Here is a 72089-nt window from a genome sequence, read left to right on the forward strand (position 1 = left end):
TGGACACCTCTTATCACTCTCGCGTCTAAACGAGCTGAGATATTTATGATGGCCAATAAAAACAGCTGTAATTGACAACAGATTGCCACAAAAAAAATACTGCTTTGAGGAAATTGCAACATGGAAATACTAAACAGAGGTTTGGATTCGGCCTCAAGCATTGCCGCATTGCTATACATCCTTTGTAGGCCTATTTACAGTGACCTCATGACTGAATATTATCAGAAGTATGAATGACACAAGTCCCTAAAGAGGGTTGACACACTGTTTTGAAGTGTACCATATTCTTTTACTGGGTCTGTTTCCTCTCATCATGCTCTACTCTCCCTACTGCCTGAGTCCAGGAACACATGGGATTCATATACGGAGTTAATCTCATACATATAATTGAAATCGTTGGCTTTGTTTCTTGACTTTGTGACTCCAACCCACTGAGTTTGGTTGCAGTAGAGAAGCTTGTATGACTTGCTGGTATACTCACAGGTTGAGCCAAAATGAAAGAGATCCTCAGGTGTGCTCTGACTGGCATCGAAGCGCTCTTCATCACTGGAGACGAGGACATCGTCGAGCTCATCGGTCATGCTACCCAGAAGGCCTCGCGTGTGGTTGGTGAACTCCAGGGGCAGGAGCACGGTGGTCGCCATGGCGCCCTCTCGGGCCCGCACTTCCACCCCCGCCCCTGAGGGGAACATCACGGTTACGTTCTCCACCGTGGAGGAGAACACAAATACACCTAGAACCGAACAAATCAGATGTGAGGTTTCCTTCAGGTATATGTCATCATGTAAGTGTTTACAGTATTGCCATGTTACACTATACCAAATCCTACCCTTAATTGGACGTACATGTTGACACGTGTTAGCATTAGCATTAGCTACTTAGTGCAATCCCATGTGTAAGCATAGTTAGCATGTAAAGTCTGGGTCTATAAATCAGGGTTCCGTGTTCTCACCTTGGAGGTCCATCCAGCTCTGCTCTGAGAAAGAGAGAACCTGCTGGTTCCTCAGTACCTCCAAGGTGTTAGCACGCGCGGCGAGTCGCACCTCAATGATATCAGAGCTGTTCTCCCTCATGGCCACAGAGGAGAGTCTGGTGGCCTGGACTAGGGAACCTGAGAGGCAAAATACAATACATCTGTATACACTACACACACTATAGGCCTTAACAAGGCAGGGTTCCCAATAAAACTGATGTAGACTGCTTTCTATGTCATCTCATGCAAGTTTCAGTTGAAGTGACAAAAAAAAACTACTAAACTAGGCCTACTACTAAAACTACTCTGCAAAGTTAACACCACTCCGAAATAATCTGCACTTATTTCTGATGATATTAAATTTAATATCTATCTATATTTATATACAATTAATTTAATATTCGGAAGGCTTATTCGGTCAGGATAAATAAATTATGTCATGGTTGTTCATTAAGCTTCAACCCTTGAAAAACAACAGGAACACATCTTGTGTCTACAGGACTAACTCATCTCTCCCATGACTATCACAGAGCATTTGCTATTGTGTAACACAACTATGAGCTTAATTCCCCCCACCCACCACCAACCCCAACTCAAATCTCTCTGGTCTTTCACTGGGGACTCTTATGGCTTACACAGCGGCCACACAAAGGACCCAGGGCCCCCAGAGAGATGTGGGGCTTACGGGAAAACTCCCACCTCTTTGACTGGAGCGAGAGGGACCCACCGTTCTCCAGTTTCACCGGCTCCGTCCTGCCCTGAACAAACAGGCCTTTGTCTGGGGAAGACAGCAGGTAGTACTCCCCTCTGCCGTTGAAGGTGTAGGCGCCGCCGCCAAATGTTATGAAATGAGGGTCACCGAGCACAGTGCCTGTTCGGAGATGAAGGTCAAAAGACCTCAATTTTACAAACCAGGACTACAGGTCATCTGGAATACTTAACTGATTCAGAGGCAAATATGATTAATAAAGATCCGAACTGATTTTTTTTTTTACTGTTTTATTCAAATGGGATAGAGTGAATCTACTGTTACTCGGGGAAGGGGGCAGTTCTCACCCTGCCTGTCATGTGTGCTGAAATGTGCTTGCAGTTCTAGAGTAATATTCTTGTGGTTTCTGTCGATATTTATCATTAATAGTGACAGGCTCAGCTTTTGAGCTCATTATATGTATGTGTTTCTCACCAGCTTTGGGAGGTTTGTAGGTCCTGCAGTCACTGGACGGCCTGTGTTTGAAGTAGTACTGGCAGTTATCTGACCACAGGCAGCAATAGTAGAAGCTGAGCACATCGTACTTCCAGTGCGAGAGGCCCGGTATCCGCGGGGGTTTTCCGTACGGCGGGGAACCCCAGTCGTGCCCCCTGTCAGGCGTACTGCCCCCGATGGAGTCACCTGTCAACACCTGGGCACCTGTGTTGTCATAGCAACACTGCTGACCTGCCCCATACTTAGGGCTAGGACATAAAAGACATGACAATAAAGAAAAGGTATTTAATAAGACACCTAAATAATACTTACTATCAATGTGTGAATAGGGACATTTTTTGAGACAGTAATGCTTTAATGTGCTATGTTCTTGGGTCATGGCAAAGCATACCTGGCCTGTATGGCTCTGACACAGTGAACACTTCCTGGGTGATAGGTGCACTTACTCCCCTTCTCAATGTCACAGCCGTAGTCAGTCTGTTCAAACCAGAACAAATCTGTTTAACGTTCCAAAGCCACTTACCGGTAATAGGAGGATTCATCAGGTGACTTAAATTAAAATGAAATCAGACATAATGAGGCATTATTACTGACTAGATTTGACACTTCTTTTGTGCTTGGATTAGAATGGCCGCCTACACCATTAACACACCATGTGAATAGAATACACATCTTATCTGTTTATCTGAATGGTACGTTGAGATAGTACCACGTACATGGAATCTGCCCGTGTCTGCCCTGGCCTGGGCGAGTGTGCAGGGGCAGTCTGGGATCTCGGACAGGAAGTCGGGCAGACGCTCCTCCATGGCGTCCCAGGCCAGGCACTTAGCTGTGGCCCACTTGGCTGAGTCCGCCCTGAAGGCCTGCTCCAAGTGCCAGGCTAGAGCGTGAGCTCCACTCCATAAGGCGTTCACATCCCTGTCAGAATATACTACTCATCACAATCACAATAGCAAAGAGCACGCACTTTAGTAAAAAATGGTAATTCCACTGCACTTGTTCTGATAACAAACTAACGCTTCACGGGAGAGGACCGGTCATGCAGTGAAAGGGGATCACCGGAGCACACAGATATTAAAGTTGATTATTTTTTATTTCTGAACAGTGCAGCAAAACACTAACGTTTCAATGTAGGTACGCACTTTAGATTCAATTACCACTGTACTACATTATAGATATTAGATTTATCAAAGTCCTGGGGGCGCTGTGGCACAACAGGCTACAGCGCTCATACCATATACGGGCCCAAGTGCCCACAGGAACCCAGGTTCGAATCCGACCTGCGGTCATTTCCCGATCCCACCCCATCTCTCTCTCCCACTTACTTCCTGTCTCACTCTTCACTGTCCTATACAAATAAAGGCAAAAAAAGCCCCAAAAAAAGATCCTTTCAGGCAAGTCCCTCCACTCGGCGGCCATATAGCAAAGTTTTTTGGGCACTCATCGGGCATCCTATTCAGCAGAAATGCGTGTGCGCAACTCTTCACACCAATCTTGCTCCAGCGGCGAGTTCACAACACATGATTGGGAAGATGTCTTCACAACACACCATATGATTGGCTCAATGTATTCACATCACACCACATGATTGGCTCAATGTATTCACATGTCGACGTTTTGCCGAGGAAGGGGTGGGATATGTGTAGACAACGCCATATTGGCGTTACAAACTAGCCCCATGCATTTCTATGGAGGATTTTTTGAGTGCTGTGTCTACTCATTAGAAAGTCTCTGGATTTATATATCTTTGTATGAGGTGTCGGAGCACAGAGTAAGCAGAACAGCCATTATTAAGTAAGCATGCAGAAGTAATAAATACTCACAAACCAACCAACATAATGCACAGTATGAATAATGTTTTGTATGAACAATTACTCTTCATACAACTGATCTGTGATAACCTTGAGGCTATGTCACACACTGACAGTAAACTGTTAGACTTAAAGTCATTTCCATGCGGAGGAGGCGAGCTAATGACCTACCTCTGTCCGCCAGTGGGTGAGCTGGGGCTGACCCTCATGCTCCCCATCTCCCATCTCCAGTGGGGGTCTGTGGCTGGTTTGGGCTCGAAGCTGAAGGCCCCAGTATTGGGGACAGCCTTCCCCACTGAGTACAGATACTGCCACTCAGCTGCCCAGGACTCATTGTACTGCTCACCTGAATGCGGTAGAAGGCGTTACTCTCCACCTCTCTAATACATTCAGTCAGAACAAAGCTTATAAGACTACATCTACTGGCATAGATGCAGGTATTTATGCATTACTAAAGGTCAATGCACAACTCCATCAGACCTACATCTGCAGTATATTATTTCTGTCAGGATAGTCTATATCTGCTATACTACACATTACTATAATTTACTGTATTATAATGCACTGAATTATACTATACTATACTATACTATACTTAAGGCCTAATACTCTAAGCCAGGGGTGGGTTAGCTTTACTGCAAACTGCTTTTCACTCTCCTTAGAGAACGTTTACAATGTCAATGTCAAAACGTCATGTTAAATAGAGATGATAGGCCTACTCTTAGTTATCTCCTTTGCAGCAGACCTAACGTGAGCGTTATGCGATCCATTTAATTGGGAACGTGTCTGCGGTCACGAGAAGGAGAGAGAGTGACAGGTTCCAGCTGGCTTGTCATTGTTGATAATTGATATCTCCTTATAAGAAACTTTTAAAAGGAAATCATGAAGGCAACAGTAGTTCCCACTACTGACCATTTAAAAACTGTGAAACGTTGTTCTTGTTGGCTGTAAAATACTGTATTCACTATTTTTTGGTTTCAATTGCTTGCATTTTTACTGTGTATTTCAACTTCTCTCTGTAGATACCGTAACTTTCACTCTTGTATGGAAATACATAAAGTCTATGAAAGACGAAAGAGCGTTAGTTTTTGAGCAACAGTGTGTACATGATGTATCCAAAATGTCATTATGACAAAAGTGTTTGTAATGTGAGGTGAATGTTTGATTTAAAGATGTGTTTATGACATTTTAAATGTTGTGTGTCATTTTGCTGGAGATTTGAGGCATTTTGCATTTTGTGTGAGCGATTGTTGGTTTTGTGTGTGGAGTTAAAATAGACACAGAGTTTTGAAAACGTGTGTAAACAGTTGTAAAAAACTAACAACAAGGGGTGTCATTAGATAGATCAAAGTGAGGTTAATATAAAACATTTAGTTTTTTGACATTTAGGCAAAATTTGGTAGTTTTATAGGCTATACTGCGCTTTGCCTTTGCATTACTGCTTATACTTACATGGCCATACAATAACATTTTGCAGTAAGTGTAGCAAGTGATCATAATCACTGTTTTTATATTAATTGAGGAGGTACTTACTACATTTTAGTGAAGATATGCTGCTTGATGCCTTAACAATGGCAACTCTCATCAAGAGCTTGACTTTCATGTCAAGCAATATTGCATTGCTGCACACCAAAACCTAACCTTTGACACCTTTGCACACTGCTGCTTATATTTGTCAAAGTATATGTTAATTACTTTTTGTAAAATCTAACTGACTATTTTGAATATGATACTTTCACTGGCATTTAATATTGTGAGACTGTATCATGATAGACACCTAATGTGTGTGTGAGTGTGAATGGTAGTGTGCCTTTTTAGAAGAAAGTCCGGGCCTTTTTTAGTCTGTCCCTGTGCAAAGGCAGAATGTAGTAATGGCAAGTGAAATCAAGGCAGTAAGGGCAGATACTGCACTGCCTTACAGTAGGTTTCACTACTTTTCTATACAAACTGCAAACTAAAAATGTAAATTTAGCTAATAAATTTATTATGTGGCCACATTCAATTTTAACAGATTGAAGAGCAGATCATGTACTTTTTTTAAATGCATTACTGCTGGACGGACTATCCAAGTGAAGTGTGACCCTGCACTATACTATGTTATACTATGCTTGTAGATGTAAAATGTAAAACTATGTAAAGTGTAAAGCTATGTAATTGAATTGCCTCTATGTATGAAATGTATTATATAAATAAACATGTCTTGCCTTGCCTTGCCTGTACTAAAGTGCACCATTGAAGGTTGGATATATTTTACAACAGAGTGCATGCTGAACCCTGAACTGCTCTTCCTTTAATAGTGTTGTAAAGCTATAAGCTATAACCTGGACCACCCTTGGCTCATTGTAAAGGACACTATTATAGTGATGCTATTAAACCCCCCTCACCCCCACCTCTCAAACAAGCAGTGGAGTGGTGGTGGGAACTTCAACATAAACTTGGCATGTAAAACAAGATTATTTCTAACATCTAAACATATGGTTATGTTCATATGTATCTCATGCGTAGCATAGGAAGGTCATTTAGAATACTGAATTAGCTTTGCTTTTTTTTCTGTCTGTATGACTATCACATAAGAATGATGCAGTGCTACTCTGGGGGCATGAACATGGGGGCTCATGAACATGCCCCCAGAGTGCAGCACTGTAGCTGCCTGGCAGCTCTAGGTGTTGGCTGCAGCAACTCAAGCTAGGTAGAACCGACTGTTTTTGTTTTTCGCACCGGCGGTGACCTCGAGAACCAGAGATCTATGTGACAAATCGCCTGAATTCTCCTTTAAGCTCAAAATCAGTCCTTGTCCAGTCATGATACTGTACATTAGCGAGACTCGTGCATATTCCTGCTGTGGCCTCTCTACTGTACACAGTTGAAAACACTCTTTACAACGGACAGCATGTCCAATGTATTCGGCCTCTCCTGAATCTTTGTGATTGTGAGAATCATCATGTGAAAAGATCTCTGTGGCTATAAAGGGGCAGCGTGTCTGTGACTCACCTGTCTCGTTATAGCCCCATAGTTCCACGCTGACCTTCTCAGCGTTGATAAGAGAGGAGTTCCACGTCATCCGCAGGGTTCCTCCCATGTTTGGCGTGCCATAGTACTGCCATTGCGTGGCATTGACTAGTGTAATTTTAAACTTTGCATTTAGTTTGCTGTGGTGGACTGCATGGGAAGAACAAGACAGGAAAAGTTATCGGCTGCTAATTATGTCTAATTAAGCATCTCTTCAGGAGTGTAAGTCTGATGAATGTAGAAAAAGAAAAATGTTAAATATAACTTCATATAACTCTCATATAACTACATGATTACTGTCAAGAACTACTGATTTGTGTCAATATGAGGTTAGAAGAAGTTTGACATTACAACTTCATCATGAAACTGTCAGTTGTAAAAAGGCAATATTATGTTTGTGTCAACCTGATAGCCAAGTCCCCCATGCCTTGGTAACTCCATTGATTAAAACCTCAAATGGGATCCACCCAGTTACATAGAGTAGGGGAGAAATGCAGTGGCCAACACCAACTTCGTCCACATACCCCTCTGTCTCAGTTGAAGGTTTAAACCTAGTAGTGAAAGGGACAAACATGGCGCTGCAATTTAGACCATGTTATATGATAGAAAATTCCATCAGAATATTCAACAATTCAATGCAGTCTTATTCAAATATGTAGATGGGTTATAGAAATTAGGCTTATCCTCCTGAGAACCAATCCATAGACCTATGTCCTCTGTAGTGGACATAAGTTCTAGATGCATACCCCTTTACCCCTTTGAGCTAATCTATCAATTCATGTGGTCTTTTAAAGAGGGGCTTTCTAATGATATATCATGTGATTGGCTGGGTTGCTGGGAACCTCCTCTTCCTGGGTCTCAAAAATGGTTGACATCAAAACAAGCACATTTTATGGAAGGAGGAGAGATAAGTCAAATAGTGTCTTCTTATTAAGCATTCATTATGATGGCAATATATGGTCTTGTAAATGAAAATGTTAGGAATCATATGATTAATTTTGAAAGAAGTTAAGTTATTTACATTTTGAAATAATAGTGACTTTATGAATGTCTATTATAATGGACACCAGGACCAAAATATTTTGATTTTTTGGGAAATTTAGGAGATCATTTGTATAGGATGAATGAGGGGGTGGTCAGATTTGGAGCTCTCAGGTGATGAGTGAGTGAAACAGAGCTGAGGACTATGAACCTGTGCCTCAAGAAGATAGCGAGGAAAAGTAAGACTAAAAAATGAATTATCGCAGATGAAAGAAAAACATGAAAATGAAATGAACAATCCAGAAAAAAGAAATACAACTGTCCAAAAAGGCAAATAAAGTAGTCTAGAAGGATATATAACATTTTCCCTTATATTTGGTTAAGTTTATCCTTAATTTAATACCACTACAAGCATAATTTGTCCATTTTTGTCTATTTTCATGGCTACCTTTTCATACTAAAACGGTCCTTTTGTCCACCACAGGGGACATGCTATAACATTTAAAATAAAAATAAATGTAAAAAAAGAAAAATTGTAAGATGTTTTTTTAATCCTAAATAGAAAGGAAATCACAAAAAAAAAGAAATTGTTAGACACTTTCTTTTCTTGGTTCTCAGGAGGATATGGTAATGCTAACAAAACTTGGGTACACTTTGAATCGATTATCAATGTAAAATGGGTGTTTACCGAATTTCAATAGGGGACATTTTCATGCATCATTCAAATAGTTTGTGGAAATTATGCTTACAGTTATGCAAACACATTTGGAAATAATCATTAACCATTTTTTGTAAAACTGTAACAGGTATGCACTGTCAAAGTACCCATTTATATGCTTGAATCATATACAGCATTTGGTACAGATTTGATTTTTGGTACAGTAGGAACTCACTGATATGTTTTACAGATGGGCAACAACAGCAGGCAGACAAGCTGTCAATTTCCATTGAATATGACTGCATTCTCACCTGCAGAGTACTGTATCACCTTGATGGAATTTTGTATTGAGCAGAGTGAAGTCTGTCCCTCCCAGCATGGACCCTGAGTGGGGAGAGATGTCCAGGCAGAAGTGCTTCAGGTCTGCACAGCAGGTGGCCAGAGACCCGCACGTCGAGTGGCACGAACATGTGTCCAGCTTCTCGCCACACTTCCCCTCACAAGACTGGGCTGAGGGAGGAAAGGGAGTCGTCACATTATCCAGCGGCTTTCTGCTTGTCGGAATTTAGATTTATATGGTTACAGTTGTACTTTATATTTCTGTTTTTCCTGTTTCTGATAAACTGCCCGCTATTTGCTCTCTGTCCTTTTCTGCAAGGGCTGGGGAAATAAATCAGCTATATTTCTCTGATATATTCTCGTTGAGTTAGCAACTGCAAAGCTTCATAATCATAATTTAATGTGTCTTTAAGATGCATTTCCAGCTTGAAATAGAGTGTCATGGTTGTGCAGTAACTTACCAGTAGCAGTGGAAACCAGCAGAAGTGCATTCAAAGTCAGGGAAAAGAAAATAAGAGCCTTCCTGGGATTGTTTGCCATGACTTAGAACACATTCAGTAGTTTTGACTCAGCTGTGATCTTCACATGCTCTCTTGATCCACAGTTTATTTGTGACATTGTAGCAAAGGTCCTTTTGGTTACACATTGTTGGAGGAAGTGGCCCTGGCCGAGACGGAAGCACACTCTCCCAACTGTCCCCCTTTGCCCGCCCCCCTTTGCCCCCCACCCCCACCCTGCCTCCAACCGCTTAATGTTGCTCCCACAAATTGCAGAGGGGGCAGCATGTGAAGCAATCATGAAATAAGGGCCTTGCATGCATACTTATCACGCATTAATTCATTTATTTTCATTCATTAATTAAGTGTAATAATTAAGTAGTTATATAACTTATGTGTATGTAAGTTCATACAAATTAGTTCACAAACAAGAGAAGGTGGAGTTTCTGGGAATGACCTCGAGCCGATTTAAAGCCTGCTGTTTGCAACACTGGCCTTCCTGTTTCTATTTTAGTTCAGGTCATGGCACCTGATTCTCCAGGGCTTGTGATTCTGAACTATTGGGGTAACCCACTTGTTCTGTATCAACCATGACAGTATATTTTGATTGGATGAATTGAATGTGTTTGACAATCTACCTTCCTGGTCTTTGCTTCAGATAGGCTACTCCTGCTAGATGTTCTGTTTTTGGGCTTAGGGTCCACTCGACGTCTGACAAAAACTTGGGGACAGTAGAGTGTGCTGCACATCCCCACGTCAGCAGATGGCGCTCATGTACCAAATTAGTTTGTGACAACTGCAAGCAAAAACAGCCGAAGAAGTACGCGTAAAACAAGCAAAACAAACGCAAATGCTGTCAACTGAAAAAGCGAAGGGATCGTGGTTGTTATTAACGTCGAGATATTTAGAAAATAAAGTTGCGGTCAGCTTCAGTTTATTTTTGTGTAGCGGAGGAGGTGGACGAGGCTAGCTCTAAGTGGGCTATGTGGTGACGTCTTTCTTTCCTGAGGTTAGTATTTTAAATGACCGGTCGGTGGCGGCTACTACTACTACGAAACAAAAATACAGTGCAAAAAAAGGTTCCGACAGAGGGAAATCGACACAGAGGAGGTGGGTGGGATGCCGGTTTGCTGAAATGTTACATAGATTGTTTAAAGCTGTTCTTTCTGGTCAGCGCAAATGACAATGATCAAACCTAAATGAGTGCGGTAAAATTAGATTCAGATTGGATATTCAGCAGACATTCGGCTGAGTTGATTTTACTGTTACAAATGTAGCGGGTACGATGGGGGAAATGGGGAATGCAGCTTGATGCCCTGCTTTCGAGGTATAACGCAGTCCTGGTTACTGGGCCACAACCACACTCAGAACACGGAAGCAACGTGGATTTTACGTGCCTACGTCTACGTGAAATACATTGTGATTGGCCCATAATTGAGCAGAAACATAAACACGCCGCACGCTGCATGTGGAGAAAGGTAGGGAAAGTCAACTTACTTTGTCGTCCGCCAAATAAAATAATAGTTCGAGTTTTTTTTTTTTTTCGATTAAAATATGCTCATATTGATTAATACCCTTTATTCATGAGTTCAAAGCCTAGATAGGCCGATTTTTGTGCAATTTCAACCCAATTGAAAGCGAAATTAGCCTGCAAGTAAGTTTAAGTAGGCTACCAACAACAATATGTGGTAGCCTATCCTAATTATCTTAATACATTATTGTTCACGTTATGGTTTAATTGTCAAAAGTAGTGCCCTGTGTGCTACGATTCCAGCTAAACCTTTTACAATTATGTGTTATGTTTGGCTTTTACAGTTATGTGTCATGTTTGCCATTACATCAGTCATATTGCTAGCCTATTTGTTTAAATATTTTGGGTCTTCCTGTACAAACAAATATCTGCATTCAAAGGACAAAAACGACTAGGCCTACTGCCATTTTTCTGAAGTAGAATGCAGTACACTAACATTTCAGTAAATATTGCATTACTACGTAGTGCAATGAAGTTTTTTCCTTGTCCAAAGTAGGCTACTGTATTTTCCTGCATTTGAACTGCACATATTCTTCCAAAACTGCAGTGTTGACAGTTGGTTTTATATTTTTTGTATTGTAATATTTGAATATTTACACACTGTTACACCTTAATTGTGCTTCATCCAGCCAAAACACAATCTGTGGAGCCTGGCCCTGAAGAAGAGAAGCACAAACTGAAACGGACACTGCCACATGCCAAAAGGTTGTAAGACAATGTGATGGAATAAAAAAAACAAGCGTTTCTATCTTTTAACATTTGATTGTGATTTCATCCTGGCATATGGTTTTATTATGCACACAGAAGGGTGGAATATAGCTTATTATTATACACACTGCAAGCATTCCAAAAATATATAATTTAGGCCACCTTCATCGATCTATCCTTCTACAATACCCTAAAAAGTACCCGCGCTCAAAATAATGCGTCACTCTGAACCGTGATTTCATCCTGGCACATGGTTTTATTAAGCACACAGAAGGGTGGAATATAGCTTATTATAGCTTAAATCACACCTACACACTGCAAGCATTCCAAAAATATATAATTTAGGCCACCTTCATCGATCCATCCTTCTACAATACCCTAAAAAGTACCCGCGCTCAAAATAATGCGTCACTCTGAACTGTGATTTCATCCTGGCACATGGTTTTATTAAGCACACAGAAGGGTGGAATATAGCTTATTATAGCTTAAATCACACCTACACACTGCAAGCATTCCAAAAATATATAATTTAGGCCACCTTCATCGATCTATCCTTCTACAATACCCTAAAAAGTACCCGCGCTCAAAATAATGCGTCACTCTGAACTGTGATTTCATCCTGGCACATGGTTTTATTATGCACACAGAAGGGTGGAATATAGCTTATTATAGCTTAAATCACACCTACACACTGCAAGCATTCCAAAAATATATAATTTAGGCCACCTTCATCGATCCATCCTTCTACAATACCCTAAAAAGTACCCGCGCTCAAAATAATGCGTCACTCTGAACCGTGATTTCATCCTGGCACATGGTTTTATTAAGCACACAGAAGGGTGGAATATAGCTTATTATAGCTTAAATCACACCTACACACTGCAAGCATTCCAAAAATATATAATTTAGGCCACCTTCTTCGATCTATCCTTCTACAATACCCTAAAAAGTACCCGAGCTCAAAATAATGCGTCACTCTGAACCGTGATTTCATCCTGGCACATGGTTTTATTAAGCACACAGAAGGGTGGAATATAGCTTATTATAGCTTAAATCACACCTACACACTGCAAGCATTCCAAAAATATATAATTTAGGCCACCTTCTTCGATCTATCCTTCTACAATACCCTAAAAAGTACCCGCGCTCAAAATAATGCGTCACTCTGAACTGTGATTTCATCCTGGCACATGGTTTAATTAAGCACACAGAAGGGTGGAATATAGCTTATTATAGCTTAAATCACACCTACACACTGCAAGCATTCCAAAAATATATAATTTAGGCCACCTTCATCAATCCATCCTTCTACAATACCCTAAAAAGTACCCGCGCTCAAAATAATGCGTCACTCTGAACCGTGATTTCATCCTGGCACATGGTTTTATTAAGCACACAGAAGGGTGGAATATAGCTCATTATAGCTTAAATCACACCTACACACTGCAAGCATTCCAAAAATATATAATTTAGGCCACCTTCTTCGATCTATCCTTCTACAATACCCTAAAAAGTACCCGCGCTCAAAATAATGCGTCACTCTGAACTGTGATTTCATCCTGGCACATGGTTTAATTAAGCACACAGAAGGGTGGAATATAGCTTATTATAGCTTAAATCACACCTACACACTGCAAGCATTCCAAAAATATATAATTTAGGCCACCTTCATCAATCCATCCTTCTACAATACCCTAAAAAGTACCCGCGCTCAAAATAATGCGTCACTCTGAACCGTGATTTCATCCTGGCACATGGTTTTATTAAGCACACAGAAGGGTGGAATATAGCTCATTATAGCTTAAATCACACCTACACACTGCAAGCATTCCAAAAATATATAATTTAGGCCACCTTCATCGATCCATCCTTCTACAATACCCTAAAAAGTACCCGCGCTCAAAATAATGCGTCACTCTGAACCGTGATTTCATCCTGGCACATGGTTTTATTAAGCACACAGAAGGGTGGAATATAGCTTATTATAGCTTAAATCACACCTACACACTGCAAGCATTCCAAAAATATATAATTTAGGCCACCTTCTTCGATCTATCCTTCTACAATACCCTAAAAAGTACCCGCGCTCAAAATAATGCGTCACTCTGAACCGTGATTTCATCCTGGCACATGGTTTTATTAAGCACACAGAAGGGTGGAATATAGCTAATTATAGCTTAAATCACACCTACACACTGCAAGCATTCCAAAAATATATAATTTAGGCCACCTTCTTCGATCTATCCTTCTACAATACCCTAAAAAGTACCCGCGCTCAAAATAATGCGTCACTCTGAACCGTGATTTCATCCTGGCACATGGTTTTATTAAGCACACAGAAGGGTGGAATATAGCTTATTATAGCTTAAATCACACCTACACACTGCAAGCATTCCAAAAATATATAATTTAGGCCACCTTCTTCGATCTATCCTTCTACAATACCCTAAAAAGTACCCGCGCTCAAAATAATGCGTCACTCTGAACCGTGATTTCATCCTGGCACATGGTTTTATTAAGCACACAGAAGGGTGGAATATAGCTTATTATAGCTTAAATCACACCTACACACTGCAAGCATTCCAAAAATATATAATTTAGGCCACCTTCATCAATCCATCCTTCTACAATACCCTAAAAAGTACCCGCGCTCAAAATAATGCGTCACTCTGAACCGTGATTTCATCCTGGCACATGGTTTTATTAAGCACACAGAAGGGTGGAATATAGCTCATTATAGCTTAAATCACACCTACACACTGCAAGCATTCCAAAAATATATATTTTAGGCCACCTTCATCGATCCATCCTTCTACAATACCCTAAAAAGTACCCGCGCTCAAAATAATGCGTCACTCTGAACCGTGATTTCATCCTGGCACATGGTTTTATTAAGCACACAGAAGGGTGGAATATAGCTCATTATAGCTTAAATCACACCTACACACTGCAAGCATTCCAAAAATATATAATTTAGGCCACCTTCTTCGATCTATCCTTCTACAATACCCTAAAAAGTACCCGCGCTCAAAATAATGCGTCACTCTGAACTGTGATTTCATCCTGGCACATGGTTTAATTAAGCACACAGAAGGGTGGAATATAGCTTATTATAGCTTAAATCACACCTACACACTGCAAGCATTCCAAAAATATATAATTTAGGCCACCTTCATCAATCCATCCTTCTACAATACCCTAAAAAGTACCCGCGCTCAAAATAATGCGTCACTCTGAACCGTGATTTCATCCTGGCACATGGTTTTATTAAGCACACAGAAGGGTGGAATATAGCTCATTATAGCTTAAATCACACCTACACACTGCAAGCATTCCAAAAATATATAATTTAGGCCACCTTCATCGATCCATCCTTCTACAATACCCTAAAAAGTACCCGCGCTCAAAATAATGCGTCACTCTGAACCGTGATTTCATCCTGGCACATGGTTTTATTAAGCACACAGAAGGGTGGAATATAGCTTATTATAGCTTAAATCACACCTACACACTGCAAGCATTCCAAAAATATATAATTTAGGCCACCTTCTTCGATCTATCCTTCTACAATACCCTAAAAAGTACCCGCGCTCAAAATAATGCGTCACTCTGAACTGTGATTTCATCCTGGCACATGGTTTAATTAAGCACACAGAAGGGTGGAATATAGCTTATTATAGCTTAAATCACACCTACACACTGCAAGCATTCCAAAAATATATAATTTAGGCCACCTTCATCAATCCATCCTTCTACAATACCCTAAAAAGTACCCGCGCTCAAAATAATGCGTCACTCTGAACCGTGATTTCATCCTGGCACATGGTTTTATTAAGCACACAGAAGGGTGGAATATAGCTCATTATAGCTTAAATCACACCTACACACTGCAAGCATTCCAAAAATATATAATTTAGGCCACCTTCATCGATCCATCCTTCTACAATACCCTAAAAAGTACCCGCGCTCAAAATAATGCGTCACTCTGAACCGTGATTTCATCCTGGCACATGGTTTTATTAAGCACACAGAAGGGTGGAATATAGCTCATTATAGCTTAAATCACACCTACACACTGCAAGCATTCCAAAAATATATAATTTAGGCCACCTTCATCGATCCATCCTTCTACAATACCCTAAAAAGTACCCGCGCTCAAAATAATGCGTCACTCTGAACCGTGATTTCATCCTGGCACATGGTTTTATTAAGCACACAGAAGGGTGGAATATAGCTTATTATAGCTTAAATCACACCTACACACTGCAAGCATTCCAAAAATATATAATTTAGGCCACCTTCTTCGATCTATCCTTCTACAATACCCTAAAAAGTACCCGCGCTCAAAATAATGCGTCACTCTGAACTGTGATTTCATCCTGGCACATGGTTTAATTAAGCACACAGAAGGGTGGAATATAGCTTATTATAGCTTAAATCACACCTACACACTGCAAGCATTCCAAAAATATATAATTTAGGCCACCTTCATCAATCCATCCTTCTACAATACCCTAAAAAGTACCCGCGCTCAAAATAATGCGTCACTCTGAACTGTGATTTCATCCTGGCACATGGTTTTATTAAGCACACAGAAGGGTGGAATATAGCTCATTATAGCTTAAATCACACCTACACACTGCAAGCATTCCAAAAATATATAATTTAGGCCACCTTCATCGATCCATCCTTCTACAATACCCTAAAAAGTACCCGCGCTCAAAATAATGCGTCACTCTGAACCGTGATTTCATCCTGGCACATGGTTTTATTAAGCACACAGAAGGGTGGAATATAGCTTATTATAGCTTAAATCACACCTACACACTGCAAGCATTCCAAAAATATATAATTTAGGCCACCTTCTTCGATCTATCCTTCTACAATACCCTAAAAAGTACCCGCGCTCAAAATAATGCGTCACTCTGAACCGTGATTTCATCCTGGCACATGGTTTTATTAAGCACACAGAAGGGTATATATTTGAAGGAATTACCAGTGCATTAAAATGCAATAAATAAAATATCATATAGTTAAAACAGATAATGCAGTGCTATACAGTAGGTTGATAGCGTAGTTGTATTGGTTGCTATGGAGGTTGCTAGGTAGTAATTGAATTGGACATGGATGCTGATGGATGTTGATATATAGGTAGTTTAATTGATGTTGGCAGACAAATAGTTTTCATGGATAAGCTATGTAAAGTCACTGCATTGTTGGTTGCTAGGGTAATCATGTTGGTAAAATTGGCAATCATGATGGTTGCTAAGGTGGTTGCTAGGTTGACATTATGGCTTTTATACTGTCTCAAACAGATTTCTCAATGGATTAGGGAGAGTGAGGAGAGGTTTGGGCATTCACCCCTGGTGAATGCCACCTGGGTGAATTTCCCCCCTAAAAATAATGTGCCTGTGTGGAGGATTGCAGGTATTTAACAGGACATGTACATGTGCAAAAGTCTTAGGCCACCTCTACATAAGATGCTTCTGCCAGGCTATAGGGCATGCCTTTAATTGACCAGGATGGGTGTTGTTTTCTCATTACAAAATCTGTAGTAATAGTAGCACTATTCGGCACTGTTGATACATTTTAATGTAGAGCATGACAAATAAATAAACAAAATGTACATCATAGCATTGCCAAAACACATAAGGCAGCCCAAAACCTTTGCACAGTATTTTTTGTCTTGTACTATAACATGGTATACTGTCAACATAGAATTGTCAAAAGCTGTTTGTTTACAATTCTGTGAACAATGTAGTACAATACTGGAAATGTTGGGGTATTGTGCAAAATGTAAATAAAAGCAAAATGATACATTTTCAAAACACAGAAACCATTGATTATAATTACATTAACCACCAACATGATTGTGTATTGACAACGGTGTTTTTCTATGCCCCTAATTTGAAGTAGGCCTATCAGACATTGTGACTCCTCTCAATGAAGTTCTTAGTTATTAGCTGAGTATAATAAAAAAGTGTTAGATTTTTACAAAATGGTCAGAATAGCTTATAAAACCTTTAAATGTATAACTTTCATAACACAATACATGGATTTCTATGGAACGTCACGAAAACATGCGTGCGCAACCAAGAGGCAAAAAGCACCATAGAACAGCATAGAGCAATGCAAAAGAGCAAAAGAATAAAATGAGTTTTTGTGCTGAAAACTGCACCAATTCGAAATCACGATGGTTAGAGAATGTTAAATATGTTCAATATCCCTAACGGAATGCATGTCTTCGCCAAAAATGACAAAATACGATGTTATATTAATAATCCAAATGAACGTCAAACTTTTAAATATAGTCTGAAATGAGATGTTATTATCATTGAGACAACAGGGGTATACAATAAAATCCGATTGTAGCTTACAGCAGCCGACTATTTAGGTTAAGTTTATAACGTTGTGGACGGCCACCAAGCGTCTTCTGCCTCACGGCTGCGTGCGCATCTAGTTTTGTTGGTAAACGGGAAACCTGTGTATTGAATGCTATTATATGTTTATTAAACTGGTCAGTAAGATGTTTTACTTTGCTGTTTACTAAAACACTCTAATGTTGATTAATCAGGACCTGATTACTTAGAAAAATTCTGGAGTGTGGAGAGGAAGACAGAGATGATTCTGACTTTCAGAAAAGAAAAGGAGCTCCACAGAAATGGTTAGTCCACTGAACTTGACTCGACTGGCAAGATTCCTAAGATTTGTACAAATATCATACAAACGTTGTTATTCTCCCTCTGCATATCCACTCGACTGGCAAGATTCCTAACATTTGTACCAATATCATACAAAATTGTTATTCCCTCTGCATATCCACATTCGTTTGTAAGGGAATGACAAACGTTTTTCGACAGGATCCCCAGCAAGTTCATCCAGGACTTTTATTAGTCCAGATGTTGAGATGAACTACCTCAGGCTGATTGTTGGGCAGCTTGTAAAGGAACATGGTAATACAGTACACAAAAAAAAAAAAAAACACTGTGATTCCGATATTTCCAGATCGGTTTCAGGCCTGAAAAACAATTAAGAGACATAGGCCAACAGTTGACACAGTGGACATTATATTTCTCAAAATTCCTTTCACAGTGAATAGTTTGAAATCATTAATAACTGTCTGTTTGCAGTTCGGTCAAAAGGTGTTCAAGGTTGTCAGTACCAGCCTGAGCTGCAGCCTCCTTGGTGGCCCGAAGGTGTGCCATTTACATCACCAAACTGTGGTAAGCATAGGCCCCCCCAACCCCCATCCCCCTCCCCCCCTTCCCTTCTAATAGATCAGTTTTCTCAGAAATCTAACAGCTTACACAGACTTCATACAGACATGTTAAAACACTACTGTGCATCCACTATTTTGTGGGTGTTTCTATAGTTATACTACTGCTTGGTCAAATTTCCCATTGTGATTCCCATGTGTTCTTTAGAATGTGCATTACATTCAGTATGATCATAGTTATGACATGTATATTGTGTTTTACCTTTTCCAATCTGATCTGTAGGGCCAGACAGAAAACAACTGACAGCAACAGTAATGAGAGGGATTGTTATGGCATACAATGCCTTTTACAACTTGTCTCTAGTAAGTGTTTTCTTCTATGCTGAGTAGAGAAGGCAAACAGAACTTATTATTTTCCTGTTTTCTTGTCTGCTGTGTTACAGTACAGTGGTGTATTGTTGTCATACCATCAGATGGAGGTCTGTGGGGTTAATTTAATATTTTCTCTTCACAATGTAACCCCAATATGCACACCTGCACATCTGCAGAGAAACACCACTGAAGAAGAGGACGACTCTGAGGAGACTTTCATTGTGTAATCATTAAAAAGACATTCCCTTGAAGCATTTTGTTCAGTTATTTTTTTTATTATTGCAACCAACTTTATTGGGAAGAATATGCCTACTGGTCCAGAGCCATTGGTATCAGTTGAGGTAAGAAATTGTAGCAAATCCGTTTTTGTTTAGCAGGGGAAGCATTAGTGCCTACAGCATGGGCATCTTTCACATTTGGCTGAATTTTTGGACCAATTGGTTAAGCACCTCAACACATCCATATAGTGCTTTTATATAATATATGCAAGTGTTTTCACATGATATAAACATGATTTGCTTGACATCACCCTGCTGGTCAGTTTTGACCTATGCGACAACCCTGCAAAGTACCATCCAGACATCTATTTGGCTGCATTTTCAGACAGTTTTGGATGCACACAAGTTCATGAGCCAAACCGAGCACCTCAAAACATCTATATTGTAGTTTTATCTGATATATGCAAGTGTTTTTGATATGAAATAAACATGATTTGCATGACATCACCCTGCTGGTCAGTTTTGACCTATGTGACAACCCTGCAAAGTCAGACAGCAGAACAATGCATCATTCTCATCCATGACCTCATCCCTTCCAGACTGGACTATTGCAACAGCATTTTCTGGTCTTGAAAAGCGCTATGAAAATTAAATTCACCACACAAACCATTGAAACATACATATTTGGATGTGTGTTGTGCTGAAATATACCCAATTTCACTGATCTTAACTTCTGTGGGAATTTTGACCCACAAGACATCTTCAGAAACTGACGTTTAGAGAGCATATTTTTGACATGCATTGATAAACAAAAGTTCTTAAATGATACCCAAACCATGAAAACATCCATATTTTGATTGATTATGATACAAAGAGGTGTGCTATGCTGAAATATACCCAATTTCACTGATCTTAACTTCTGTGGGAATTTTGACCCACAAGACATCTTCAGAAACTGACGTTTAGAGAGCATATTTTTGACATGCATTGATAAACAAAAGTTCTTAAATGATACCCAAACCATGAAAACATCCATATTTTGATTGATTATGATACAAAGAGGTGTGCTATGCTGAAATATACCCAATTTCACTGATCTTAACTTCTGTGGGAATTTTGACCCACAAGACATCTTCAGAAACTGACGTTTAGAGAGCATATTTTTGACATGCATTGATAAACAAAAGTTCTTAAATGATACCCAAACCATGAAAACATCCATATGTTGATTGATTATGATACAAAGAGGTGTGCTGTACTGAAATATACCCAATTTCACTGATCTTAACTTCTGTGGGAATTTTGATCCACAAGACATCTTCAGAAACTGACGTTTAGAGAGCATATTTTTGACATGCATTGATAAACAAAAGTTCTTAAATGATACCCAAACCATGAAAACATCCATATGTTGATTGATTATGATACAAAGAGGTGTGCTGTACTGAAATATACCCAATTTCACTGATCTTAACTTCTGTGGGAATTTTGATCCACAAGACATCTTCAGAAACTGACGTTTAGAGAGCATATTTTTTACATGAATTGATAAACAAAAGTTCTTAAATGATACCCAAACCATGAAAACATCCATATTTTGATTGATTATGATACAAAGAGGTGTGCTATGCTGAAATATACCCAATTTCACTGATCTTACCTGCCTTGGCAAGTTTGATGTACTGGACATACTCAAAAACTACAATTCAGACACCCATATGGCCAGATAGGCCTAAGTAAGTGTCACACTCATTATTTCATGAAATGTTGGCATGTGGCACATATTTTGATACAGGGTATGATAACAAACTTGTTTGTCAAATTTGAGACCTCCAGCTGCTTGTGAGTTGACAGGAGGCGGAGCCAAAGATCGGAAAATCTAGATTTCTAGGGGGCGCTATGGAGTCTGTGAATATGTGAGGTGTGATTTTACTTCGCTCATATATTTTATGTCATACATAGATGTCACATGCCAAATTTTGTCTGTCTATGAGGTATGCAAGTTAGAAATGCTAACCCTAGGTTTAGGTGGTTATAATTTGCATAGGTCAGACAGGCCTTGATAGGATTACACCAGTTAATTCAAGACAGTGCCAGCATGTGGCACATATTTTTATATAGGGGTTGATAACAAACTTGTTTGTCAAATTTGACACCTCCAGCTGCTTGTATGTTGACAGGAGGCGGAGCCAAAGATTGAAAAATCTAGATTTCTAGGGGGCGCTATAGAGTCTGTGAATATGTGATGTGTGATTTTACTACACACTCATATTTTGTGTCATGTACAGATGTTACTTGGCAAATTTAATCAGTCTAGGGGGTATATAAGTTACAAATGCTAACCCTAGGTTTAGATGTCCTTGATTTGCAAAGTTAGACAGGCCTTCATAAGGTTACATCAGCTATTATCAAGTAATACCAACATGTGGCACATATATTGATAAGGGTGTAAAAACAAAATAGTTTGTGAGATTTGAGACCCCTAGCTGCTTCTGTGTTGCCAGGAGTCTGTGAATATGTGAGGGTTGATTCCATTTCACACACATATTTTGTGTCATCCAATGATGTTACAAGACAACTTTAATCAGTCCACAATATTATAGTTAGAAATGTGTAATCTTATGCCACCTACAAATCCCATAAACATAACCAACACCCAACATGATCAAAGTGCATTGAGTCACTGTCTGAAATAAAGACATTGAAATTGTATTCATTGAGAAATGTTTTTTACTTTATTATGATGTTTAATAATACTTTATTGCGCTGTTCAATCTCTGCACTGTTTACTTTTGCACTACCACCATGATGCTGCTGCTGCTGATGGTGGTGGTGCTGCTGCTGCTGGTGCTGCTGCTGCTGGTGGTGCTGGTGCTGCTGGTGGTGGTGGTGGTGCTGCTGCTGCTGATGGTGGTGGTGCTTGTGCTGCTGCTGCTGCTGGTGCTGCTGCTGCTGGTGGTGCTGCTGCTGCTGGAGGTGCTGCTGCTGGTGGAGGTGCTGCTGCTGCTGGTGCTGCTGATGGTGGTGCTGCTGCTGCTGGTGGAGGTGCTGCTGCTGCTGATGGTGGTGCTGCTGCTGCTGGTGGAGGTGCTGCTGCTGCTGGTGGAGGTGATGCTGCTGCTGCTGCTGGTGGTGCTGCTGCTGCTGGTGGAGGTGCTGCTGGTGGTGGTGGTGCTGCTGCTGATGGTGCTGCTGCTGCTGCTGATGGTGGTGCTGCTGGTGGTGGTGGTGGTGGTGCTGCTGCTGGTGGAGGTGCTGCTGCTGGTGGTGGTGCTGCTGCTGGTGGAGGTGCTGCTGCTGGTGGTGGAGGTGCTGCTGCTGGTGGAAGTGCTGCTGCTGGTGGAGGTGCTGCTGCTGCTGGTGGAGGTGCTGCTGCTGCTGCTGCTGCTGGAGGTGCTGCTGCTGGTGGAGGTGCTGCTGCTGGTGGTGGAGGTTCTGCTGCTGCTGGTGGTGATAGTGCAGCTGGTGCTGCTGATGGTGCTGGTGGAGGTGCTGCTGCTGCTGGTGGTGCTGGTGTACCCCAGCGTCCTTACCTCACAGGGTGTGTGTGTGTGGTGTGAGAGGCACTGTACCCCAGCGTCCTTACCTCACAGGGTGTGTGTGTGTGGTGTGTGGTGTGAGAGGCACTGTACCCCAGCGTCCTTACCTCACAGGGTGTGTGTGTGTGTGTGTGTGTGGTGTGAGAGGCACTGTACCCCAGCGTCCTTACCTCACAGAGTGTGTGTGTGTGGTGTGAGAGGCACTGTACCCCAGCGTCCTTACCTCACAGGGTGTGTGTGTGTGTGTGTGTGTGGTGTGAGAGGCACTGTACCCCAGCGTCCTTACCTCACAGGGTGTGTGTGTGTGTGTGTGTGTGGTGTGAGAGGCACTGTACCCCAGCGTCCTTACCTCACAGAGTGTGTGTGTGTGGTGTGAGAGGCACTGTACCCCAGCGTCCTTACCTCACAGGGTGTGTGTGTGTGTGTGTGTGTGGTGTGAGAGGCACTGTACCCCAGCGTCCTTACCTCACAGGGTGTGTGTGTGTGTGTGGTGTGAGAGGCACTGTACCCCAGCGTCCTTACCTCACAGAGTGTGTGTGTGTGGTGTGAGAGGCACTGTACCCCAGCGTCCTTACCTCACAGGGTGTGTGTGTGTGTGTGTGTGTGGTGTGAGAGGCACTGTACCCCAGCGTCCTTACCTCATGTTATTTATAATTCTTCGAGACTTGTGCCATAAGAATAGCCTCAGGTGGCCTATGAAATTGTCTCTGTTCATATAAGACAGTTGGCTTTTCAGTTTTTTGAGCAATGAATTGCTTTGTTCGGCCAACTGAGAATTTATACCCTGGTGCTGGGGGTATGCATCCAGCTGGTATCCAGCGTTGCAGCCTGTAATAACATTAAAAACAAAAAGGTATTATTTTATGTAGGTTACATAGTTTTAAAAATAGTGTGTAGAATAGTGTGAGTGCTGTGTCATCCAATACCTGAATGATTCCTCCAATGGAGGCGATCTACCAAAAACCAGGTTTTGTTAAAAAATTGGGGGTCCCTCCTAATGGCGTAAGTGTGGAGCTGACAGGCATTATCATAAATGACTACCTCCGGACCTACAACACAACAGAAGGCATAACTTTTAAAAAAAAAACACACACCAACATAAGAGAGAGTTAGCAAATCAGCAGACTGTTAGGAAAATATGCAACAATAATGGCAACAATGAGTTGTATAACCAATCTCTGGACCTGTATGGTCTGGGAGAGTGGGATGTGCTGTTTTCCCACACCAAAGCAATTTATGTGATTTTTTGATAAGAACAGTATTTCTGAACCTACCAAAGCAAAAACAACAAATGACCTGGTAATGTCACACAAGAAAGGTATGCAGAATCCTTACATTTGGTGAATCTGCTCCGTAAAATGGAGAATGGCACGTTCACCGACTCCACCTGCTCCATGATGGAGAAGCCAAGACATACTCCTGTACAGAAACCACACAGACACAATAGATAGACAGGTCACATGCCAAGTTTATGATGTTAATACAACATTGCTTTTTACCATGTGTAAAGACAATGCTTTCACAAAGCAGATAGACAATCAGGACAAATGAAAATGAAAAATGAACATACCATGTTTGCAGAACAGTGTGAATATGCCAGGAATTAGGCTTGGGTGCCTGCTCCCCACCTTCCTGCAGTCTGTCAAACGGCCCTGCTCCCTCACGCCATCTGCATCAAATAAACCCCGGTCCTGGACAAGGGGGAGACAGGGGAAAAAATCTCCATCCCTCTCCATAGTTGTGAGAGGAGTGTCCAGGGCTGGCTTCATCAGAGCGCCCCTTGCCTTCTGGTGGAGCGCCCGGAAAATGGGCACAGCTACCTCGGGGAATGCTCCCTCCGCCCCAACCAGTTGAAAGAACAAGGGGCACTCCTCAGCTAGGGTCTTTAGAAGTTGTGGGTGCCCCTCCACTCCCGTGTAGCCCATGGCTTCAAGGTCCTGAACCATAGCTTCCACCCGTTCACTAGGGTGGAGGAGAGCGCAGGCAGGGGAGTTCTTGGCCACCTCCTGGACTATGCGGCGACATGATCCAACACAGGTCCTCCCCACCTCCAAGCAGGCCTGGAGCAGAGGCAGCAAGAATGCAGAGTGCCGCTCTGCTAGGCCCTCCATTTCAATAGCCTCTGCAGGCGTCAGGCCGTCATCTACAAATTTGGTGAGCAGCTTGCGGAGGGGTGCACTGCTCACCAGCACCCTTTCAGGATGACTGGTGAATAAAGCAAAGACAAAAATGTTACTCTACATGGAGAAGATAAATTAAAACCCATAAACTAAACATAAAAATATTGTAACACTGATTAACAGGTCATGAAGAGAATGGGTAATGACCAAACTCTTAAAGAATACTCATCTTCCAGAATTTGTCACTCGGGTACCATACTGCCCATCCCTTTTCAGGGCATATTTTTGCTGGTAGCCCAGGGATGTGCCATCCATGACCACAGCTCTGAGAAGACAAAATCTAATTTGTATATTGAGTTGTAAAGACCATGTAAGGTATAACCACTGTGTGTGTGTGTGTGTGTGTGTGTGTGTGTAAGATTGAACATACGTGTACTTGTCTTTGCAGACAGGGCATTTAAACCCGTCTGCAAAGTCTGCCGTCATCAGATCCATGAAGGACAGGACAGCATCTCGGAACTTCCTGTATGTTATTAGGATGCTCTCGGGAACTGCCCTGTCCAACATGTTGGTGTTGTACACTTCCAAGTAGTTGTACATTGTGGAGCTGGAGATGAAAGAGAGGTGTACCATAAGTGCTTTGAACATTGCTGGTCGGCATGTCCTGATAATGATTGCATGTAATGTCATACCAACCTTGAATTCAGGAAGTGGTAAAAATAGTCCCTAAGGACTTCATGGTGCACTACATATGTGCCCATGTTCAGGAGGAACTCGTCTCCCCCATCAAAATGCTGTTGGTGTCCACATGACTCACATGCCTGTTGATAAACTTTGTGAGAGGGAAGTAGTTTTAATAAGTAAAATAACAAGTGGTTCCCCCCAATGCAATATCAAATACCAAAGTGCCACTTCAAAAGACTACTGCCAAAGTTATTTCAGTTTTACTATTATTTTTACTATTATATTTGTTTTTTGCTTTCTCCCAGTATTTCCATGCACTTCACTGATCTATTATCTATCTGATCTATTATCCATAATATTTCTAGTAACATTACATGCCCTATTCATTGTGTAAACAAAAATGCAGTGGTCATAATGAGAGGCCATTTTGTATTGAATTAGGAGAAAACACCTTTTAATTGTGTTGAGGAACATGAATGCATGTGATGCATTTTCAGTGCAGCTGAAAATAAGATAAAAAGGAAATGATAATGCTATACATACGTATCGCTTTTGCCACCGTGGACTGACTGTAAATATACACGTCTTTAGGTGTGGCAGACATGGCATGGCCACAATCACACCTCCCAACATTGCTTTGGAGGAGTATCACCCCCTCTGAGTTCCTCTCCAGCATAACAAGAGAACGGCTGTAATGTATCTGTATTAAACATAATTAGATATGAATACAAGAAAAGGGAACATTTTCCTGGGTCAGTAGTTTCTTTTTTAAGAACTGATGCACTCCTGTGTGACATCAAAACGGCTGTAGTCATTAAGAAGTCTTAAGTTTGTTCATGCAACTTGTCATTCATCGACCTCTCTCGATACCATTTGTGCACTCTGTATTTGTCTGACATGCCATTATAACTTTTATTTGATTTTTTTTTACATTTATTTCATAGAGGTGACTCATTTCTTTTCTATATAAAGGTAAATGTTTTCATTATGTCATTAATACAGATACCCTCTTGTCGATAGGGAGGTCAAAGGGGATGGGCTTTGAGGACACTGCCAGCTTCCGGACATCCTGATAGGGCCCTCCTCCTCTCAGAGCTGCTCTCACGGCACTCCCCTCAGCACCTGTTGCTTTTAAACAGTCCTGCAGGACTCGCACATGGCCACATTGTGTGTTGCCTCTGTTGCACGTCTGGCACTTCATAGTGCCAGCATGTGCCTTTACTATACCATGCGCTTTGGTCTTAAGCACCACAAAGTGTGAAGGTGCAAAAGGGATCTGCAGAACCATTGACTGAATGGTTTGGGGAAATCATAATAAAAATAAACTTAAGGTATATTTATAGATGATAATATAAGAGCTATTTGTTGTGTGTACAATTGACTTCCTACCTCATTGTAAAGAGAGCATGCATAATTGTGATCTGTAGACAAGGTAAAATTAGTGTTTTATTACCTTTCAAATATATTGACAACAAAAATAATAGTCATCTTCTTACTAGCCTGTTGGTATGGATGTTGTGTAGGCATTTAGACCAGACACACCAAGTTATAAAGATTTAAGTATGAGTAGGAATGTTTGAGGAAGTTTTGAAGTGAGGAGTTGTATTTGTTGTCAAAGCACATATTTCAATACTTCAATAATTACACTATTAATTTAGCAAAGCAACTGTTATTCACGCACTATTTTTTTCTTCAATGATGAAGTATACAAATAATCAGATCAATTGTTATATGTATTCTTGTCATATTTGTTGAACTAAATTGAAGTTCAGAGATAGAAATGTGCATTCAGTAGAGACACTGTAAAGACACGTACAAGTGTACCAAGCTCTGAATGGTTTATTTTATGCAAGTTCACTTGACAACAATAAACAATGTGGAAATAAACATAACATGATGAAGATCAACACCTGTGACAGTTTATTGGATGCAGTTAAGGTATTTAATCTGATTTCTGCACAAAACATTGTACAAAATTACCATTGTTTTGCTCTTAATGCGAAAAGATATTTGATAAATGTATTTCAATTAATTTTCAATGTAATCATAAACATTTAAGTAATAAATTGTACTAAACATAATTGCTTGACAAATGCAACTAGTAGAAGGAAGAGAGACAGGAAATGATAGGGCAGCAGTAAACACAGGATAATGATGACAGTTCCTCAGTGAATCTTTTCAAGGTCAACTTCAATGTTGTTCCATATGGAAATTTGGTATGCAGCAATGATACATCGTCAGAAAAAACACAGTACACAACACTGGCTGAGTGTGGCTTACAGTATCTTGGCTACATTTCAGACGGTAAACTCTGAGAATTATATTGATGATTCTTTTTGGCATGCAGCAACATAGAATACTGTTACATAGAATACATCAACATACTGATGTACAACGTACATACTGACTGATCCATGATCCCTGATATAGTAAATATAGTCCAAATACCCTGACTTGAAAAACATTCCCATACAAAGAATTCTTGCACTGCCATGCTTCTGTCTTCAAATTGTACTATGGCCTAAATTTGGTAGTGAGGCTTCACCTGACAAAGTTAATCACCATTAGCCCCAAAAAAAAGAACATTCCCATAAAGTTTGCAATGCAAGTTGCAAGCAAGTGACATCTTCGTTGAAAACAAAAGCCAGCTTAATCTTCTAACCTCAACTCCCTTGAAAATGGTAGGGGTGACATTGAAAATGCTGTAAATAAAGCAAAACCCCAAGAAAACCCACAGGAAAGTGGTATGAATATGGTTCATCTTGGGCTGAAACACTTGTTTACAAGTGCCAGAAGTTAGTTGGGCTACTTACTACACAGGTACGCAGCAGTTCTCAAAAACAATGGTTTAATACTGATTCAGTAAAAGCCTCCATGCATTGGAAATGTGCAAATATGCTTATTTCCACCTTATATGCAGAGTGTGTGGCTCAGTGGTCTAAGGGGTTAGGCTGGCAATCGTAAGATGGCTGGTTCGAGTCGCAGATGATAAATTAAAAGTACTAATTAAAAAGGTATATATTGTGTGTGTGGGGGAATTTGGTGTGTGTGTGTGTGTGTGTGTGTGTGTGTGTGTGTGTGTGTGTGTGTGTGTGAGGTTATGGGGTCAAAGGGGTGGGGATCCTTCGAAAGTATATAAAGGAAGAAATTCATGATTATACATACACACAGAATAACAATCACACAGCAGTCCTCTGAACACCCTGGACACAAAAGCGAGGCGGTTAAGTCCTGAAATCTTGTTAATATTAGGACAGTATAAAGATAAAGGGAACTAAGAAGTCAAGCAATGATCATGTCTTGTTTAGTTCCAACCCTACAGGAAAAAAATCCTACTACCACCACCAACACCACCGACACCGACACCGACACCAACACCAACACCAACACCGACACCGACACCGACACCGACACCAACACCAACACCGACACCAACACCGACACCAACACCAACACCAACACCAACACCGACATCAACAACAACACCGACACCAACACCAACACCGACAAACACTACCACAACAACAACATATGGAACTCGAACAGTGGCCATTCTGTATATCCAAGGTTGCTTAGTGAAGGACTAGGCCTGAAGATAAGGAACGTTTCTTGTAAACGGTTCTTGAGGCAGGATGACAGAATTGATATTGAAACAAAGAATATCAAGAACAAAATTGATGAATTAACATACACACAGACAAACAGTCACAAACCCATTCTCTCACACACCCAAAACAGTCCTTTGAGAACTTGGAAACAGCCTGGAAAATATCTTGGACAAAGGGGACAGTAAAAAAGCAGCAAGTAGCAGTTAACATGATGTAAGTTGTATTTCAAGGAAGGAAGAACAAAACAAGAGTAAAGTGAAATGAATTGGAAATAATTGGTTGAAGTAATTGGAATTACTTAGAAATATTTAAAATTACATGCATTTAGTTTAAATTAATAAGAATTATATCATGCATTTCTATTGTGTTACTTGCTTTGTTATTTTACTTAACTGTTAGAGAATTTATCATGCGGGATGTGTGGGATAGACAAGGCTTAATGCAAACATAGTTGTGCCTGTTGAGTAATGGCGTAATCATTTATTTTCTAATCTAAGCACCAGCAAAGCACCTATAAACTTTAAGCGATATATTGTATATCAATACTTCTGAAGTAAGGCGTGATAGTAAGTCTGTCTCCCATTTAAAGGAAACAGATTCAGTACAGCTTCATTTTTTTAACTGAGGAGCAGTTACTGGAGTTGAATGAATTAGATTATAAATGGAATTGCATGCTCAACATTAAAAAGCAGACTTATTTTTTCTCTGTCATAGTTAGTTATACTATATGAAGGGTGTATAAAATAACACACATTACATTTTGTAAAATTCTAAATAAACAAAGGAGCTTAGTATAAGATTTCTTGTATTCGAATCTTAGAAAATTAGAATCTTAGAAAATTAAGCTAACAACTACACAATAAAAAATAACCAGTACATTACCATCTTCCTGATTCATAGGCACATCGGGCACATTTAAATTGTGTAGGACTCGTGTCAGGGCCTTGACATGGATGCAGCTGGTCTCTAAATGAGTATCCAAAGACACATTTCAACAGCTGCTACACAATAGTACCATACTATCCATATTAATACATTAACAATCAAATTATGAATTATAATTAATCCATCTAATTACTACAAATTACACTTAAATGTCAAACAGGATATAAATGAATACCATGAAAGGACTGCTCCAAGTGGTCAGAGAGAGCTTCCACAAGCCTCCCATGGTGGAAGTCGCAGGAGCATTTATAAATATAAGAGCTGCTCCCTTCAAACACAACAGCCCTCCTTTCCACGACCATCAATTTCTCGTTCTAGTTAAGAAAAGCATTTAAGCAATCAATTATCACATTTTGCAGATTTGGAGGTGTTGAAAATGTTATAAGATTGCAATGCAAAGGAGCACATCCAAATGAGTCAGTGTACATGTATTTAACAAAAAGAATATAGGTATTTTATGGAGATATAAAATAGATATTATTAACTAGGCTAAACAACAATATCAAAGTGGACATGAAAAATATATGATTAACTATTTACATCCAAACACTTTGTCACCGTGTTGAAGTGGTTGAGGACAAATATGGTCCCACCACCAATCACCAACACTCGCTCTGTCTCCAGCAGTAAACATTGATAGAAATCAATGTCTGTGAATGGTACCTGTAAAACCATACACAGGAGTTTAAGTTGCATGTAGTTAATTTATCTTATGAAGTAATCTTCATAATAGCAAAAGTGTATACTGTAAATACAACATCTAGTGTTTCCCCCTGGTGGGACGGGGTGGCGTGGGGAGTGTGTGTGTGTGTGTGTGTGTGTATTTGGACTAAATAAACTGTTGTTGCTTATTGAAATGTACTGTTTTCTTTACCACATTTTCCTCCTCAGGGTTTTCCTCAGGAAGCTCATCACCCCCTCCCTCCTCATCACTCCCTCCTGACACCCCATCCAGAGGATCACTCCCCTGGTGTGGATGAGTAGCTGAGGTGTGCCCGTGGTGTGCCTGTGGTGTGGCTGGTGTAGAGCCCCCCTCCTGTTCTGACCTCTTTCTGTGATCCTTGTCATAAACAAGATCATTAATATAATCAACTAAATTGTACATATCTATTATCTGAACAACAGACCATCACATCACCATAACTTATTGTACAAGGGATGTACTGATCCAGTATGTTCACCAATATTGTAACACATATTTCTGTAAATAGAATATAAGACACTTACAGATTGCTTGCGCTTTAGCTTTGGGAAGGCACTGAGGTTGTAGTACGACCTTCCAGACCCCTGGCTGAGTGCCACTGAGGCACGTCGTTTTGGAGGACACTCTGTAATATAATCGCATTATGCAAAGGCACATAAAGTCACATCTACACAGGGTCAATACAAATAGCTGCGGGTAAATAGATATGGAGGAGGAGTTAAGGAGGAATTAAATTAATTTCCTTTCATTTGTTTTGATCGCTTTGGTTTTGAGAGGAAATGAAGCCACTGTATTGAAGAAACAGACAGGTGACCATACCAATCACATCTTACTCAGAAAAACAACAGATTTATGAATTACCTTCAGTATTCTCAGCCATACTTTGGGGTAGAAACACACACAAATAAAGTGCATTAGTTATTGTGTGTACATGCCTTGATTTAAAATCTCTGTCATAATAACTTGACAATGTTTTTATACATTTCAATGAACCTACCTGACAAAACGGTACAAAAACACAACGAGAAAGAGAGAGAGAGAGAGAGAGAGAGAGAGAGAGAGAGAGAGAAAGTAGCTCTTAAAAGAGCTGTTTTTGCTTCTTTCTTTCAGTGTGTGTGTGTGAGGGATTGGTGGAATGTGTGTGCAAAGTGTTGTATAAAGATGACGCTAGGCAGTGATCAATCAGGCAAATCTGGAGGGGGGGAAGCAAAATTTAAAGAATCAATGTAAAAATGCATGTAAAAGTTAGCCAAGACTGCGTAATAACTCGATAAACCGACAAAAATTTTCAGTCCCCCGGCTCCCAGACTGCATGCTTCATGGTAGTCTGCTGAAGAACTTTAAAACAATACCTCGTAGCTGTCAAACTATTCGTTTTATGACTGACATAAACATGCAACCTTAGAGTGCACTGTGTTTACACAACGGAAAATGAGTACTTGCCGGTCAATGTGGTATTTTCTCTTAATATTACAGTTTCTAAATTGCAATGACAAAAGGCTGCGACTTACCTCGGCGATTGAAAGGCGCGCAATAAATTACGTAGCCGTAGATTGCGATTCCTTGACCTATCACATTGCATCCCACACATACGTAGGCACGTAAAATCCACGTTGCTTCCGTGTTCTGAGTGTGGTTGTGGCCCAGTAACCAGGACTGCGTTATACCTCCTGCTTTCAGGTGGTAATTGATTAGACCAGGTGGTACAGCGCTTAAATAAGCCAGCTGACTAGAGGACAGGAGAGCGGTCTGTTTGAAACGGTGAATCAGGAAGTTGGTGTGTCGGTGGTGCATAGCGGAGATTGTAAGTTTCTTTTAGACTGTTCAGCTCCTATTTATGTTTAACTCTTGTATTCATGTGTTAGTGCTTGACTTGGCCAACTGTTTGTTTTGTAGCTCAGCCTGGGGCGCGTGACTACGAACCTCATGCTGCACAGAAACTTCGCTACGATAGAGAGTACACAGCGACTAGTACATCCACACTGGTTTTAAGAATGTAAGTTACTATCTCCCTTTTCCCTGGTTGATACGAAGCTTAGTACTTATAGGTCTGACTCTTTCCTGTTTGTCATTATCCAGACAGAAGCTACGCTGACATCGGAGAGTGTATACAGCTTGTTTACTATCCATACTGGTTCAATTACGTTAAAACTAAAGCGAGTGCATACAGCTCGTATCTCCTCCACACTGGCTTTAAGAATGTAAGTTAATTGGCTGTGTTTACGTAGCAATACAAATTGTTGCTTTTAAAATAAGGCATCTGACTTTCTCCTATATGCCATTGTTTCCATAGTTAGCTAGGGGAGAGCGGGGTTAGATGTCACACGGGTAAGTTGTCACATGTGTTAGATCTCAGCCACTCAAGGGCACTGGTCAAAACTGTTAATACAGAAATGATCAGAATTAGTGTCAGAGGTCATCTACGTTGGAATTTAAAATGAAAGATTTATTACCTTGATGTGAGACAACTTTAACTGTTTTTCATGTCTAAAAGTAAATTGAGACATTCAGTCTTTTTCTTCTAACTCATTACACAATGGGTTGACAATAAAATAATTAGTACCATTTAGAAGTATAAAGAGAGCTACAATTCAGTTACCTTTCATCATAGCTACTCTAAAACATGTGGCTGCTGGCCATCAAAAGAGCTAGCAATGTCAGTTGGGGTTGGTTGTCACATTTTTTGTGGGGTTAGTTGTCACATGTTGGCCTATGGACTCTTCAGTATTTCATTATATCATCATATTACCTTGGTTTCAATAGGGATTTAATCTAAATAGTCTAAAAAACAACTTAAAACATAAAATACTAATGAAAAGAACATACCTGATGTTTCCTGTTCATGTTCTCAACGCATAAGATGTATGTAGTTTTGCATTTCAATGAAATTAAACTTTTTACATTATTTTTAAGAATGTATCAATTTTTCATTTTTATCCCATTGGAATAACATTGGGACAACTAACCCCATAGCGTGTGACAACCTACCTCGTGATGGGGATGGTTGTCACATTTGCGCAAGGTGCATTTGACAGCCCACATCCTTCTAACTGACTGGATTCAAGCAGATCAAGGTCCCTCCATTTGTACCTAACACATGAGGCTTCCTTTGTGTCCTGAAAGGGAATTTGTGCAGGACACGGTTTTTGTGGAAACTAATTAAGTAAAAAGTGTGACATCTAACCCCGCTCTCCCCTACTAGAGCATCTGCAGCTCACGGTAACCAGCTGACTGCAGTTTCACATCTAAAGTGAGGTATGCCTCAATTTTGGCGTGAATATCTATAGCTTACGCCACTATTTAACCTGGCAAAGCATTATATTGTATCAATGCTTTTGATTGCAGGAGGACTGCCTTCGTCGGTTCAGCCAGCCACTGTTTTTCCTGAACTTGTAACTGTTTCATTGTTTACTTGTGTGTGTTGTGTAACCTATGTGACGGAATCTAGCCTGTCTGCGTCACGACTGTCTTGTGCTCCGCCATCAGTGGAGGCCAGCCTGTCATAGTTTTACCGTCCATAATATCCGTTTGTCTCTGTGTGTGTCTGTTTAATGTCTGTATTTGTGCTCATGTTGTCTTGGCTTAGGGCAGTGTGCAATATTCCCTATATAAACAGCAATTTGTTTGCGGTGTCCATTTGAGTGTGGTGTCTGAAACCCAGTGTAACCTTATCAGTGTATGTTTGTGCACTGTCCATATAGTGTGAAGTGTTGTGGTGTATTCACTCATTCTTCTAGATTGTGCTGTAATTTATGCGGAACATTGTTTGTTGCCCTGGTGCCAAAATTTGCTATTTGTTTAATGTGTGTGTCTTATCTGTTAATAAAAGTATATGTTCTTATAATATCAGCTCCAATACTGTTCCTTCATTGGGCAGCCTGCAATACAGATTGGTAAAGTGTAGATTCCCTGGTTAATGTGCATAAAGACACCCTGTTGGTCACACAAACATGCGTTGTTAGTTGTGTGTGGCGCATGAGATTCTAGGCGCCAATCCCGTTTACAGAGCTATTCATGTCACAGCCTACATTTTGTTAAAAGAAGACTTAATTTGGTGTTTGGAAGCAGCAATATCTCACTTGTAATAACACGCTAACGCAAAACGGTAGAAACACACCGCACACGTTATAAATAATCTATTGCTATGGACTACCTTTCACAGCAGTTGGTTTTTCAAAATAAAAGTCCGACATCTCTATAAAACAATTTACATAATTTTCCCGTGCCAATATTGCAGGCTGTGGCGCACTTGTGGCCAAATAAATCACATCATTCGAACCCTTTTCTGGAGCTCTTCGTATCACAGCCCAAATTTTTGGAAATAAGACTTCATTTGGTGTTTGGGGACCACTTGAAATATTTCACTTGTAATAACACGCTAACGCAAAGCACTAGAAGTACACCACAAACGTTATAAAGAACCTATTGTGGACTACCTTTCACAGCAGTTGGTTTTTCAAAATAATAGTCCTACTGCTGTATTCAACAATGCACACAATATTCCCATGCCAATATTTCAGGCTGTGGTGCACTTGTGGCCAAATAATTCACACCATTCGAACCCTCTTCTGTAGCTTTTCGTATCACAGCCCATATTTTTTGGAAATAAGATTTCATTTAATTTGTAATAACACGCTAACGCAAAACAGTAGAAGTACACCGCAAACGTTATAAAGAATCTAATGCTATGGACTACCTTTCACAGCAGTTGGTTTTTCAAAATAAAAGTCCTACATCTCTATTCAACAATTTACATAATTTTCCAATGCCAATAGTTTCACGCTATGGTCACTTGTGGCGTTTTAGTTGTATTTCCAAAAAATATGGGCTGTTAAACAAAGAGCTCCAAAAGAGGGTTAGAATGGTGTGATTTATTGAGCAACAAGTGCACCACAGCCTGAAATATTGGCATTGGAAAATTATGTCAATGTTTGTATAGGGAAATAGGACTTTTACTTTAGAAAACCAACTGCTGTGAAAGGTAGTCTATAGCAATAGTTTCTTTATAACATTTGCAGTGTGTTTCTACTGCTTTGCGTTAGCATGTTATTACAAGTGAAATATTTCAAGTGGTCCCCAAACACCAAATGAAGTCTTATTTCAAAAATGATGGGCTGTGAAACGAAAAGCTACAGAAGAGGGTTCGAATGGTGTGAATTATTTGGCCACAAGTGCACCACAGCCTGAAATATTGGCATGGGAATATTGTGTGCATTGTTGAATACAGCAGTAGGACTATTATTTTGAAAAACCAACTGCTGTGAAAGGTAGTCTACGGCAATAGATCGTTTATAATGCTTGCGGCGAGCTTGTACTGTTTTGCGTTAGCGTGTTATTACAAGTGAAATGTTACAAGTGGCCCCCAAACACCAAATGAAATAATTATTTCCAAAAATATGGGCTGTGATACGAAGACCTCAAGAAGAGGGCTAATATGGTGTCATTTATTTGGCCACAATTGCGCCACACCCTGAAATTTTGGCGTGGGAAAATTACGTCAATTGTTTTTATAGAGATGTAGGACTTTTATTTTGAAAAAATAACTGCTGTGAAAGGTAGTCCATACCAATAGATTCTTTATAATGTTTGCGGTGTGCTTGTACTGTTTTGCGTTAGCAAGTTATTACAAGTGAAATGTTACAAGTGGCCCCCAAACACAAAATTAAGTCTTATTTCCAAAAAATATGGGCTGTGATATGAAGAGCTGCAGAAGAGGGTTCGAATGGTGTGCATTATTTGGCCACAAGTGCACCACAGCCTGAAATATTGGCATGGGAATATTGTGTGCATGTTGAATACAGAAGGGGGACTATTATTTTGAAAAACCAACTGCTGTGAAAGGTAGTCCAGAGCAATAGGTTGTGTATAACGTTTGCGGCGTGCTTCTACTGTTTTGCGTTAGCATGTTATTACAAGTGAAATATTGTGGCTTCAAAATACCAAATGAGGTCATCTTTTCACCAAATGTGGGCTGGAGACCTCTGTAAACGGGATTTAATTGTGTGATTTATAAGCCTAGAATCTTAGATGTGTGCGACACACGATTAACAAGCAACGTTGTAACAGTACATCAATTCAGTCGAATGTCTGCCGAATATCCAAAATCATTCTAATTTTACCGCACTACCTAAATCTGTGAGCATTCCTTGTTACTGAGTATTCGACTATTTGGTGTGTGTGTGTGTGTGTGTGTGTGTGAAGATGGACGAGATTGCTCAGCAAATGGACAGGAATCACAAGCAAGCCTGCATCAATCTGGAGAAAGCCACTCAATTCATAACACAAGTATTACAGGTAAGAGGACACGCACACACACACAATGTAGGCTACAGTTATCTCTACCATCTTCCCGTCTCTAGAACCTCACAAATCCTCTCTCCACAATATACCTCCATTGTTAAGGTAATCATCAGTGGCTAAGTAGCCTATCACTGGTGTGATATTGAATGATAAATATTGTTTTCTAAACACAGTTCAGGGAGCCCACAAAGATGACTGGCAGCTGTCACTCACCCCACTTCTGTATTCAAAGACATAAACCTTCCTTAATTGTCTAACATCATGCCTAACAAGCCATCCCACCTTCTCTGCTTTCTTCTCCATTTCACTCGTAGCTTTTAAGTTCACATGGCCCTTTATCCACAGAGGATGTGAAGTGATCATAACACACAAAATCTTTACATTTACATGTATTCATTTAGCAGACGGTTTTATCCACAATGACTTTTGTCAATTATATTACAAAGACCATTCTTCCCAGAGCAACTTGGGGTTACATTCCTTGCTCAAGGGCACAACAGTGGAAGCCAGGAATTGAACCCACAACAAAACCTTACCTTAGCTCAGCCCGGCTCCTTAGCCACTAGTCTATGGTGGGCTAGGTAACAGGTCCACATATGTCTTAAAATCTGTATTTTTTCACCACTGGGTACCGGACAGAAAGTGGTCTACCAGGTACAGTGGGAATGAGTTAATTTCTTGTTAACGTGGTTTTTCTTAAATTCTGGGACCAGGATTAGCACCGCCCCCTTTCCTATTAGCATCTCAGCACCACGGCCAGCTACCAAGCCATACATACACTAGCGCTCTAAATCAAGCATGGTGATGGTCAAACTAGTGAACATGTCTTTTGTGTGTGTGTGTGTGTGTGTGTGTGTGTGTGTGTGTCAGCATGAAGTAGTGAGGAATCAGGAGCTCTGCGTGCTGATCTGTCGTCTGGAGGAGAGGGAGGCGGAGGCTAGTCGGAGCTTGACAGAGCAAGTGGATTCAAACCGGCAGCTGAGACTTCAGACCGATGAGCTGCAGAAACGCCTGGAGACGAAAGACAACTCACTTACACAAGCCAACCAGGTTTGTGTGATCTAGTATGTATGTGTGTGTGGATGTGTGGATGTTCAATCATATATGCCAGCACGGTGTGTGTGTGTGAGTGTGAGAGAGAGAGAGCATGTACGTGTGCCAGTTTCAGTACAGCTTTCAACTTTGTTTCAACACTAATCAGGAGTGTATTAGGCCTAGTGTATTTGTCTGTTGTGTGATTGTGTATGTGTGATTGTGTATGTGTGATTATACAGACTGTGGCTTTGCTAAGGAATGAACTCAGGGTCCTACGTCGGCAGCTCCAGAAACTTCAGTGTAAAGATGGGTATGCATACAGTCACAGACATCTTTGGTCTCTTTCTCTCGCTCTCTCTCTCTCTCTATCACATACACACACACAATTCCATACAGTAATGTTAAGAATCACATGTAAACTGTGAAGTGTAAAAGTCAAACAAAAGTCATAACTGTAAATCATTGTGCATTGTCAAAATAATGTGTGCTTCTTCTTATTATTATTCATTACATTGGGAAACATTATGTATTCTTTCAAGAAACTGTAGGCCATTGTTGTTCTGATGTTGGTGCTTCTTTATATGTATTGGCTCCATACGCAGTTACACCCACACCTACACACATGCATGTTAAAAGGTAATATTTACTTTGGGGATCTTTTGCTCAGTAGAGCTCCCTAGTGGAAAACAGCTGTAATGGCCCTCTAAACTCATCGATTTTCCTGATGGTAAACTTCCAATGTCTTTCTTACCCATTTGACCTTTTAACTTCTCCTCTAGGAAATTCCAGGACGGGAATGAATGGCTGGAGGGTGGGGAGAGCAAGGTCAAGGCTGAGGTAAACACACACACACACACACACACACACACACACCTGACTGTTTTATCTCCTGCTAATGGTCTGTTGGTCAGGTCTCTTCTGATGGCGAGAGTCCGACGGTCTTGTTTGATGATCAGAAGCTGCTGGAGGGTCCACTTTCTGGGATTAAAGAAAAAGAAGATACACATGGTTCTGATGATCATGGATATGGAGAGCATAGGCAGTCTGGTAACGCACATGCACACACACACACTCACACTCACACAAACACATACACACAGAGATGCTAACACAGACACATACTTACAGGAATGCACACCCGCACACACACAGACTCACAGAAAAAACTCAATCATTGCCCCACATTAATTAGAAGTGGCTATTGTCTGTGAGACCGTATTACACAACAATATCATAAACTATATCATGACTAACCAATCTGTGATGATGTAAAATGGTTAGTACATATACTTGCCAAGGTTTCATTAAAAAGCAATAATAATTTATGGATATAAATCACCTTTCTTTCTGATTTTTGTTTGGTGCAGTTAAACGAATGGAATGTGGTGGCAGGTGTTTGTTTGCAAAGGGTTTTACAGTTTGAATGTGACTTAGCAAATGATAATAAAACAGTTTAACTGTTCATTTTAATCTATCTAAATATGAATTATTTTCTATTCAAGCAGTAGAAACAGCCGACCCTGGAGCAGAAGAGACCATCTCTGCAGCTGAATACATCAAAACAGAACTGATCGAGGTACAGTATTTGGAGTCTATTCTATTTTGGAGAAAATTTCAAACTAAGAGCCTAATATTCTGGGGATAAGGCTTCTTGAGTTGAGTTGATCTGGATTGAGCAAACAGGAGTCCTGAAAGTTCAAAATAAGCTACAGCTACACCTACAGCTATCCTGCATGATTAGCCCTAGTAACCCAAACAGTTTTGAATAGATTTGCGCAGTATGGTCATGATGCTAATCAGATTTGATAGTGTTTAAGCATGTTGTCTTCAAACCATAGACTGTAAAAAAATCAAAACAATTCCTGCACGATAGCATTTTAATTGGTGAGCACTGAGCAGGCAGAGGAGGGGTGGGTCCGGAAGGAGAGAGAAAAAGGGCAGAGGCTGCATTCGCACAGCAGCACAACTTAACTGAATGTCCTGAATTTAAATAGGACAAGTTGTGTGGTGGTCAATGTTGAATTTGTGGCGGTGCACCACTGGCGGTGGGAAACACTGTTAAAGTTAAAGCTTGAAGGTTTGACAGATTACAAATTGTCCAAATTTCCCCTTGACAAAATTCGATCATTACTACAGTTTTTAAATTCCACCAGTGTTTTTCTTTAATGTGCTTTAGGAAGAAGAGGGCCAATCAAACATGAGCCCAATCCTCCGGTTGGAGATGGACCTCCCCTCTGACGACCCCGTGTCTCTGGCCCAGTTATGTGGGGGGTCGGTGGGGCTGGTGGACTGGGCTAGAGTACAAGGACAGCGAGGGATGGAGGAAGAGATGAGGAGATGGAAGAGTGATGGAGACCAGTCTGAGAACCGTAAGAGCTAACACCAAACACACACACACACACACCCACACTCATACACATACATAGCTGAATGCCCATTCACTGACACCATAGTAAAGGTTCTGCCCCTTTGTGTTTGGTTTATGAACCACTAAACACCATACCCAATAACTCTGACATTGATGTGTTTCTGTGTGTCGTGTCTTTTTATGGTGAAATGGAAAGGGCCTTGTGCATCATCCTTTGCTGACCCCTTGGAGAACCCTACTTCCAGTTGGACGCAGCAGACCGTTGCTTCCTCCAGTTCTTCCACAGAGCTAGAAGAAGGCCGAAGTTTCTCCTATCCTCCATCTGACAAAAGCTTCAGCTCCCAGCTCAAGGTGCACCAGCGCATTAACTCTGCACAGAGACAGCACCATTGTGTTTTGTGTGGCCAAAGCTTCCACTATGTGGGCAATCTCATCAAACACCAGCGCACTCACACCGGAGAGAGACCGTATCACTGCATCGAGTGCGGGAAGAGTTTCAATCGCGAGGATAGTCTCAAAAGACACTACCGGCTCCACACAGGAGAGAGACCGTACCACTGCTCTCAGTGCGGCAAAAATTTCACTCAACTTGGAAGTTTAAGGACACACCAGAACATCCACAGGGGAGAGAGGCCGTACCACTGCACTCAGTGCGGCAAGCGTTTCACTCACATCGGCAACCTCAAAATACACCAGCGCATTCACACAGGAGAGAGACCGTACCACTGCATTCAGTGCGGGAAAAGCTTCACTCATGAGGGAAATCTCAAAACGCATCAGCGCATTCATACAGGAGAGAGGCCGTTTGACTGCACTCAATGTGGCAAGAGGTTTTCCACAAAGGGAAATTTAAAAAAACATGAGCTTAAGCACACTGGGGAAAATCTGTAGACCTGCCCCACATCAAGTGGCAGAGGTGTTTCTGTTAGACTGCAGACTTTAAGGTGTATTCCACAATTGCAATGCAATGCACTTTTTGTCAAATTCGGCTAATTAGTCTTCACTGCCTGTTCTGCTGAAAAAACGAAACTTCTGTTGTTGATGTATAGTCCTGGACTGGCGTCACACTATCCGTCAGTTCTTAGGTATCCATTGACAGGCAGTCTTAGGTATCCATCCACACTTTTTTTTAAAACTTCCACCCTTTTCTCTTTTCTCAGACTACTCGCAGAGGATGTCTGACAGTCTGACAGCCTAACAGCAAAATCAAACAGTCGCCTCATAACAGTTTCACCTCAACACCAAACAATGTCAGAGTACTGATCCAATGTGTGATTTAAGTGTTTCCTTAATTTTTTGAGCAGTATACATTATATTTACTACAAAGATGTACACCAAGAGAAGATATCGATGTTACCAAGTTGGATAAATCTTATTTAAAGGTGCTCTAAGCGATGCCACACGTTTTTTTAGGCTAAAACATTTTATTTCACTTACTGCAAACATCACCTAACCAACCGCTAGCTGTCTGTGTCCTGAATACACTGTAAAAAAACGTGATCTTTGTGGACAGCCCAGGCTCCAAAAACGGCAACAAAAACAACCTGGACAAACCTAGCCCATAAAAACATAACAAACTGTTCCAGCAAATCACAGATGAGATGCGCGTTTAGGAGAGTTTCAATTGCATGGGAGCAGCACGGAAGGGAGGGGGAGGAAGTAGGGAGCTAGCTCTCTGTTTTGTTTGAAAGTCAACAGAAGTGACATTACCCAGCATCGCTTAGAGCACCTTTAAGCTCTCAGTCTCAAAGCCATGGCCATTTTCATAAGTATTCCATTCAAAACATACCTTATCAATACCATCCCATCCAAGGAACAAAATGTTAAGAATGAAGTTAATCTATGACATGGATTATGAGGAAATAACTGTTAAAAAATTTCCAACAGAGTGTACAGTATAATATAAGTATTACATGTTTCATGGCCACAAGATGACATGCTTTCGGTCTAAAAAATGCATTCCAATGTCATCAGTGCCAGGTAGATTATTGTTTAAGGTACTCTGGGTATCTTCAAGATTAACCTCAGAATAATCCCTAGTCTAGTCAGACATGATACACAAGCAAACCTTGTGCATATTTTTGTGAAGCACCTCTCTCATGTACACAGTTGAATAAATCTACAACCCGATTGAACATCATCTCTGTGACTGTGTCTTCTGTTTACTTTAGTACATTACTCAGCAAATTTCTTAATGACTTCCTGATTAAAGTCAGTTATTTCAGCCATGAATCTCTGACCGCATGGCTAATGCATTCTGTTACTCCTGTCTATGACAGGACAATGCATCTGTGACTCACCTGTCTCATTTAGCCCCATAGTTCCACGCTGACCTTTTTTTTTTAATTATTGTAATTTTCAGTCCAAGTACACAAACAGGCAGAAGCTGGTGAAAATAACAAGAGAATAAGTACAAGTACTTAGAAAATATACATTTAATGAGCAAACTGACAATACAGACAAGAGGTTACGAGGATTTCAGAAGCTTAAAAATGGCACATTGTAGACGTGTATTTATAGCTAAAGGGCATGTTGAGTGTTCATTGTCTAAAGTCCTTTAGAAAGATACAAAAAAGAGGTTTTCTATTGATAAAATTTGCTAGGAAAAGAAGCAGATTAAAGTCCCTATTAGAAATATCACTTTGGACTTTGGGGACACCAAAAATAAATCTTTTTTTAAAGTTAAAGTAAAATCTTTGGAAGTATTTGTACTCACATAGCTCGAAAAAAATCAAGCCAGATGATCCTTGAATATAAGCCTCCCCCCCCCCCCCCCCCAAAAAAAAATAAAAATAAAAAATAAAAAATAAGATCAATTGTTTCTAGGCAACAGACAAAAGGGGAATTCCTCTTTGATACCAGTATGAAATTTACACCGATGATAGTTACAAGGGTAACATTTATGAACAATCTTGAGGGAGACCTCAACAACTTTGTTGCTAATCAAGAAATCTTTTTTTAGAAACCAAAATCTTTTCCAAATGATATTTTCAAACGTATTATTCCAAAAACTGATGCAAGGGGGAACAGAAGAGGGATTGATCTAATTTTCTTGTTCACTAGTTCGCCCTTCTATATGATTGCTTCAGCTAGACTAGAATGTATGGGAGAAGTGCGTGTTTGGCAAGGTAGCTGTCCGTGGTCCTGGAGTGCCTGGAGCGGACATCGCGATAGAGCGATGACCGCTTGCACCCCCCTGTGTAAGGAGGATGAGTAACAGGGCAATTGGTGAAATGGGGGAGGAGGGGGGATGATTTCGCGAACGTCGGAGCGTGTGACGTATGGAAAAGGAGGTCGGCTTAAATAGGCCTACCCTGCGGCAGCAGTGGGCGAGTTAATTGCTGTCAATCATCCCGAAGGCTCCTCCCGAACTTTGTTTAGAAAAACATCATTTCACTAGTTCGCCCTTCTATATGATTGCTTCAGCTAGACTAGAATGTATGGGAGAAGTGCGTGTTTGGCAAGGTAGCTGTCCGTGGTCCTGGAGTGCCTGGAGCGGACATCGCGATAGAGCGATGACCGCTTGCACCCCAAAAGATCACAGAGAAAGGCCGCTACCAACTACATAAGTGCTTGCTGAGCGAGTCGTAAATCCACTAGATTGGAGCGGATGTAAGACTGGTAGGCATCCGAGGACCAACGGCCCAGTATTTTCATTTGTTGCTCCGATAAGCCATTGAGCGCAGCTGTTGTGGCAGCTCCTATCCTGAAGGAGTGTGCGGAGTAGCGATCCGCGGGAAAACCAGATTTGACTAGAATGTTTTTTAAGAGTGTCTGGAATCTGTGGCGAGTGATGGGTAGCCCTTCGTCTGACACGAAGAGCGGGCTAGTAGACGAAGCTTGAGCTGACCGATATGAGATGTAGTGAGATAGGTATTGGAAAGGCTAAAGATCTGAGGCGGAGTTAAAAATGAATATGGAGTGTCCTTTTCGGAACTGATCGGTTTTACTCTGTTTGATGGTAAATCGAATGGTGTCTTGGTCTAGCTGCTCTAGATCTGCGATGCACGGGTGGACATCGGGAATGAAGAGAGACGAAGGGCATGTAAACTCGCTACATCTCAGCAGCCCAAAAAAGGCCAGTATAAACATAACGGAGATGGTGAAATCGGAATGTGGTGATATGAACCCTTTGCGAAGGGTAGCGAGGCAGGTGGCGAGAATGCTTGAGGTAATGGGAAGGCGGGAGTCTTGGGGGACTGGCTGTTGCCTACGGATACCTTTGATTAACAAGCCTATCCTGGTGTCGGAGAAGGAAGGGCATTCGGAGCCGTGGAGGAGTTTGTAGACGAAATGAATGCCAGCTAGGTAGACTCTAATGGAAGAGACTTTGATCCCGAGTGAAGTGTGGGCGTAGGTGATAAATGATGATATGGTGACTGCATCGAAACTGGGAAATGGTAGTGAGTGCTTTGTATGGAACTGTTTGAAGCACGACCAAGCAGTCCAGTAGGACTGCATGGTCCTGGGTGCGAGGGCTTGGAGGGCTAGGTCGGCCGTGATGGGCTGAAGATAGCTGAGGGGGTGGTTTATAGGAAGATGGTCTCCGAAAAGCTGGGGAGTGGAGTAGGGTACGGGTCCGCCTCTGGAGCCAAGCTTCTGAATCTCTGGAAATTAAGACGAGAAAGAGAGTCAGCAATTTCATTGTGGCAACCGGGGACGTGCGCGGCTCTTATAATGAACTGGTAGCTGGCTGCTATCCAGATTAGACGCCTAATAAGAGGGGAAAGCGCATGCGATTTTGAGCGCGAGTTATTTATGACGTGCACTACGGCTTCGTTGTCGCTGTGGATTAGCACGCTCTTGGAGGTCCACTCCTTCCCCCAGAGTAGGGCCGCAATGACTACGGGGTAGAGTTCGAACACGGCTGACGATTCGTTTTCCGTTATTAGCTCTCTGAACTCTAGTGGCCAAGGGGATGCAAACCAGCGCCCTTTGAAAAAGCCTCCGAAGCCTATTGAGGGGGCTGCGTCTGTGTACAACTGGAGGTCTTCTGGAGATGATTGGCAGTCGTCGTAGAACATGCACAGACCATTCCATTCGTCTAAAAACATCCTCCAGAGTTTGAGATCGGCCAGGCACTGGGCATCTAGAGATACTACGTCTTCGAGAGATGGGGTTGCTGAGGCGCAGTTTAGGAGATGCGAGATGAAAGGGCGGCCCTGGGGAATGATTCGCATGGCGAAATTGAGGTGGCCTAGAAGGGAGAGAACTTCTTGTTTGGTGTGAGATGGTGAGGTTATAAACTCGTTCAACAGTAAAGAGATTCTGTCTTTTTTCTCTTTGGGGAGAGATGAAGAGAATTCTTCGGTATCTAAAATGATGCCGAGGAATTCGAGTCTGGATAAGGGACCGCACGTCTTCTCTTCTGAGAGTGGGACTCCCAGTTTGTTGAATACGTCGATTAGCGTAGAAATGCCTAGGGCCGGTGGGTAGGAATGGGGGATAACTACTAGAAAGTCATACAGAAGATGAACGAGAAATGGGAGCTTATAATTATTTAGGAGAATCCAGCACAGGGCTTCTGATAGCGTATCAAAAATTTTGGGACTGCTGCGGCAGCCGAAGGTGAGGCGAACTGCAAAATAGTATCTCCTATGCCATTTGACTCCGAAGAGGTGCCAGAATTCGAGATCAATGGGCATGACTTTGAAGGCTGAGGTGATGTCCGCTTTAGCTAGCCAGCAACGTCTGCCTGCCTTTTTGATCAGAGCGATATCGTCGTCGACGGAGTGGTAGTGCAGCGAGAACTCTTCTAGTGGAATCAAACTGTTAATGCTGGGAGTGGTACTATTGTGCGGAGCTGAGAGGTCGATGATAAGTCTCTTTTTCCCTGAGTATTTGCGCGTAGCTACGCCTATAGGGTTGATCCTGTAGACTGGGAATGGAGGCTTGGTGAACGGACCGATCATAAAACCAGATTCAACCTCTTTGCTTAGGAGTGAGGTGACTACCTCCGGATCTTTGACGGCAGATTGTAGGTTTTTACAAACGAAAGACTCTGTAGGTCTTGCTAAAACACCTGGATGGAACCCATGCGTCAACCCCAAAGTCAAATAGTCACAAAATTCCCTATTTGGATTGGACTGAAGTTCTGAATGGAGAGCGGAAACAATGATTGGAGTAGAGAGGTACTTTTTAAACTATTTATTTATGTTCTTGAGTGCGGAACAGACTGACTTGGCATGGGCGCCTGCGCAGTAGCTGCAAACGTGGAGGTAACGGCAGGAGGATTGGCGACACTGAGCGAAGTTAAATTTTCGGCAGATTTCTCGACCTTTCCAGGAACGCTCGTCCTCTTCCCTGGCTTCTCCTGCCGTAGCATCGGGGATGCGGGGAACATAGGATGAGGATTTAGGGGCTGTGGAGCTGGTGCTGGGGAGTTGATGGTCGGGGTTGACTAGTGGACACTCGGCCGCGCCGTGACTGGGGCTATTGCATAGGGGACAAGATGGCTTAAGTCCTAGAAAAACGCGGTTATGGAGCTCCATATCGAGCGCGCCCCAGTAGGGGTTTTGGTTCCAGAAGCCGACTCTGGCAGCGCATTTAGCTGAAAACAGCTGGTGATATGTGTAGAAATGGGCTCCCCCGTAGGATACGGCTAGACCGGCGATGATGGCCAGGTAGTCGTTCAGCTCTTTGCGTCGGCTGGGGAACGCGAAACAGATTACTTCCGTGTAGTTAGTAAAAGCTACGCAGTTCGCCGCAAACTAGATCCCGGTTATGAGAGGGAATGGGAAGGGAGGGAAGAATGGTAGAAAGGTCTACGTCTGCACCTGACAAGATGAGGTTCCTGGTGGACGCTGTGACGGGTGGTGGTTCGAATGCTGCAGCGTGAGGAGGCGGTGGTAGGGCCTGTGCTGTGGCTAAAGAATAGTTTTGCAGCCGGAACGGGACGTCGTGGTCCGAAGCACTCGCTGAATGCTGATGATGACCCACTGCGGCAGGCTGGTCTAGCGCGGAGCCGGGGAAGAAATGGGAAGGGAGAAAAGGGGGGAGGGAGGGAGCGGTCGCTGACGCGACCGGAAGTGGAGCAACCTGGGACAGGGTCGCGGGAAGTGGGACGGGGAAGGAAAGAGGGTTGGGGGGAATAGCGACGCTGTCGCTATCGGCGCCGGCTGAGACCAGGTGCTCGCTAACTCGTGAGAGAGATGGGGAGCTAGCGAGGTGAATCTTCTAACTGACGCTTGGTGAGTTGAGGCGTGCAGTACAGACGTGGCTCCCGGAATGGAAAGGGGAGGGGGAAAAGGGAGCAGTCGTCGGAACAACTGGAGGTGGGGCAGCCCTGGACCGAGTCCTGGCTAGGGGAGGTGGATGGGGGAGGGAAAGAAGGGGTGGGGGGAGTAGCGACGCTGTCCCTACCGGGGCCGTCTGGAGAAGTGGGGTTGGACCCGGAAATACGGCGGAGATGCGGCGGGAAGAAAGTCGGCGGGAATGGGCCTGAGCCGCTGACGTGGCAGGGGCTGTGGCTGAAGCAGCGGAATGATACGATCTGAAGCGTGTGGTGCCGGAAGGTTCTGTCGGTGTGCCCGGTTCGCGAGATGGCTGGTGGTGTGTGCTTCGTCCAGCTGAATCGCCGGCGGAAGGAACCGCGCCGGGATGCCAGAAAGAGCAGCCTGCTTCCTGGTCCGGGGAGGAAAACAAAGTGAGGGAGCGGGAGGGCGAAAAGACCGGGCTATCCGACTGCGTTAGAAGGCGGAGGAGATGGAACTTCATATCCGACCTACGGAACGCGATGCCGCGGGAATGGAGAGTGCTGCGGATGCGAGCCACTGTCCAGTGGGTAGGGTCATCGCCTTGCTGGCGCTGGGTCCTGGTGCTGCCATGAGGCTGCTGAGTGGGAAATACTGCCCCGCACGGGGGCAGGAGAGGAGCACCTTCTGCGACCCTGTGTCCTGGGTTCCCTACGCTGGCAGCGAGGGGAACGAAAAGGATTATTTTCGCCCGGCGGAGGGCCCTGGGTGTCGGGTGTTGGCGGGACGAAGTTGTCCTCCAGATCGCTGGAAGAGGCGTGGATTTCCAGTTCCATGTCTTGTCTTTAGCAAACGATACGCGGACTGGTTGATTTCGCGAACGTCGGAGCGTGTGACGTATGGAAAAGGAGGTCGGCTTAAATAGGCCTACCCTGCGGTGGCAGTGGGTGAGTTAATTGCTGTCAATCATCCCGAAGGCTCGTCCCGAACTTTGTTTAGAAAAACATCATTTGGTGTGTGAATAATGTTTTATTCTTATATGTAATATCCTTATTATTCCAAATAAAATAAGTGTGTGGTAAAAATTGTGATTGTACATAAGAGACCAACATAACATCTGTTTGAAAGTTTGCCAACTTCAAAGTAGGAACTTCAAATGAACTTAGAGATATTGAGCTCTATTTTTGCGATCAGAAATGCGGCACAATGTGGCGCAAAAAGCGTGACGCAAAGCTTATTATTATCATACACCCAGTCAGTGACGGATTTTGCGCCATGCGCTCCACTTTTATTAAATCTTGCGCCCAGGGGTGTGGCAGAAGGTGGTCTGCCAACACTAGCCAACACTACAGGTGGGTCCCAAAAATTTTGAATATCGTGGAAAAGTTCATTTCCCCCCTAATTTAGTTCAAAACGTGGACATGTGAAGATGGAACGTTTTACGTGGATGGTGTTGAAGTTGACCGTCATGTTGATTGGGTGAATCTAAAAGCCATTGAAAAGGATTAAGGATTTGCCATAATGCACATAAATGGCAAGCCCTGAGATGAAAGTGGACACAGGAGCAAAATGCAATGTGATGTCACTTGACACTGCAGAAGAAAGCAGCTAGCCTTGTTGCTTATGGAGGCACCAGAATCGAGACCAGTGGCATCGCCACACTGCCGTGCTGCTTAAAGGAGAAGAACCACCCATTGCCGTTTTTCATTGTAGACAGAGCAGTGCAACCACTGCTAGGATTTCGTGCATGTATGCACATGGGGGTTGAGTCCAGACGTCCACCACATCAGCGTGGAGAGAAACACAGACGTCAGCTCACAGACATTTATACAGTACAAATACCTGTTCAGCAACGAGTTAGGAGAACTTCCAGTTACATACTCCATGACTTTGGATCCCAGCATACAGCCTGTGGTCCACCTGGCCCACCGTATCCCGGTCGCAATGTAAGAAAGAGTTAAAGCTGAATTTGAACGCATGCAAAGCAAAGGTGTCATAACTCCAGTCACAGAACCAACCGACTGGGTGTTGTCCATGTTAGCAGCACATAAGAAGGATAAGCGAGAAATCAGACTGTATCAATCCCAAAGCTTGGCCAACGCTGTCAAACTGGGCAAGGCCAGCACAGAGAAAAATACTTTTTTGTTATCTCTGTACTAATCTGTGAAATGGAAGCACATGCTCCAACATAAACAAAAACACACTTACAGCATGAGAGAGCAGTTGCTGGAACAAAAGAAGCCTGTTGGTATCCTTCGTTGGCACTGGGAAATACCAGTCAACACAAAGTTTGGTCACCCGGGCAGACTCCTCTTCAGTCCATTCATCCTTCATATCAGCAACTTAAACAAAAGTATCATTAGTGCACAAACCAGTTTGTGGACATAACCTAAATGATGATCACGCACTTACAGCTAGGAAAATGCATTGGTCTGACCGACGTACTTTCAGGACATTACATATAAGCATCTATTATTATTTGAGGTGACCATTTCCTTTGTGCCAGTCCTGATAGAGTAGGACCGTCATGAATGGCGGAGTGACCAACCATTCTTCCGGCCATCACAAACAGGTCACACTCCAACACTGCTGCACACAAGTTCGGAACTAGATGGTCTTTTTGCCCTTCAAAGACTGTAGTTACCGGTACACCTGCATTTCCTAAACATTTGTTGATAAGCAAACAAGTAGAATAACATCATTATATTATGCTTAACTGAAATGTATCAGGCAATAGGAGGCAATTTGACAAAAAAAAAAAAAATTCAAGTGTTCAAGCAAGGAAATTGGTTTACGATACCATCCACATCTGTATACATCAGGTTATGTTTAAATTGCATGTATCAAATTTAATGTACAAACCCATGTTCTTAAATCCATTTCTTAATTTCGAGATGGCTGCTGACAGTGTGTTCCTCAACACCCCAACACCAAATGCATCATCCCCTTGAATTAAATTATTTTAAGTCATCTTGTGTACTAATTATTTTTCTACTCCAAACTTAGAATATTTCCAAATTCAAACTCCTCACGAATAAGTAATGTGTCAACTAATACCTAAGATGCGGCAATTAAAATGTGCAGCCCATTGGCAATTGTCACGCTGTTGTTTGTAAAAAGAAATTAGTGTGCCATCCCGCTCCTCATCATTATCTCCTGCATCAAGTGACAGCAGTAGAGGTGGCAGGTGGTCTCCTCTATTCAGTTCCTCCATGAACAGTCATATAGCTTCTGATGGAGTTTCTGCTGTTTTCAACGCTTTAAGGGAAACAAGCAGTGTTTACTTGTTATGTAATTTATTTTTTGACACTAATGGCTGCAAATGATGATTATTTGGGATTTTCATGTTCAAGTCTTCAGAATAGTGCTTTGTGATCACAGTTGAGGCTGTTTTAAGAGAGAAGTGGAGCCTTACTAATCTAGTATCCTTTCATGGATTCCTCAGTTAGTGTAACTGTGTTAGGCCTACCTTCTGCTACTTGTGTTGAATGAGGGGGTGATCCCGAACGTGCAGATGATGGTCCCAGGAGGTTAGGCTCAGGTGATGCTTAACGTTGTGCTGTGCATACATTAGAGTCCCGTATAGTGCTGGTTATTGCGTGCAGGTCAAGGCAGGACAAGGTCCGCCGTTCTCCTTTACATAAAATGGACTTTATTTATCTGACTATCGTCATTTATATCAATGATTAATATGAATGATGTCAGTAAAAAGCACAAAAAACAGAAAACAAACAGTTACAAATAAATCGCACACGGGGCGGGCTGGCTCAGAGTTCGCGTAACCGGCCTGCGATCGGGAATGCGCGCGCTGACCGGGCGACAGCATCATAAACGGAGATGGCGAGCTGAAGTCTCGAGCTGGATTCAAACCGTTACGGTACCGATCCATTTCCACGACACGACATACGCATGGGGTCGCGCTGCCTCCCCTCGTTCAGTCGTGTGTGGGCGTTTAATTTAAAATGTCAGTTAGCAGCTCATATTCAGTTCGTTTTAACGTATCTTAAGTGTTTTTCCACAAATTGACCACAATTTTAGGCATGTACAGGCAGTATACAACACAGTAATAGCCTAAACAAACTATGCTAGCCATTTCAAAATCTTGTTTTATTTAAACTACTCAATGCAATCTCAAATCCTCACCAGAAACACCAACAGTCAATGTATAGTCCTATGGGTGACGTCAAGCGACTTTAACGAGCCCGCAAAGCATTACGGGAAGGCAGCGCTGCATTTGAAAATATGTCGCGTGTCAAAAAGCTGGGCGAAGCCCATCTTTATGCAAATGAATCCGTTGAACGTGAGACGGGCTCTGGCGACCTGTGGCGACCAGAGCCCGTTTACGGAGAGCCGGATCACTCCCTATTAACTCCATTGTCCCTTCAATCTGTTGCAGTTCCGCTAGGGGCGATCACGAATAAGTGCAAAAACAATGGGGGTCTATTGAGCTAGACGGCTAAATTTGGCTCTTTCACCTGGTTGTTGTTGAAAAATCGAAGATTTGATTGTGGTTTCTGCAAGCTCACTATGGATTATAGGTCAAAAGTTGAATGAACGAGTACTTGCGTCCTTTCGATTTCTTACAGGTTGGGTCGTTGTTGCCCACAACACACTAGCTGTCTGCTAATGAATGACGTCATTGACGTATTTGAAAGGCTTTTTAGAACAAATAAGTGACTCAAAAAATATAATACTCAGCGGTGTGTATTTTCTCTGTCCCCTCTTTCGCATGCAACATTCAAATTTCTGGGCAAAACATTATATATCGAGAAAAGTGAATTTGAGGGGTACAGCTCCATAGACCTCCATTCATTCTGCACTTATTCGTGAGCGCCCTCATGTGGAACCAGAAAAGGAACTGCAACCAGTTCAGAAACCGGAAGTTTCCCGAGAGTGGCGGTTCTCCCCTTATTAGACACTCTGTGGCGACTCTCCAATGAAAGGACGAGGTTGTAGGTCCTTTGTTCTACCACAACGGTGCCTGTGAAACTTTGGTTCCGCTTACAAGACAAATAATGTTTTAACGATCTCTTCCACGACCACCTAATAGTCCATAAAACAAACAAAACTAGGATTTGGATGAATATATTGACTGTTGGTGTTTCTGGTGAGGATTTGAGATTGCATTGAGTAGTTTAAATAAAACAAGATTTCGAAATGGCTTGCATAGTTTGTTTAGGCTATTAATGTGTTGTATACTGTTAAGTACATGCCTAAAATTGTGGTCCATTTGTGGAAAAACACTTAAGATACGTTAAAACGAACTGAATATGAGCTGGTAACTGACATTTTAAATGAAACGCCCACACACGACTGAACGAGGGGAGGCAGCGCGACCCCATGCGTATGTCGTGTCGTGCAAGTGGATCGGTACCGTAAGACATCGCACGGCCCGACCCACTGGCTAGTCAGTTTCGGGGGAATGCCTTTCTTTCTCTCCGGGCAGTACACCCAAACTTTATTGCCGGTCTGGAACTCCTGGCCGCGACAGCGCGTATCGACGTATTCCAGCTTCACTCATAGCCTGCCGGGCCAACTCGTGTACTCCTTTCAGTCTCTCGCGTAGCTGCTTGTAGTATCCCAGCCCTGGCTTACCTCCAATCTCAGCTTCCGGAGGCGAACCGAACACCAAGTCCACCGGCGTGCATCAGAGCTGCCGGTGTGCGTTTCGTTGACTCTTGCACCGCTGTGCGATATGCCCAGAGCACCAGGGGCAAGTGTAAGTCCCATTCCTTTTGTCGGCGGTCGGCCAATATGGCCAGCTGCACTGCCAGCGTCCGATTAAACCATTCCACCAGCCCGTCGCTTTGTGGATGCAGAGGTGTTGTTCTCGTTTCCCGGATGCCCATGCGCTGGCAAACCTCAGCAAACACCTCCGCCTCGAAATTCCGCCCTTGGTCGCTGTGGAGCTCTTCCGGTGCCCCGAACCGGCAGAACATCTCAGTGACCAGTCTGCTGTCGTCTGGGCGCTCTGATCTGGCACTGCATACGCCTCCGGCCACTTAGTGAAATAGTTCATAGCTACGAGCACGTAGCGATTTCCCCGCTCTGTGACTGGCAGTGGGCCCATGACATCGACGGCTACCCGCTCCATGGGAACCCCGACTGCGTATTGCTGCAGCGGAGCGTGCGAGCGTCGCGTGGGGCCCTTCTTCGCTGTGCAGGCGTCACAGCAGTGAACATGCAGTTCAACGTCCAGCCTGCATCCCGGCCAATAGAAGTGGCTTCTCAGCCGACGAAGAGTCTTTGCAATGCCGAAATGAGCCGCCCCCACTGCCCCATGCACATGTTCCAGTACACAGGCTCGTAATTCAGCAGGAACCAGCAACTGGAAAATGTGGCTCGCCAGTGTCAGTGTCGCTCGCCAATGTCTATACAACAGTCCTTGACGTGCTGGATCGAGTGCTGGTCTCTGGATCGAGTGCTAATACGTCAGTCCATGGCGGTCGCTGACCGGCTTCGATCCATGACCACACTCGGCCGAGCGTGGCGTCCTCCGATTGCCTTCCGGATCTCCTCCCTTGACATCACGTCCACCGGCGACTGCGCGTCCGTGGCCCCAGCTGCCGCTCTGCAGTGCTGCGTTGTGCCGTTGGGCTGCGGTGCGTTGTCTCCGGTCTCTCAATCACTCTAGCTGGTAGCGGAAGGCGGCGAGACGACCTCGGGGTGCTGCTGGCGAGCGTTGACTCTCTCGCTGGCGTGAAGCTGGCGAGCGGTGGCTCTCTTGATGGCGCGGCGCTGGCGAGCGTTGTAGCAGTGAGCGACTGAAGTATGCGACCACTTGCTCGCCCTGCTCGCCTGCTTGTGAGAGGACGGCGCCGACGCCCACGTCGCTGGCGTCGGTGTCCAGGATAAACGGCAGTCGAGGGTCAGGGGAAGCGAGCACCGGGGCCTCGCATAGCGCCCTCTGCAGCCGCCGGAATGCAGCGTCGCACTCTCGCGTCCACTCGAAGAGCTGGCCTTTGTGCGTCAATCGATGCAGCGGGCTGGCGACTGTAGCAAAGTCCCGAATGAAGCGCCGGTAATATGACGCCAGGCCCAGGAAGCTCCGCAGCTCAGCACCGTCACGTGTAACAGGCCAACGTCTCACCGTCTCCACCTTAGCTGGGTTGGTGGCCACTCCGGCAGCCCCCACGACATGGCCCAGGAACCCGGTTTGCCTCCGGAACAGGTGGCACTTTTTCGGGTGCAGTTTGAGCCCAGCACCTCGTATGTCATTGAACACCTTCTCCAGATGTCCTATGGCACCGGTGAAGTCCGTTGCATGACACAGGATGTCGTCCAGGTAAACCACGCAGCATGTTCGTGGAATGCCCGCCAGAACACGCTCCATCAGCCGCTTGAAGTTTGCTGGCCTGTTGCATAGGCCGGACGGAAGTACCCGGAACTGCCACAGCCCTTGCCCGATGGTGAACGCTGTCTTCGGCAGAGCTTCCGGGGCTAGCTCAATCTGCCAGTAGCCGCTGCGCAAGTCCAGCGAGCTAAACCAGCAGGAGCCGGCAATGCTGTCAAGCGCATCGTCAATGCGAGGGAGCGGGTTGGAGTCTTTCCGGGTCACATGGTTTAGGCGCCTGTAGTCCACACAGAACCGCGACGAGCCATCCTTCTTCCGGCGCAGCCCAGGGACTACTGCTTGGCTCTATCACTCCTGCCGCGGCCATTTCCTTGATCTTTTCTTCAGCTGCTTGTCGTTTGGCGAACGGCAAGCGATGAGGCTGAAGTCGGATGGGCCGGGCATTTCCGGTGTCGATATCGTGTTGGACCAAGCTCGTTCGGGTGCAGTCCTCATCTCTTGCGGCGAAGATGTCGGTGTACGCTGCTAGTAGCCTCCGCACCTGGCTACTCTGTGCTTCACTCAGCCCCTCACAGCTACGAATGCAGAATTAATTTACGGCTTGCCTTGTCTCTACAGAGGGCCGCGCTCTCTGAGCGGAGAGTCGTGTTTGCTCAACCCGCTCTCTTGGCTCCTCCCTGGTGGGCGTGAGCTGAGCAGTGGCGGGCTCAGCAAGCGGACCTGGATGAGACCTGTTGTTTTCGCGGGCTTGAGTTTCGCGGGCTTGTGTGGGGAGGGGCGGAGTCTGGGATGACAAGTACTCCTTGCGAGTTCGCTTCCTGCGGGCTTGTGTGGAGCGAGTTGGAGAGTTCTTCGTCGCGCCAGCTCTCCGCACTTCATGCTCTGTTTTCCCCGCCATGTGCAACACTGCGCTGCTCGTCCCCAAGTGTAGTGTGAACCGGGAAATGTCCACCACAGCCCCCCATTTCTCTAGCACGTCCAGGCCGAGAATGCAATCATCCTGAATGCTAGCCAACCAAAGCCGGCGGCTCGCCTTCTCACCGTTGATGCACACGCACACCACTTTTTGTCCATACAGTTCCGCTCACTCTCCGGTAACTGTTGTGATGCGCGTTTTTGTCTTTTCCCAGCCTCTGGGTCTGGCTACCAGCGTGCCGGGTAAGAGACCGGGGCGAGATGGTGGAGCCAGTATCGATCAAGGCGCGACACCGAGTCCCATCTAGCGTGCAGTCCACATACAGTCCTCTGGTTTGGCCGAGCCGGCCTAGCCGTATGCAATCCATAGCCCCTCCCACCCTCCCATCTTCTAGTAACTGGGGCGCGAGCGTGAGGGGTGCCGGGGCTGGGCAGTACCACGCGATGTGTCCCGGCTCGCCACACCGGTGGCATCCGTCTCCGCTGGCCGGCCTCTTCCACTCGTGTGGGCGGCGTTGTGGTGGCTGTGCCGTGGTCTGCCGCGTCACCGCCAGTTCCTCCCCGTCTTCCTCCATCGATGTCTGGCGTACACAATGCCTCGACTCCGTTGTGCGGAAGATGTTTTCCACCCGTTCGGCTTCCGCGAGGGCCGCGGACAGCGAGTTGGGGGCGCTCAGGCGAAGGTGTTCTTTTAGCCGCTCTGGGTGGATGCCTCGCACGAACGCTTCCAGTGCCATCTCTTCATGTAGACTCTGGCTGTACGTTGGGTAGCCCCGCCGGGCATACAGCTGAAGGTCAGCCGCGAACTTGCCCAGTCTCTCGTCCTTGTGTCGCCGTCTGGAAGCGAGTTGATTTTCTGGCTGAATCGTCGTTGCAGAGCTGCTTCGATTGCGGTCCAGCTTACTTGGTCCGCCGGTGGCAGGTCTTCTAATATCGCTTCCCCCTCCAGAGCCAACGCCACCTGTACGCCCGTTCTCTCCGCCGACCAGCCATTCAGCTCGGCTGCCAGCCGGACCTGTACCAGGTATGTCACCAGCGGCCTTTCGCCATTGTAGTGGGGCAACTTTACGCTGGGGCACCCTTCTACCGCCGCCGTCACACCGGGGACCGGTCGGTTTCCATCGCTCCCGTGTGGAGCGGGTTCCAGTGGCGGGATGCTGCCATCAGCCCGGTTCGTTTCCTCCTGTGGCCGGGGACGGGTCTCTTAGTCACGGTCACGCTGCAGGCTGGCTCCGTCTGCTGGGCCCAGCAGGTGGCCATGGGCGAGCGCGCTGTCGAAGAGACGTCTTGGCAGGAAACTCATCATCGCCAGGGCATCAGTTGCAGCTTTCTCCTCCCGTCCAGTAGGGGTCGACATCCCACTTCTGACACCAATGTAACAAACTGCAAAGTTGTCTCAGAGTGGTTTTATTGGTTACGCACCAAAACACATGAACGTCATTACACAGGTAACACAAGGGAGGTCAATTAAACAAGCACGATACACAAACAGGGTAGTCACATACAATACACGGGGTAAACACATGAGGTACAACATAAAGAAAGACTATACCAGCTAACACATACATGACAAGGTAAACGCAATTACTCTCACTAAAACCAACATCAACATTACACACACACATACTGCACAGCACTATGGGAGTTTAGTCATGAACCAGCTAGGCTCAGTTCACTACAATACAGACAAATGTAGTTATCCCTCTGCTGATGTGCAAGAATTCAGACTCCAAAACTGCTGCACTAACTAAACAAGGTGTAAAGCTATGTCTAACGTGACTTTGCTAAGGCCTACAGATTGGCGTCAAATCGTAGGCCTATAGGCTACAAACAACCACGCCTTTATCTTAAATATTCTTAAATAATCTTAAACATACTTAAGCAAGCAAAAGATGCTTTGAACACATCTGTTTCACTGGAAGGACAAGAGGGTGGCAACTGGACAGCAGTAGGCCTACTGAGATTGACCGGTGTTCCAGTTTAGATGGTGAGCAGTTTAACTTGTGATATTTGCATAAAATCCGTGAATATTCAACAACACTCTGCCTACTTGTTAACAGCTTTGCTCTGCCTCCGCCCCTCAAGTGCCGGGAGATTCACATTTTCACAAGCCCACAGTGAGACAGAATACAAAGAAAGATCTTGCCGAAAACACGCGGAAATCACCGGTTCATGTATAATGCATGTCCGCTTAAAGGAGAATTCCGGTGTGATATTGACCTAAAGTGTGTTGAAACATGATACCGAGTGTGAACGTATGTCTCATAGCCCATCTCGGCTTGTCCCCTGCACTCCAAAATCTGGCGCTAGTTAGCCGATGCTACCAACAGCTTTTTCAATGGTGGTGCTTCGGCATCGGGCTAGCCATGCAAATAAATCACTGTTTTACACCATTTACGAGGCTCAATGTATCTCCACACTTCATTGGTAGACTACCGAAGGCCCTGACATTTAAAACAAGACATTGAGAACTTTGAAAAAGCACTGGTAGTTTACTTACAAGACGATTTATACAGACAGTATCTTCACAAAGTTTAGCGTTTGCAGCTATCTTGAATTTAGTCACGATAAGTCGAGCGACGAGTAAGAATGAACAGGTATGATAAGGGATCAGAATTATTCCGTGGAAATGCATGGATTCCGCTTCTACTGGAAGAAACTGGAATCCATGCATTTCCACTGAATTATTTTTGGAATCTGATCCCTTATCATACCTGTTCATTCTTACTCGTCGCTCGACTTATCGTGACTAAATTCAAGATGGCTGCAAACGCTAAACTTTGTGAAGATACTGTCTGTATAAATCGTCTTGTAAGTAAACTACCAGTGCTTTTTCAAAGTTCTCAATGCATCGGCTAACTAGCGCCAGATTTTGGAGTGCAGGGGACAAGCCGAGATGGGCTATGAGACATACGTTCACACTCAGTATCATGTTTCAACACACTTTAGGTCAATATCACACCGGAATTCTCCTTTAAGCATTATCCACAAAAAATGCTCTGCAAACTGCAAAGTGTCAAAGTAAAACAACAAAGGTTTTGTTGAGTTTCGAACATGAGTCACTTCAATGCCATCATCAACCATCATTAATCTATAGTGCTAGTCTACTAGCTAGCTACCTAGCTACTGATATCCTGTCCATGTTAACTGGTGACATGACACCGAATGCAAGCCTTGAATAATGCAGATTAATTTTGCCTCACATACCAAAACAGTTACAACAAACTGCATGCATGACCCCACTTCAGACGTTTTTTTTGTGGTCAGATCATACATCGTGATTATAATGCGCAAAAATAATGATCACGTGTGGGCCTCGAACTGCTCACTAAAATGGCAAGCTAGCAGTAGGCCTCCCTGCTAACCAGTTGCACCACTGGTTATTTTGCATCTCTATGATAGCATGGTGTTCCCATTAAATGAATGGGTACGCCTATGTTGTCTTGTGACAGCTTATTTGTCAATCGATCAAGATATTTATTATAGCAAACACATGTAGGCTATGTGAATGTTTCGCAACAGGCTGCTGAACGAGCAGTAGGTTAAACTATTTTCTAATTGAGGCTATGTGGGAATCTGAAACAGCATCATCTGTCATCAAACTCTCTCGGTAGCTACATCAAAGTTTTGTAATCCATAAATATGCTACCATGATGACCATTTTCTGTCGTCAAACTAACTCAGAAATTTTTTTTTTTCATATGATCACTTCAAATCACAGCTCACTGCATAACTTCACAGAGACTAAGATAACAATACGTTCTGATAACTTTTGCACATGACTGTGTTTTATAGTATTAACCCCCAAAACGGAATAAAGTGTTAGTGGGGACATGTCAGTTTGTTGTACATCAGTTGGTATGTGAGGCAAAGATGAACCTACTTTGTTGTTTTGAGGCTTGCGTATGCCCATGTTAAATTGTGATAGCACCAGTTAAATGGGCGTATATTTCTCACATATGTTAACCTGTGTTAACTTTGACTAAAAGTGCAATATATACATACAAATCCTGCATCAATTTCAACGGCTCGTAGTGTAGTGGTATAGACCAGGGGTTCCCAAACTTTTTCACGACAAGGCCCCCCAAATACCACTAGGTTCTGGCCAAGGACCCCCTTGATGTGTTATTAAACCCATCGACAATACTACGGCAAATGTAAAAATACATTAAGCTATTCCTAATAATTATTTTAGCCACAAGCACTTCGCTATGGAGCATACAGTGTGTAAAAATTGTATTTGGGGCTTTCTGTTTTATGAGAGCTATCACTCTACTATTATTCCCAGTCATCATCATGGGAAATATAATGTTCAGATATGCCTCACATTATTATAATGGCATTGTATAACAACCCTCATAGTAAAAGGTATATTTTACATTTTTCAAATGTATTTATTTGTTGCATTTATTTTTCCTTCCAACTTGCTGAGGCCCCCCTGGCACCCCCTCGCGGCCCCGGCCCCCACTTTGAAAACCACTGGTATAGACGATATAGAAGCTAATCCGATCCTCTTTCTTGTCCATGCGTGGTTCGAATCCCAGCTAGATCGCTAGTTTTATTTTTTCCATTCATTCAGTATGTGTCATATTTGTGGATAATGCTTAAACGGACATGTATTAGACATACACTGGTGATGTTTTCAGCGATATCCGTTATATTGTCTCACTTGCAAACACTTCGTGAAAATGTAGCCTAAACCTGCACTATCGGAGGCAGAGCAGATTAAAAAGTAGGCAGGGTCTTGCTGAATATTCATTGATTTTATGCAAACATCACCAGTTAAACTGCTCACCATCTAAACTGGAACACCGGTCCGATGAACGGTAGGGCTAACGGATAGCGGGAGATTTAGGGGAAAATATTAAAACGGGAAGAAAGTTAAAATATGTGAGAAACTCGGAAAAACAGGAGGGTTTACAGGTACAGTATGACTTACAAGCATGCACACACTCACACGCGTGCACACACACATAAACACATGTAGGCCTACACATACACGCATGCACGCACACACACACACGCAAACACACATAGACCTACAGTATAAACACACACACACGCACACACACACAGTGGTGCCGCCAGCTGTAATCCTGTACGCACTGTGCATACAATTTTTCAACGCTTTATTCATGAAAATCATTCAATATTACAACAATAAAAATAGCTTGTGTACTGTCTTAATTGAAACATGCTTCGCGCACAAGTGATAGCCTATGTTTAGGGCAAAGAGAATGGACATCTCAACATAAGGATACTATAGAAGAAAATGATTGGTGTAAACTTTGTCACGACATGATAAGCTCTGGCGCTTAAAAACACAACGTTACATTCAGGTGTTTAACAGTAAAAGGCGCACTGTTCAGCCGTTATGCTGAGGGCAGTGAGATTAGGCATTGCATCCTATAGGAGGAATGGAGGAAGTCCTGACGTTCATACTGCTGCACACAGATTATAGGCTACAGGTCCTAGATGCTATTTGATTCAATTTCTATGTGGTAAGTGTATATAGCATGAGGTACAGCTTTACTTAGTGTTCTTCAACAACCAGTCATTTAAAATATAGGCTACTCCATCTCTATGTTTAATTTCAAAGGTATCCAGTATCATGACATTTGTGCTGCTGCTGTATCTAAGCACCCTTTCCTCAGGGATCGCACAGGACCAGGATATGCATGTAAGTAGATTATTAATAAGTCATAAACATACAGGTAGGCTGTAGTGGCGGGCCACTCTTAGCTGGGATGTATTGCTTTGCTTCTTTGACAAGCTATCCAAACTGAGAAACTTAAATTGTACCTTAATACAGGTGGATGAGATGGGATTCAAGCAGGTAGGTAAACAGGGCAGGTAAGCAGGGCAAGGCAGGCAGCAGGCAGGTAAGGAGGTTGGTAGTAGCAGGCAGATAGGCAGGCAAGCAGGCAGGCAAGCAGGTTGGTAGTAGCAGACAAAGCATGGACTCCAGTAATCCAACAAACGATTGGTAAGTGGTTGAAAAATGATGGTTGAAAAAGGCACAACTTAAGATCAAAAATAATGTCCAAAAGGTATTCAATAGTAATCCAATAGCGATCCTATAGCGATTGTAAAGAACAGTATGCTCAATACATTCCAACAGCTTGTTCTTTGTTTTAGGTTTTTTGGGGTCAAAGGTGAAAGGCGGCCATCTTTAATTTCAAAACCTTCTCACCTCCTGTCAAACTAAAAGTACCTACAAAATAAAGGACCCCAAATCTAACAAATATACCAGTGCTCCAATAGCACACTAATTTAAATGAACATAAACTCAAAATGGCTCCTACATAGCCGGCCCCTTATAGCTACTGCAGGAAGCAAGCTATAACTAACTAAATGTAATTTTCCAAGGAGCCATATATTATCCACTTAAACTCAGTATATATTATTCACAAGAATAACTGAGTGCAAAGATTCAGTGTATGCATCTGTATGATTGTGTGTGCACGTGCGCAAGTTCATTCAGGTCTCACTCAGCTTTAGGTTGCTGGCCTTCTACTAGCAAGCATATCTTGCTGACAGGTCTTTCAAGCTGGCTTGTTTTGGTTTGAAGCCGTACACTGCGGACCAAGCCTTTGGAGTCAGGGAAGGCTTCAGTGACTCTAGCCAACATCCACGATCCTCTTGGCGCCGTGCCATCGGCTACTAGTACGATGTCTCCTGGACAGAAGTTGCGTCTGACACTAAACCACTTTTGCCGTGTTTGCAGAAGAGGGAGGTACTCTCGGACCCAGCGTTTCCAAAATAAATCGGCAATGTACTGGATCTGCCTCCAGCGACGTCTGGCATAAAGATCTTCTTTCACGAACAAACCTGGAGGTTGAACAGGCTGCACCTTAAGCTGCAGTATATGATTAGGCGTTAACGGCTCCAAGTCATTGGGGTTGTCAGAAATAGTTGTGAGTGGACGGCTATTGAGAATGGCCTCAACCTCACACATTACTGTCTGAAGGCCTTCATCATCCAGATACTGCTGGCTGGTGACTGACCGTAAGGTTGTTTTGATCATGCGAATCAGCCTCTCCCATATCCCTCCATAATGGGCACCATGGGGAGGGTTAAATGTCCATTTCACCCCCTTCTGGAGAAGACTCTTTCAATTTGTTGCATGTTCCAAGATTTCAAAGACTCCTTTAGTTCCTTTTCAGTTGCAACAAAGTTCGTTCCATTATCTGACCGCAACTCAGACACTGCTCCCCTTCTGGCAATGAAATGTCTGAATGCATGAATGCAAGAGTCAGTATCAAGTGAATGTGCAACCTCCAAGTGTACAGCACGGCTGGTAAGACATGTGAAAATCACACCGTAACGTTTTACAATGCTGCGGCCTCGTTTTACCTCTAGTGGCCCAAAATAATCAACCCCTACATGCGTGAAGGGCGGAAGGTCAGGGGTCAACCGGTCAACTGGCAAGTCCGCCATTTTCTGTTCACCTGCATTCAACTTGACTCTTCTGCACACGGTGCATTCATAAACTACCTTTCTGGCCAGAGAGTTGGCACAAGGAATCCAATATCTTTCTCTGAGTTTGGAGAGCATGAAGTTTCTTCTACTGTGTCCAACTTCTTGATGGATGTGCTGAAGTAAGAGTTTGGAAACGTGATGGTCTTTAGGGAGGATAGCAGGGTGTTTCTGCTCAGTGGGCATTGCCATTTTACTCAGACGCCCACCAACCCTCAAGATGCCATTGGCCAGAAGAGGATCTAACCTGTAGATGGTGCTGTTTCTGCTTACACTTTTCATCCCTTTCTGCAAACAGGCTATTTCTTGTGGGAATCCCTGCCTTTGGCAAAACTGTAAGATTGTGACTTCAGCATTCTCTATATCACTGATTGATAGGACATATGGACCGGTCTTTTCATGCTTTCCTTTCCTTGTGGTCATGATATATCTGTTTAAATCTTTCTTGCCATTCTTAGACAATTCCAGCAGAACAGACTTGAACCTCAGGAACCATGCCAAAGCTTTCTTGAGCCTCATCCATGTCGAGAAATAATTCATGAGGTAAGTAGTAGCGTCACAGTTTTCCTTCACAGCAACATTGACAGTGATAACTCCTTTTCTTAATTCAGGGTCATCTTGAGAGAGGATGGGTTCAGATGGAAGCTCTGGCCAGCAATGACATGGTTCCTTCAGAAAGTCTGGGCCACTGATCCATGTTGTTCTTTTCAAGAAGGTGTTGACATGAAGCCCCCGGGAGGCGTAATCAGCGGGATTGAGTTTCGTGCCTATGTACTTCCATTGGGAGACATCTGACGCACTTCTGATGACATTAACACGGTTTGCCACAAAGGTTAGGAATCTTCTGCTTTCATTCCGGATGTACCTCAGAACAGTCATGCTATCTGTCCAAAACAGAGACATTTCCAATTCCATATGCAACTCCTCAGATAGCATCTTATCCATGCGTACGGCCAGAACTGCAGCAGTGAGCTCCATCCGTGGTGTGGTCATCAGTTTTAAGGGAGCAACTCGGGCCTTTCCCGTTATAAAGGTGACGTGGACCTTGTTGCTGCTGGTCAGTCTAAGGTAGGTAACTGTGCCATACCCGAGGTCACTCGCATCACAGAAGTGGTGCATCTGTGCTGTTTTGACATCTCCAAAGTTGTCTGGTACAAGACATCGGTTGACCTTGAACTCCCTCACACTTGGAAGATCTTGCCACCATTGCCACCTCTGGCAATTCTTCATCCCATCCAATGTTCTGCTTGCATAACTCTTGCAAGATGTGTTTTGCCGGAAAGGTGAGAGGTGCAAGGAATCCAAGTGGATCATATATAGAACTGACCATGGACAGAATCCCACGTCTGGTGCATGGATGCTCCTTTATGGTCACCTGGAATGTGAAAGTGTCTTCCTCAACACACCATTGCACACCCAGAGCTCTTTCAACTGGCAAGTCTTCTATGTCAAGGTCAAGATTCTTTATGTCTTTGGCCCTCTCAGGCTCTGGAATAGAGACCAAAACAGCTCTGTTGTTACTAATCCATTTGTTCAACTTAAAGCCTCCAGTTGCACAGAGTAACTTTAGCTCCTTACAAAGTCTAATAGCATGGCCCTCTGTGTCCACAGCCTTCAACAAATCGTCCACATAGAAGTTGTTCTTGACTGTGCTAGTTGCATCAGCTGAGAAGCACCCTTTGTTATCCTCAGCTGTCCTCTTCAAAGCATAACTTGCACAGCTAGCTGATGACGTTGCACCAAAAAGATGTACGACCATCCTGTACTCTTTCAGTGGTTGACTGACGTCCCCATCTGGCCACCAAAGGAAGCGCAGGAAGTTCACATGATGAGATGGGACCTTTACTTGATGGTACATTTTTTCCCCTTCAGCCGTTGATGGCAATGTTGCCAAGACGAAAACGGACTAAGACCCCGATTAAGGTGTTCGTAAGATTGGGACCTTGAATGAGTTCGGTGTTCAGTGAGGCCCCCTGATAAGCTGCAGAGCAGTCAAATACCACACGCAAGCTCCCCTTCTTTGGATGAAACACACCATGGTGTGGAATGTACCACACCTTACCATTTTCCTGTATCAACTGGTCTTGGGGTACAAGTTCAGCATGTCCACTTGATAGGACCATTTCCATAAATGCCCTGTACTCCTTGTGAAAGTCATCATTCCTTTGAAGCTTTCTTTTTAAAGACAAGGCCCGTTGCTCTGCCATGTGATGGTTGTTTGGCATCATAGGATCATCCTTCTTGAATGGCAAAGGCAATTGATAATGTCCAGCCACTATTTCAACAGAGCTGTCCATTATCTGCATGAATTTGTGGTCTTCCACTGACATTTGTTTCTTTTCCTCAAAACTATTTTCTGGGAAATCATGGTCGTATTGCTGAATCAAAAGTTCACTCAGGTTATCAACAGAAATCCGATGTGCATGAATATATTTCTGACCTTGCTTGTTGATGCATGCATCCTCAGTGTGGAGAAGTCCATTCACCACCCAACCTAGCAGTGTTTTAACAGCAAAGGGTCCATTACCCTGGCTATTGATAATTCTCCAAGGTTCCATCAATTTGGGTGCATTTATATGTTGGGTATATCAACATCTTGAAGGTAAGGCCATTTTCGAATATCTTCTCATCTAGGAATGTGTTCCTTGTTGACTGGAATTTCCTGCTGAGTGTAAACTTCAGGTAATTTTATGAATTCCTTTCCTTCCAGGCTACACACTTCCAGGCCCTTGACTACCAGGTTTCTTTTGCCCCATAGTGCGCAGAAGTATTTGCTGATGCTTTCCATTTGCATTCAGGTTCCTCCTAAGTTGTTCTGTGCAAAATGTTGCGGAACTCCCTGGGTCAAGGAAAGCGTATGTCTGGACTACATGATTTGAATTATTTAATTTCACTTGAACTGGTATTATTGCAAGTGTACAATGTTTGTCACTACAGTCAAGTCCCTCTGTTTTCAGTGAAACCAACCCGCTGCTCACTGCCCTTTTGTCTGAAGGACCTGCATTACTCAGCTCTTTCATTACATTTTGAGGTATGTGCAAGATAGTGGGATGCAACTTTGAACAAACTGAGCAGGTTTGTCTGTTTTTGCAAGTCCGACTCATGTGTCCTTTAGCAAGACAACCAAAGCAAACACCTTTCATCTTTAGCAGCTCAACTTGTCCATTCTGAGACTTCTTCATCAGCTCTTGACATGACGCAATCTCATGCTCACCATTACAGACTGGACAGAGTTTTGATGAACTGTTTTTGGGCACATTGGACACTTGCATTGTGCTCTCTGTGCTGCCCTTTGGCACAATTGCCACTGTTGTGGCGAAACTGCTCCCTCTGCTCTTCTGCATGGAACTCATTGGCTTGCTACTGTTAGCGGCTGCTTTTGGTGATCTTCTGTTTGAGGAGCTGTCTTGAAGGTTACCAAAGACCGGGTCTTGTAGAATCCTGGCCTGCCTTTCCAGGAAGAGGACAAGATCGGCAAATGTGGCTCTTGCTCCTGTTCGTTCCCTGATGTCAAAGGCGTGTGATCTCCATTTTTCTTTTACTTTGTAAGGCACCTTGGAGATTAGAAGCCTCAGGTTTAATGGAAGGTTCAGTTCATCCATGTACCTTAAGGTACGCATTACATTACAGCATCCACGTAGGAAAAGAGCATAACTGTGCAGAGCTTCGCCATTGTCTGATGGGAAATTGTTCCAATTTAAGGCTTTATCCATATAAGCATTAGTGATTTTAAATTAATCTCCAAAATGAAGTTCCAAAAGCCATTTTGCCTCTGCATACCCTCTGTCTGCATCCATATGAAGGCAACTTCTGACCAGTTCCTTAGGTTGGCCAGAGGTGTATTGTTCAAGGTAATACAGTCTGTCTTGGCTACTGCTGGTGTTGTTCTCAATACAGTGTTCGAATGCCTGCATAAATGGTCTGAAGTTCAGAGGTTCACCGTTAAACATGGTTAGGTGCCTAGTTGGAAGTAAAGTCATTTTCTGTTGCTGTGCAATAAGATCAGCAACAACACCCAGGTTGCTAGTATCTGAGCTTACAGGCGCATGTGGAAAGGAAGTTCCTGTAGTTGCTTGACTGGTTCGATTCAATTGTAAGGTCTGAACAGGCCTTTGTGGCCTCCGCGGCCTAGTATCCTGTGTTAAAACCTTTTGCAATGGTGTTTTGGGAACAGGCGAAATTCTGGCATATTCCGCTGGTGAGGGTTCTGGATGAAGAGGTTCCTCAATTCTGTCATAATTGCTCTTCAGATACGCATTCATGCCATCTCCTGGTGATTCTGAAAGTTCTATCGACATGAGTTTAGAGTTCATAGATTCAGCATCAATGCTCTGCAACACTCGCACCTTTGCATTAGCTGCAGCCAACTCTGTTTCAAGTTCAACTCTTTCTATTGCATTTTGCACTTCAATTCTTTCCATTTCCAAGGCATGTTTTTTTCTCCAGTCCTTCAGTACGTTGCAGTAGAGCTGCCTTTTCTGCTTCAGGCTTTAGAGGCAGCACTGGCACCAGATCGTGAGGGTCCTGCTTTACTGGCACGTGCTGCCACATTGGATACACTGTCCAGAGGAGACACCACAGTTTGGGGTTCATGGCTTTGAGCACTCTTCCACATTTCTACCTCATTCAAAAAATTTTCAAAGGTTTGCATCTTTGGTTGGTACCAATCATCATTGTCACTTTTATTTTCCTCTTCCTCATACAGCACTTGCACAGATTGGTGCACATCTTTAAATTCGTCCAATGCCACATGGAGCTGTTCAAGGCCTGTGTCAACGGCTTCAACATTTCCACCTTTTAGTAATTCCTTTAATTCATTCATTCTACGTGTACACACACCAAGTTTTCCTCTGCGTGTTGCGCAAAGCTCTTTAAGTTTGTCATCAGCCATATTTAAGCTTAATAAACAAAACAAAAAAAATATATTTTTCCTTTTCAAAAAATTAAACACAGCACAGTTGTTTTCAACTCAGTTCATTCTCATGGCTTCATTTACATATGCATGAACAAAAATCATGGTCCGCTCCAGTAGCAAATCCAGTAACAATAATTCACTCCAATAGTGAACTTGAAAAGGTAAACTCTCAAAAGATCCAAAATTTTGTCAACTCCAAAGCATCAAAAAAAAACTTTACGTTTCAGTCAAACAAAGGATTCCACAGGTTCCAAACAATTCAATTGTGAAGCAGCGTAAGCGATTGCAAAGTTCTTTACCCTATGTAGTGGCGGGCCACTCTTAGCTGGGATGTATTGCTTTGCTTCTTTGACAAGCTATCCAAACTGAGAAACTTAAATTGTACCTTAATACAGGTGGATGAGATGGGATTCAAGCAGGTAGGTAAACAGGGCAGGTAAGCAGGGCAAGGCAGGCAGCAGGCAGGTAAGGAGGTTGGTAGTAGCAGGCAGATAGGCAGGCAAGCAGGTTGGTAGTAGCAGACAAAGCATGGACTCCAGTAATCCAACAAACGATTGGTAAGTGGTTGAAAAATGATGGTTGAAAAAGGCACAACTTAAGATCAAAAATAATGTCCAAAAGGTATTCAATAGTAATCCAATAGCGATCCTATAGCGATTGTAAACTAGATGTACCGCAGAGCGGTACAAAATATGACCGCCGCCCAGTCCAGCACATTTTTTCCACAAAAAGAAATCACGCTGAAAGGCCTATATGATTCTAACTGTCTCACTAAATTTAATTATCCACACTCAATTCTCACTGGTATCTGCTAGACAACAAGTACCAAAACATGATTAGTTCATAGATTTCACATGTAAAATTCATTTTATACAACCCCACCTCCATCTTGCCTGTTCATAATTATGAGAAATTCTTGATTGTTTGTGTTATGTTTATGTTATGTGTGTGGGTGTGTGTGTGTGTGTGTGTGTGTGTGTGCGTGCCTGCGTATGTGCCTGTGCATGGAAGCGTACATATGTCTACTGTGTGAGTATGTGTCATGATTACTGTGAATGTGTGTGTGTGTGTGTATCTGTTTGTGCACATGTGTGCACATGAACTGGGCTAACATGACCCCTGGAGGCAAATATACGGAAAAAATGGTCATCCTAGGCCCTACAGTTCTCAAGATATTCACAGAGAACTGTGTCTGGCCTACCCTCCTTTCGGGGGGTCCAGTCCAGCGGGGGGGCTACAGATCAAAACGAAAAATGACAGTTCCATGCTATCCATGTGGGGGTACATGCCCACCAAGTTTTGTGTACCCCGGTCTTTCAGTGTCCCGGGAATCCTTGTTGGTGTACGTCACTAAATGTACACATAAATTGTTTTATTGTAAGGCCCCCCATGAACGAAAGTACACAAAACTTGGCATGCATTCGGAGGGTGTCATAATGATCCTACACTTTCAATTTCGTGCAGTTTTGACCATGTCAGCCAGAGATATTGTGATGAAAACACCTAATTTTTTGCTTTTTAATTTTTAACTAGGTGGCGCTATACATGAAATAAGTGGTAATGGGATGGGTTGACATGGCCCCTTGAGATCAACATACAAAAAAAAGGTGGACCTCCTAGGCCCTACGGTTCTCGAGATATTCACAGAAAACTGTCTCCGGCCACCTACAGGCCAGTTGGTGTATAGTAACATAAATGAATTTATTGTGTGGCCCCCCATGAACGGAATTCCACGAAACTTGGCGTGCATTCAGAGGGTGTCATAATGATCCAACACTTCCAATTTCGTGCAGTTTTGACTATGTTAGGTCACAGATACCTGCGATTACAACACCTCATTTTTACTTTTTTGTGTTTAACTAGGTGGCGCTATACATGAAATGAGTGGTTATGGAATGGGTTGACATGGCCCCTTGAGATCAACATACAAAAAAAAATGGTCCTCCTAAACCTTACGGTTCTCGAGATATTCACAGAAAACTGTGTCTGCCCTACCCTCCTTTCGGGGGGTGCAGTCCAGCGGGGGGGCTACAGATCAAAACGAAAAACGATGGTTCCATGCTATCCATATGGGGTTACATGCCCACCAAGTTTCGTCTACCCCGGTCTTTCAGTGTCCCGGGAATCATTGACAGAAATTTGGACATGCGAAAAAGAAAAAAAAAAAAAAAAAAAAAAAATCTGACTAAACCTATATGACCGCCGCTTCGCTGCGCGGCGGTCATAATAACAGTATTCTCAATACATTCCAACAGCTTGTTCTTTGTTCTAGGTTTTTTGGGGTCAAAGGTGAGAGGCGGCCATCTTTAACTTCAAAACCTTCTCACCTCCTGTCAAACTAAAAGTACCTACAAAATAAAGGACCCCAAATCTAACAAATATACCAGTGCTCCAATAGCACACTAATTTAAATGAACATAAACTCAAAATGGCTCCTACATAGGCCTATAGTGGCTGTAGTGAGGGTCCTTTTTTAGTGCACCTAACAAATAGGGATAATCGGATGGGATATTCCTGTCAGGGGTATTCAGGTTGTTGTAGTCTCTTCAGGTTGTTGTATATAACCTTTCATATTATAGTGGGTGGGAATGCTAAAAACAAATCAAGAAGGAGAGAATCCCACCGAGCCTTCCTTAAATTGGATACCATCGAGCAAAGCATGGGAAAAGACAAAATTCATCACTCAATGCATCTGTATCTCAAGCAGAAGCTTTCAGAATTACACTTCACTGTGATCTTTATTGATGTTTACTTTGATTCCAGGACAAAACTCAATCCAATGTGAGGGAAACCGCACTTATTTTTATTTTTTTTTCTATTCACACAGATGCCTGCTACCCAGGATGCAAACACTGTAGTTCAGGTATGGTGTGTGTGTGTGTGTGTGTGTGTGTGTGTGTGTGTGTGTGCGTGTGTGTGCATGTGTGTGTGTGTACATATGTTCACTGATGATCTTTTTACACTGACAGATTGTAGATGTTCTCGGTGATGAAAGCTGATCCAAATCCAATGTAAGTTTTCAGATGATGAGTAAACACCATATATTACTACTTATTACATTTCTTTAACCAAATTAACCTTTACTTTAAATTGAATGTAACACTTACAGCACAATGACACAAAAATGAAGGAGGAGTGTTGAAAAGTAAACCCTGATCTAAATACGATTGAAAACAGAATGAGGAGTACAATCAGTGACAGAGTGGCATTTATTCAACGCCAGTCCACACAGGAAATCCTTACCGAATACCCAGCTTTACACCACATTTGAACTGTGAGTTAACATTTGGCATTTAGTTCACTGCAAATTATTTTTTTAGATGTTCTTCTGCCAAGCAAACATGTCATTTGTTCTCATCTTTTTAAAGGTTTTCTCTGAAATTCAGCTCCTGCATAACATTGACCTAAGTACCAATCTGCACTAAATCAGGCCTGTGAGGAAACAACAATACAAAGGTATTAAGAAGTTTTATT

At 43.1% G+C, this 72089-nt stretch overlaps 4 protein-coding genes and 1 long non-coding RNA gene across 6 annotated transcripts in view; 1 reads left to right on the forward strand and 4 right to left on the reverse strand.

The window, feature by feature from the left end:
- The window catches only part of susd2 (sushi domain containing 2), a 29186-nt gene extending 19573 nt beyond the window's left edge, over positions 1-9613 (reverse strand). Inside the window, exons 1-11 of the mRNA XM_076270587.1 lie at positions 9437-9613; positions 8948-9146; positions 7403-7548; positions 6980-7147; positions 4160-4334; positions 2894-3095; positions 2569-2654; positions 2157-2425; positions 1701-1844; positions 953-1111; positions 482-733 (exon numbers count right to left, since the gene is read on the reverse strand). Of these exons, the coding sequence (XP_076126702.1) occupies positions 482-733; positions 953-1111; positions 1701-1844; positions 2157-2425; positions 2569-2654; positions 2894-3095; positions 4160-4334; positions 6980-7147; positions 7403-7548; positions 8948-9146; positions 9437-9515 (1879 nt within the window). The 5' untranslated portion in view covers positions 9516-9613. The remainder of the gene's footprint in view (positions 1-481; positions 734-952; positions 1112-1700; positions 1845-2156; positions 2426-2568; positions 2655-2893; positions 3096-4159; positions 4335-6979; positions 7148-7402; positions 7549-8947; positions 9147-9436) is intronic.
- Positions 9614-25405: 15792 nt separating this feature from the next.
- Positions 25406-25976, reverse strand: LOC143106611 (uncharacterized). Its single transcript, XR_012983709.1, has 3 exons — positions 25873-25976; positions 25607-25783; positions 25406-25501 (listed from the first exon to the last, which is right to left on the reverse strand). It is a non-coding gene; the product is annotated as an uncharacterized LOC143106611 (long non-coding RNA).
- Positions 25977-27684: 1708 nt separating this feature from the next.
- Positions 27685-32777, reverse strand: LOC143106766 (uncharacterized). Of its 2 annotated transcripts, XM_076271234.1 has the most exons (8): positions 32628-32777; positions 32114-32308; positions 31978-31997; positions 31641-31741; positions 31288-31473; positions 30954-31076; positions 30589-30727; positions 27685-30434 (listed from the first exon to the last, which is right to left on the reverse strand). In XM_076271234.1, exons 3-8 carry the CDS (start codon positions 31994-31996, stop codon positions 30301-30303), a joined length of 702 nt encoding a protein of 233 aa, XP_076127349.1. In that variant the 5' UTR covers position 31997; positions 32114-32308; positions 32628-32777; the 3' UTR covers positions 27685-30300. The 2 variants fall into 2 exon arrangements, with proteins under 2 accessions (XP_076127349.1, XP_076127348.1); XM_076271233.1 differs by having other exon boundaries at positions 32114-32777.
- Positions 32778-32832: 55 nt separating this feature from the next.
- LOC143106765 (uncharacterized) lies at positions 32833-42954 on the forward strand. Its single transcript, XM_076271232.1, has 11 exons — positions 32833-32920; positions 33013-33112; positions 33200-33317; positions 37318-37410; positions 38287-38466; positions 38691-38761; positions 39231-39288; positions 39363-39498; positions 39954-40027; positions 40628-40820; positions 41016-42954. Exons 4-11 carry the CDS (start codon positions 37318-37320, stop codon positions 41708-41710), a joined length of 1500 nt encoding a protein of 499 aa, XP_076127347.1. The 5' UTR covers positions 32833-32920; positions 33013-33112; positions 33200-33317; the 3' UTR covers positions 41711-42954.
- A 2174-nt stretch (positions 42955-45128) lies between these two features.
- LOC143106786 (uncharacterized) lies at positions 45129-46860 on the reverse strand. The gene has a single exon (XM_076271263.1). The coding sequence runs from the start codon at positions 46729-46731 to the stop codon at positions 45349-45351; it is 1383 nt and encodes a 460-aa protein (XP_076127378.1). The 5' UTR covers positions 46732-46860; the 3' UTR covers positions 45129-45348.
- Between the last annotated feature and the right edge of the window lie 25229 nt (positions 46861-72089).

This window comes from Alosa pseudoharengus, unplaced genomic scaffold (genome assembly GCF_046254945.1).
Source record: "Alosa pseudoharengus isolate Yale_2024_CS ecotype anadromous, Long Island Sound unplaced genomic scaffold, YU_APseudo_1.1 YU_APseudo_1.1_scf_6, whole genome shotgun sequence".
Classification (NCBI taxonomy): Eukaryota; Metazoa; Chordata; class Actinopteri; order Clupeiformes; family Clupeidae; genus Alosa; species Alosa pseudoharengus.

Excerpts from the sequence above, each read along its gene's own strand:
- LOC143106766 (XM_076271234.1), bottom strand. Across the intron at positions 31,474-31,640 it reads AGCTAAAGCGCAAGCAATCT|GATCACAGAAAGAGGTCAGA; the intron begins GTAAGTGTCTTA and ends GTTTATGACAAG. Across the intron at positions 31,077-31,287 it reads ACCCTGAGGAGGAAAATGTG|GTACCATTCACAGACATTGA; the intron begins GTAAAGAAAACA and ends ATGGTTTTACAG.
- LOC143106765 (XM_076271232.1), top strand. The coding sequence starts at position 37,318 with ATGGACGAGATTGCTCAGCAAATGGACAGGAATCACAAGCAAGCCTGC. Across the intron at positions 39,499-39,953 it reads TGGAGAGCATAGGCAGTCTG|CAGTAGAAACAGCCGACCCT; the intron begins GTAACGCACATG and ends TTTCTATTCAAG. Across the intron at positions 40,028-40,627 it reads TCAAAACAGAACTGATCGAG|GAAGAAGAGGGCCAATCAAA; the intron begins GTACAGTATTTG and ends AATGTGCTTTAG.
- LOC143106786 (XM_076271263.1), bottom strand. The coding sequence starts at position 46,731 with ATGATCGGTCCGTTCACCAAGCCTCCATTCCCAGTCTACAGGATCAAC.